The following is a 72089-nucleotide window of genomic DNA, read 5'->3' on the forward strand; positions in this document are numbered from 1 at the left end:
CATCATAAGTTCCCTCATAAGATCCATCATGAGATCCACCACCACCTCTAGGCTCAGGAAACCACCCTCATAGAGAGAACCAAGGGGAACTGGCTGAAATGGACCCCTAGCAAGTCTACTTTGTGTCCAGTTTAATCTGTCAGTGAGGAGCAGATCCGTTGTATGTGGGGGATGTCCTCAGAAATCTGACACTTACAGTAACTTTCCTTCTGTGTTCATCCTCACAGCTGCATTGAGTTGGCCTCCATGTATTTCTTCCACAGGTTGTGACCCGTGTTTGTTGCCTTGCAGGTCCCGGAGTCCCGATGTTCACCGTCCACAGCACCATCAACCCCTTCAGGTCAGTCCCAACCCAATTCCCATCGGAGGAACAAATGTAACAAGCATCATGACAATGTCGGAGATAGTTCTGTGTCGGGGCCCATTGTACAGAGATCACTGAGCCGGTCACATGTGTACCAGAAGAGCTTACACTCTAATGTCCCCTCACATGCAGGGTGGGGGAGGGGTGCGTGTTCTTCATCGAATTGTTTCTCCCCCTGCAGATTTCTTCACCATGGAGGAATAATTCGGTTCTTCAGGAAGCCATCTCCCAGAAGCAGATATTCCGGAGTGAGATAAAGACGATAAATATTGATGATTACGGTGAGGATTGGCCATGTGGCGGCCATGTTTGTGGGTGTCTCCGGCGCTCACTCACCCCCGTCTTCTCTGTTGTAGAACTTCCTCTCCGGCTCTCGTTTCCTCGGGATTTCACGGAGCAGAACCAATATCCTCTCCTCCTCATCGTGTAAGTTTTCCTAATGACTCCGAATGGCAATAAAAACTGGAAGCAGAAAATCGAGAGCGGCCGTAAAATCTGCCGCGGTGCGAATTGCCGCTCCTCCAACGTTGGGCTGTGAAATCGATCGTCTTGTTACCTCATCTAAGGGGATCGGGATTTGGAGCAGATTGGACCGGTTGGCTGTGTATGGGTCTCCAGCCCTTCCTCGGGATTGGCTGCGGAGATTTGGGCTCCGATGGATTTTCTGTCTTCATATAATCTGACCACATATGTGATTACCGCACAGAAATCTGCCACAAGGGGGCGGAGCTACATTCAGATCGCCTGGACAGACCAATGGATTATTGTTATTGGAGTGGGAGGGGTCTCTGTACGCAGAGTGGGGAGGGGTCTCTGTACGCAGAGTGGGAGGGGTCTCTGTACGCAGAGTGGGAGGAGTCTCTATACGCAGAGTGGGAGGGGTCTCTGTACATGCAGAGGGAGGGTCTATACGTGGAGTGGGAGGGTCTATCTACGTGGAGTGGAAGGGGTCTATCTACTCAGAGTGGAGGAGTCTATGTACACGGCGTGGAAGGGGTCTATGTACACGGCGTGGAAGGGGTCTATGTACACAGCGTGGGAGGGGTCTATGTACACGGAGTGGAGGGGTCTATGTACACGGAGTGGGAGGGGTCTATGTACACGGAGTGGGAGGGGTCTATGTACAGCAGAGTGGGAGGGGTCTATGTAAGCAGAGTGGGAGGGTCTCTGTAAGCAGAGTGGGAGGGGTCTCTGTAAGCAGAGTGGGAGGGGTCTCTGTAAGCAGAGTGGGAGGGGTCTCTGTAAGCAGAGTGGGAGGGGTCTCTGTAAGCAGAGTGGGAGGGGCCTCTGTACACAGAGTGGGAGGGGTCTATGTACGCATAGTGGGAGGGGTCTATGTACACCTAGTGGGAGAGGTCTCTGTACGCAGAGTGGGAGGGGTCTCTGTACACAGTGGGAGGGGTCTCTGTACACAGTGGGAGGGGTCTCTGTACACAGTGGGAGGGGTCTCTGTACACAGTGGGAGGGGTCTCTACGCAGAGTGGGAGGGGTCTCTACGCAGAGTGGGAGGGGTCTCTACGCAGAGTGGGAGGGGTCTCTACGCAGAGTGGGAGGGGTCTCTACGCAGAGTGGGAGAGGTCTCTGTACGCAGAGTGGGAGGGGTCTATGTACACCTAGTGGGAGGGGCCTATGTACGCAGTGGGAGGGGTCTCTACGCAGATTGGGAGGGGTCTCTGTACACATAGTAGGAGGGGCCTATGTCATCTTCAGGAGATCTGTATGATGGAGGGACAGATGAAGTCCCTTGCCCACTGGTCCTCAACCCACAATGACTTCTCCTTCTTCCTCCTCAGGGATGAGTCTCCGGGGAGTCAGCTGGTCACAGACAAGTTCCATGTGGATTGGGATTCCGTACTCATTAACTCCGATAACGTCATCGTGGCGCGATTCGATGGGCGAGGGAGCGGATTCCAGGGACTGAAGATCCTGCAGGAGGTTCACCGTGGACTTGGATCTGTGGAAGTAAAGGACCACATAGCTGCTGTAGAGTGAGAATTGTTACCTCTCTTTGCCCTCTGTGTGATGGCAGATCCAGGCTGCAGGCACTGTGTGGGGGGGGAAATAGGGTGGGCACTGTGTGGGGGGGACATAGGGTGGGCACTGTGTTGGGGGGGGGGGACATAGGGTGGGCACTGTGGCGGACGACGACATAGGGTGGGCACTGTGTGGGGGGGACATAGAATGGGCACTGTGTGGGGATGGGGACATAGGGTGGACACTGTGTGGGGAGGGGACATAGGGTGGGCACTGTGTTGGGGGGGGGGGACATAGGGTGGGCACTGTGGGGGGGGACGACATAGGGTGGGCACTGTGTGGGGGGGACATAGGGTGGGCACTGTGTGGGGGGAGGACATAGGGTGGGCACTGTGTGGTCTATGTACATGGAGTGGGAGGAGTCTATGATATCCAATGTATAATACATAAGGGGGGATATGATCTCCATGTATGATACATAAGGGGGGATATGATCTCCATGTATGATACATAAGGGGGGATATGATCTCCATGTATGATACATAAGGGGGGATATGATCTCCATGTATAATACATAAGGGGGATATGATCTCCATGTATAATACATAAGGGGGATAAGATCTCCATGTATAATACATAAGGGGGATATGATCTCCATGTATAATACATAAGGGGGATATGATCTCCATGTATAATACATAAGGGGGATATGATCTCCATGTATAATACATAAGGGGGGGATATGATCTCCATGTATAATACATAAGGGGGATATGATCTCCATGTATAATACATAAGGGGGAATATGATCTCCATGTATAATACATAAGGGGGGATACGATCTCCATGTATAATACATAAGGGGGGATATGATCTCCATGTATAATACATAAGGGGGGATATGATCTCCATGTATAATACATAAGGGGGGATACGATCTCCATGTATAATACATAAGGGGGGATATGATCTCCATGTATGATACATAAGGGGGGATATGATCTCCATGTATGATACATAAGGGGGGATATGATCTCCATGTATGATACATAAGGGGGGATATGATCTCCATGTATAATACATAAGGGGGGATATGATCTCCATGTATAATACATAAGGGGGATAAGATCTCCATGTATAATACATAAGGGGGATATGATCTCCATGTATAATACATAAGGGGGATATGATCTCCATGTATAATACATAAGGGGGATATGATCTCCATGTATAATACATAAGGGGGGATATGATCTCCATGTATAATACATAAGGGGGATATGATCTCCATGTATAATACATAAGGGGGAATATGATCTCCATGTATAATACATAAGGGGGGATACGATCTCCATGTATAATACATAAGGGGGGATATGATCTCCATGTATAATACATAAGGGGGGATATGATCTCCATGTATAATACATAAGGGGGGATACGATCTCCATGTATAATACATAAGGGGGGATACGATCTCCATGTATAATACATAAGGGGGGGATACGATCACCATGTATAATACATAAGGGGGGATACGATCTCCATGTATAATACATAAGGGGGGGATATGATATCCATGTATAATACATAAGGGGGGGATATGTTCTCCATGTATAATACATAAGGGGGGGGATATGATCTCCATGTATAATACATAAGGGGGGGATATGATCTCCATGTATAATACATAAGGGGGGATATGATCTCCATGTATAATACATAAGGGGGGGATATGATCACCATGTATAATACATAAGGGGGGTATGATCTCCATGTATAATACATAAGGGGGGATATGATCTCCATGTATAATACATAAGGGGGGATATGATCTCCATGTATAATACATAAGGGGGGATATGATCTCCATGTATAATACATAAGGGAGGATATGATCTCCATGTATAATACATAAGGGGGGATATGATCTCCATGTATAATACATAAGGGAGGATATGATCTCCATGTATAATACATAAGGGGGGATATGATCTCCATGTATACTACATAAGGGGGGATATGATGTCCATGTATAATACATAAGGGGGATATGATCTCCATGTATAATACATAAGGGGGGATATGATCTCCATGTATAATACATAAGGGGGGATATGATCTCCATGTATAATACATAAGGGGGGGGATATGATCTCCATGTATAATACATAAGGGGGGGATATGATCTCCATGTATAATACATAAGGGGGGATATGATCTCCATGTATAATACATAAGGGGGGGATATGATCTCCATGTATAATACATAAGGGGGGATATGATCTCCATGTATAATACATAAGGGGGGGGTTGCTGTAGGAAAGTCCTGGATCCTTTCTTGGATACACAGAATATAACTGGATACAACATTTATAGGGAAAGGTGATCCCGGGAATATCCGATTGCCTCTCGGGGGATCAGGAAGGAATGTTTCCCTGCAGGAGGAGATTGGATCGTGCTTTGCTGGGATTTTTCCCTTCCTCTGGATCATCTGTGGGTGTCGGATTATAACTTGTTGAACTTGATGGACTTTTGTCTTTTTTCAGCCAGACTAACTATGTAACACTGTAGGACATGCCGGGGGGGGGGAGGGGCGCTGTAGTCCTGATAAGTTTTTTAGTCTTGTGGCTTGTTCAGAAACTCTTCATTCTTCTCCTGTAATTTATGATGGGCTCTGCTCATACATGTAGTCCGGGCTCTGCTCATACATGTAGTCCAGGCTCTGCTCATACATGTAGTCCAGGCTCTGCTCATACATGTAGTCCGGGCTCTGCTCATACATGTAGTCCAGGCTCTGCTCATACATGCAGTCCGGGCTCTGCTCATACATGTAGTCCAGGCTCTGCTCATACATCCAGTCTGGGCTCTGCTCATACATCCAGTCCGGGCTCTGCTCATACATCCAGTCCGGGCTCTGCTCATACATGTAGTCCGGGCTCTGCTCATACATCCAGTCCAGGCTCTGCTCATACATGCAGTCCAGGCTCTGCTCATACATGCAGTCCAGGCTCTGCTCATACATCCAGTCCGGGCTCTGCTCATACATGTAGTCCGGGCTCTGCTCATACATGTAGTCCGGGCTCTGCTCATACATCCAGTCCGGGCTCTGCTCATACATGTAGTCCGGGCTCTGCTCATACATGTAGTCCGGGCTCTGCTCATACATGTAGTCCGGGCTCTGCTCATACATGTAGTTCACCCCTCCCCTCTCCATGTACGTGTCACACTGTCACCCCTCCCCTCTCCATGTATGTGTCACCCTTCCCCTCTCCATGTATGTGTCACCCTTCCCCTTTCCATGTATGTGTCACCCTTCCCCTCTCCATGTACGTGTCACACTGTCACCCTTCCCCTCCTCCATGTATGTTTCACCCCTCCCCTCTCCATGTACGTGTCACACTGTCACCCTTCCCCTCTCCATGTACGTGTCACACTGTCACCCCTCCCCTCTCCATGTATGTGTCACCCTTCCCCTCTCCATGTCTGTGTCACACTGTCACCCTTCCCCTCTCCATGTATGTGTCACACTGTCACCCTTCCCCTCTCCATGTATGTTTCACCCTTCCCCTCTCCATGTCTGTGTCACACTGTCACCCTTCCCCTCTCCATGTATGTGTCACACTGTCACCCTTCCCCTCTCCATGTATGTGTCACACTGTCACCCTTCCCCTCTCCATGTATGTTTCACCCTTCCCCTCTCCATGTACGTGTCACACTGTCACCCTTCCCCTCTCCATGTACTTGTCACACTGTCACCCTTCCCCTCTCCATGTACGTGTCACCCTTCCCCTCTCCATGTACGTGTCACACTGTCACCCCTCCCCTCTCAGTTGATGGTTTGGTTTGTCGCCTGGCAGGTGGGTGTTGCGGGAGCCGTATGTTGACGCCAACAGACTCAGCATATTCGGGAAGGTAAGTCACCATCTGTCATTATAATAATAATAAGCCCCTCCCCCGAGTCCTTCTCTGATTCGCTGCACATTCAGATGAGGAGGATGAGGGTTGTACTTCGTCCATTCAGGAGGACCTGGTCCAGTCTACTGACCTCTCTCCCAGACCTTCAGACACGTTTTGGCCCAGATTGGTGCAGTTTGCATGTGTGTTGTCCTGGAGCAACCTACGTCAGCCATACTCCAGGTCCCCATCCTTTGGTTCTGTAGGGCCCCGGGCCTTTCACAGATGCTAGACTGGCCTAATCTTGTCAAAATCTTCGACATTCTATTGAGGAGGGGTTCCTAAAAAAAGGAATGGTCCCTGTTGTGGACCCGGCCATCTCCCTTCTTAGCAGGAATTTGGACCCCGTGGATAAAAGGTTGAAAGCCCTTTTTAAAGCCGCAAACCGGTCGAATTTTGTTCCATGTTTAGCCACTGCCAATCGACTTCTGTTCAACCACCCTGCCGAATAGAAGCCAATGAGCTGTGAGAATACAGCAGAGCAGACGGGAGGATTCCCCCATCTACCTCAAATGTATGGATGGGGCAACTGCCATCTGAAGGCCTTGTTTTCAATTAGAGGGTCTGCCCCACAACCTACCATTGTGGTTATGGCCATCTGCTGGACCTTGGCTCTCTGGTCCAAGGACATGTCTTGGGATGCTGGTTCTGTCCTGACAGATCCTTCTGTTCTACAGCTACTGGACCTCTTGCCTGTGGCCCTGCTTTATCACATTGAGGGATATCCAATAAATGGGCCTCCTTTCAGTGTGCATGTGAAGGGCCCCTTGATTCACATGTTGGTCTGCAGAGCCTTAGTACAAGAGACTCCTCTTGCCTTTGCCCCTTGATGGAGAGCGCCTCTATGGAGGGAGAATTTCCCTTTTGCCCCAGGAAAAAGTCTGAGAGTTTTTCTTTTGTTTCTTCCTGGCTTCCAGGTCTAAGGTGAAGCCTGGAACTCCATCCCATGGTAGGTCCCGGGTACCCAAATTCACTGTTTCCTCAAGCAAGTCCTCCACTCAATGAGGATGCAATCATATAAGTAGAGGGAGGGGCATCTTCTGTCCTTTGCAGAACATGGAGAGGGAGGCAGCGCCATCTAAGTGCAGTATCCTGTATATAAAACCATTTATTGAAGATACAAGTCATCCGCTCCGCTCATGCCTGGTCACTGGATGTCAGGCCGGTGTCTTTCAATGGTGCTGGTGGCTCCCAACGCTTCCTGTGGACTTGGGTACACCAGGGAGGCAGGGCTGACGTCACTTCCACTCACGTGGGTAGCAGGCGGTGGCGTGTGTTCGGAGCACGTGTGCTCCTTCTTCAGACCGTATGTGAGGTCATCTTTGTGTGGGAATATATGCACAACATGAGGGAGTGGCCATAATCGTCCCGCCCTCACGAGCGCTATGGAAACAATGGTGACAAATGCCAACAGATCCTCACATGACATACAAGGAGCTCTAATACAGACAATGAATGATATATATCTGGACGCGACACAATAAAAGGCATATAATTACTGGTGCCCATATTATGGTATAGTGACCTCATGACCGTATGATAGAAGGCCTCAAGGGTCCCGTGGAAATAAATAAATCTGGCCTTTGCAGCCATCTGTTCATGGGACATTTGGGTCCAGAATGCGGTCTCCAGAGGCTGGAGGCTGGAATGTCATTCTCTACCTCCTCCCCTCTTCATGTTATCAAACTTGCCAATGTCCCCACAAAGATTGGTGGACCTCCGTGCTGCTCCGGGACCGTTGCTGTCACAGGGAGTCATGGAGAGAGAGAGGTTCCAGAGTTTCTATTTAGACCTGTTCACCATTCTCATGGAAAAAAGGGGTCATCCACCTCATTCTGCATTGAACAGCCTGGTTGTTGAAGTCCAGGGTCCTGAAGGCCATCCCTATGCTCTTGAAGGCTAGGAAGTCAACTTTCCACAAACATACCATCACACCTGAAAGGCATAGTTTTCTTACTGTGAGACCAGGAAATTTCCTCCCTAGAAGTACTCAGTAGGAAGAACCCTGTCTTTTCTCCATGCTGGTCTGGATCTACAGTATGTTTGGCCTTGAGCACCATTGAGAATCAAATCTCTAACTTTTTTTCAGAGACAGCTTGTCCTTCCCCAGTGACTCTGTGGGATCTCAGTATGGCTGTGTTGGTTCTTCAAAATCATTCCTTTGATCCTATTAAGGAACTATGCCATCTCTGTAGGTGTCAAGGTCCTACCTTTTCCCAGAGGTTATGCTGCTCCATGTGCTGGCATCCATCTTGGATTTCTGCAGAGCATGGTGGGAGTCTTTTATGCCTTCAGGCCTGAGGTCCATCCCCCAGAGGGGTGTGGTTGATCACATATAAGCCTGTTGTCCGCATGTGCCCTTTGCATTCGTGTCCTGTATGTTCGTGTTGCAACAAGCTCTGTTTCTACTCTCGTGGCTCTCCTGGAAACTGACTCGGCTTTTGACTTGACTATTCTCTGCGTTATCCCTTTATCTGACCTCCCGTTGCTGAACCCGGCTTGTGACCTGTTATTCTTGTCTACCGTTCTGTACTGTCTGTCCCGTTGTTCTCGACCCGGCCTGCCCGACTATGCTATTGTCTTATCTGGTTCCTACCAGCTACACGCCATTGGCGGCAGCCATTACCACAGCTAGGGTGTCTCGGGGGCCGCAACCTGGTCCCTGGCTGCGTCAAGTCCATCCCCACCATCAGGGGCCCAGGTGAAGGGCAGCCTGGGACTTAGACTCCACGCCCTGAGGGACTCCGGTCTGTGGGTGTTGGTTGTCGTCAGTCAGTGCGTGACCCAGCCATTAGGCCTGCCTGTCCATTCCACCACTCCTGCCCTGACATTAGGGAGGTGAGTTTCCAGATTGGTGGCCTTACCTCTCCTTGTGATAACAATAGTTAGGGTTGTACCAAGGCCCACAGCCTCTTACTTTCCCAAAGTGGTTTCTCCCTTCCACCATAATCAGAACTTTTTTCTATCATCTCTCTGTCCTGTTCCAAAACATCCTACGGAGATTTCCCTCGATTGTCTGGATGTGGTACGTGCTGTTCGAGTCTGTCTCTTGGCTCCATACAACAGTCTGACTCTCGGGGTTCCTCCTTTTCCCGTCAGTGAGTCCACTAAGGTCAGTTGTGCTTTTCGACATCAGAAATTTTGTATCTCAGATCTCTATGGCTGCTGCCTGGTCTTCTGTTCACACATTCATTAGGTTTTACCAGTTGGACCTTCAGGCCTCATTGCCAGCTTTGGTTATGAGGTTCTTCGGGTGGCTCTGTAGGCTCCATTGTGTGACATCTGTTGGATTTCATGGACTTAGCTGTTCATTTGCTGTTATCCCTACACCTCACTTGGACTGTTTCTGAAAGTCCCAACGTACCTCCATACTCAGCCCGTGTCCTGAAATGTATACCCCAGAAAATAGGACGGAAATCCTTTCCTTGGAGAACATTACGGCTCTCAGGCTCCTCCCCTATTTTCTTATGATCCACTCCTAATATTACTTGCTACAAAACCGAGGCATGCTGGGAGTGGGAGGAGTTATACTGGGCTGTCCAGCTCCTGTTGGTCAATGCCCAGTCTCTGGAAGGCAGCAGCATAACCCAATGTACCCGAATGTCCTTCCTGTGTCCTGCAGTGTGCGCCAAGAAAAGGGTTTCATGGTAAGCCATTCCCTGCCCCCTTTGATGGGATATTTTCTGACTTCTCCGGTACTGGGAGCATGTGACTGCCGGCAGGTTCCTGTGAATTGTAGTGGGGGGTTCCTGTGAATTGTTGTGGGGGGTTCCTGTGAATTGTAGTGGGGGGGTTCCTGTGAATTGTAGTGGGGGGTTCCTGTGAATTGTAGTGGGGGGTTCCTGTGAATTGTAGTGGGGGGTTCCTGTGAATTGCGGGGCTTTATTCTGTGTTACACAGGGGGGGGGGATATTTGCACCCGTACTGTAATAATAATCCGTCTCCCCTCGGCAGGGCTACGGAGGATACATTGCATCTATGATCCTAAAGGCCAATGAACGTCTCTTCAAATGTGGAGCTCTGATCGCCCCCATCACTGACATGAGGTTGTATGGTAGGTGACACGTAGTCCACATAGAAGAGTACAATGACCGGCAACACACAGGACAGCGTGTTGGTACTCTGACTAGGGTGACATATACAGGGGGGCAAAAAAGTATTTAGTCCCCACCAATGGTACAAGTTCTCCCACTTACAAAGATGAGAGAGGCCTGTAATTGGCATCATAGGGAGACCTCAACTATGAGAGACAAAATGAGAAAACAAATCCAGACAATCTCATTGGCTGATCTGGAAAGAATTTATTTGCAAATTATGGTGGAAAATAAGTATTTGGTGAATATGAAAAGTTGATGTCAATACTTTGTTATATATCCTTTGTTGGCAATGACAGAGGTCAGACGTTTCCTGGAAGTCTTCACAAGGTTGGCACACACTGTTGCTGGTATGTTGGCCCATCCTCCATGCAGATCTCCTCCTCCATGCAGATCTCCTCTAGAGCAGTGATGTTTTGGGGCTGTCGCTGGACAACACGGACTTTCCCTCCAAAGGTTTTCTATGGGGTTGAGATCTGGAGACTGGCTAGGACACTCCAGGACCTTGAAATGCTTCTTACGAAGCCATTCCTTCGTTGCCCGGGTGGTATGTTTGGGATCATTGTCATGTTGGAAGACCCGGCCACGTTTCATCTTCAATGCCCTTGCTGATGGAAGGAGGTTTGCACTCAAAATCTCACGATACATGGCCCCATTCATTCTGTCCTGTACATGGATCAGTCATCCTGGTCCCTTTGCGAAGAAACAGCCCCAAAGCATGATGTTGCCACCCCCATGCTTCACAGTAGGTATGGTGTTCTTTGGATGCAACTCAGCATTCTCTCTCCTCCAAACACGACGAGTTGTGTTTCTACCAAACAGTTCTATTTTGGTTTCATCTGACCATATGACATTCTCCCAATCCTCTTCTGCATCATCCAAATGCTCTCTAGCAAACTTCAGACGGGCCCCCGACATGTACTGGCTTAAGCAGGGGGCCACGTCTGGCACTGCAGGATCTGAGTCCCTGGCGGCATAGTGTGTTACTGATGGTAGCCTTTGTTACGTTGGTCCCAGCTCTCTGCAGGTCATTCACTAGGTCCCCCCGTGTGGTCCTGGGATTTTTGCTCACCGTTCTTGTGATCATTTTGACCCCACGGGGTGAGATCTTGCGTGGAGCCCCAGATGGAGGGAGATTATCAGTGGTCTTGTATGTCTTCCATTTTCTAATTATTGCTCCCACAGTTGATTTGTTCACACCAAGCTGCTTGCCTATTGCAGATTCAGTCTTCCCAGCCTGGTGCAGGTCTACAATTTTGTTTCTGGTGTCCTTCGACAGCTCTTTGGTCTTCACCATAGTGGAGTTTGGAGTGTGACTGTTTGAGGTTGTGGACAGGTGTCTTTTATACTGATAACAAGTTCAAACAGGTGCCATTGATACAGGTAATGAGTGCAGGACAGAGGAGCCTCTTATAGAAGAAGGTCCAGGTCTGTGAGAGCCAGAAATCTTGATGTTTGTAGGAGACCAAATACTTATTTTCCACCCTAATTTGCAAATAAATTCTTTCCAGATCAGCCAATGAGATTGTCTGGATTTGTTTTCTCATTTTGTCTCTCATAGTTGAGGTCTCCCTATGATGCCAATTACAGGCCTCTCTCATCTCTGTAAGTGGGAGAACTTGTACCATTGGTGGGGACTAAGTACTTTTTTGCCTCACTGTATATGGCAGCTAAGACTGTCTGTCCCATCACTGACATGAGGTGGCATCTAATGCTTAGAAAATACTACGCTGGCAGCAGTACCCCCCCCCCCCCCCCCGGGTCATTCATATCTCACACCGTAGTGCACTGGTACTGTCATCCTTCTCCTATATACACTCAACGGCCACTTTATTAGGTCCTCCTTGCTAGTGCCACGAAGACCTCCCCCACACCATGACACCACCTCCACCAGCCTGAACCATTGATACAAGGCAGGAGGGATCCCCCACACCATGACACCACCACCACCAGCCTGAACCATTGATACAAAGCAGGATGGATCCCCCACACCATGACACCACCTCCACCAGCCTGAACCATTGATACAAGGCAGGAGGGATCCCCCACACCATGACACCACCTCCAGCCTGAACCATTGATACAAGGCAGGATGGATCCCCCACACCATGACACCACCACCAGCCTGAACCATTGATACAAGGCAGGATGGATCCCCCACACCATGACACCCCCACCACCAGTCTGAACCATTGATACAAGGCAGGATGGATCCCCCACACCATGACACCACCACCACCAGCCTGAACCATTGATACAAGGCAGGATGGATCCCCCACACCATGACACCACCACCACCACCAGCCTGAACCATTGATACAAGGCAGGATGGATCCCCCACACCATGACACCACCACCAGCCTGAACCATTGATACAAGGCAGGATGGATCCCCCACACCATGACACCACCACCACCAGCCTGGACCATTGATACAAGGCAGGAGGGATCCCCCACACCATGACACCACCACCACCAGCCTGAACCATTGATACAAGGCAGGATGGATCCCCCACACCATGACACCACCACCACCAGCCTGAACCATTGATACAAGGCAGGATGGATCCCCCACACCATGACACCACCACCACCAGCCTGAACCATTGATACAAGGCAGGATGGATCCCCCACACCATGACACCACCACCACCAGCCTGAACCATTGATACAAGGCAGGATGGATCCCCCACACCATGACACCACCACCAGCCTAAACCATTAATACAAGGCAGGAGGGATCCACCACACCATGACACCACCAGCCTGAACCATAGATACAAGGCAGGAGGGATCCATGCTTTCATGTTGTTTACACCAAATTCTGACCCCACCATCTGAATGTTGCAGCTGAAATCCAGACTACTCAGACCCGGCAACGTTCTTCCAATCTTCTATTGTCCAGTGTTGGTGATCCTGTGTGAATTGTAGCCTCCGTTTCCTGTTCTTAGCTGACAGGAGTGGCACCCGGTGTGGTCTTCTGCTGCTGTAGCCCATCTGCTTCAAGGTTGGACGTCTTGTGCATTCAGAGATGGTATTCTTCATACTTTGGGTGTAACGAGTGGTTATTGGAGTTACTGTTGCCTTTCTATCATCTCCAACCAGTCTGCCCATTCTCCTCTGACCTCTGACCTCAACACAGCATTTTCCTCCACACAACTGCCACTCACTGGATATTTTCTCTTTTTCGGACCATTCTCAGTAAACCCCGGAGATGGCTGGTGGGAAAATCCCAGGAGATCAGCAGTTTTTAAACTACTCAAACTAGTTTGTCTGGCACCAACAACCATGCCACGTTCAAAGTCACTTAAATCCCCTTTCTTCCCCATTCTGATGATCGGTTTGAACTTCAGCAAGTCGTCTTCGCCACGTCTAGATGCCTAAATGTATTGAGTTGTTGCCATGTGATTGGCTGATGAGCAGTTTGTGTTACCGAGCCATTGTACAGGTGGACCTAATAAAGTGTCCGATGAGTGTATATTCCACACAATAGCTTCCTGCTACTGGAACCCCCCCCCCCCCCCCCCCCACTGTATATATCATACCGGTACCACCCCCCCCCCCCTCACTGTATATATCATACCGGTACTACCGTACCCCCCCCCTCACTGTATATATCAGACCGGTACCACCCCCCCCCCCCCCCCTCACTGTATATATCATACCGATACCACCGTCCGTCCCCCCCCCCACTGTATATATCATACCGATACCACCGTCCGTCCCCCCCCCCACTGTATATATCATACCGATACCACCGTCCCCCCCCCCCCCACTGTATATATCATACCGGTACCACCCCCCCCCCTCACTGTATATATCATACCGATACCACCGTCCCCCCCCCCCCCCCCACTGTATATATCAGACCGGTACCCCCCCCCCCCCTCACTGTATATATCATACCGGTACCACCGTCCCCCCCCCCCCCCTCACTGTATATATCAGACCGGTACCACCGTCCCCCCCCCCCCCCCCCACTGTATATATCAGACCGGTACCCCCCCCCCCCCCCCCCCCTCACTGTATATATCATACCGGTACCACCGTCCCCCCCCCCCCCCCCCACTGTATATATCATACCGGTACTACCGTCCGTCCGTCCCCTCACTGTATATATCAGACCGGTACTACCGTCCCCCCCCCCTCACTGTATATATCATACCGGTACTACCGTCCCCCCCCCCTCACTGTATATATCATACCGGTACCACCCCCCCCCCCCTCACTGTATATATCATACCGGTACTACCGTCCCCCCCCCCCCTCACTGTATATATCATACCGGTACCACCCCCCCCCCCCTCACTGTATATATCATACCGATACCATCGTCCCCCCCCCCCCCCCACTGTATATATCAGACCGGTACCACCCCCCCCCCCCCCCTCACTGTATATATCATACCGGTACCACCGTCCGTCCCCCCCCCTCACTGTATATATCAGACCGGTACCACCCCCCCCCCCTCACTGTATATATCATACCGGTACTACCGTCCCCCCCCCCCCCTCACTGTATATATCATACCGGTACTACCGTCCCCCCCCCTCACTGTATATATCATACCGGTACCACCCCCCCCCCTCACTGTATATATCATACCGGTACTACCGTCCCCCCCCCCCCCTCACTGTATATATCATACCGGTACTACCGTCCCCCCCCCCCCTCACTGTATATATCATACCGGTACCACCGTCCCCCCCCTCTCACTGTATATATCAGACCGGTACCACCGTCCCCCCCCCCCCCTCACTGTATATATCAGACCGGTACTACCGTCCCCCCCCCCCCCCTCACTGTATATATCATACCGGTACCACCGTCCCCCCCCCCCCCTCACTGTATATATCATACCGGTACCACCCCCCCCCTCACTGTATGTATATATCATACCGGTACCACCCCCCCCCCCCCACTGTATACATCATACCGGTACCACCATCCCCCCCCCCCCCACTGTATATATCATACCGGTACCACCGTCCCCGTCCCCCCCCCACTGTATATATCATACCGATACCACCGTCCCCCCGTCCCCCCACTGTATATATCATACCGGTACCACCGTCCCCCCCCCCCCCCACTGTATATATCATACCGGTACCACCGCCCCCCCCCCCCCCCACTGTATACATCATACCGGTACCACCATCCCCCCCCCCCCCACTGTATATATCATACCGGTACCACCGCCCCCCCCCCCCCCCACTGTATATATCATACCGATACCACCGTCCCCCCCCCCCCCACTGTATATATCATACCGGTACCACCGTCCCCCCCCCCCAGTGCTGTATATATCATACCGGTACCACCCCCCCCCCAGTGCTGTATATATCATACCGGTACCCCCCCCAGTGCTGTATATATCATACCGGTACCACCGCCCCCCCCCCCCACTGTATATATCATACCGGTACCACCGTCCCCCCTCACTGTATATATCATACCGGTACCACCGTCCCCGTCCCCCCCCCAGTGCTGTATATATCATACCGGTACCACCCCCCCCCCCAGTACTGTATATATCATACCGGTACCCCCCCCCCCAGTGCTGTATATATCATACCGGTACCACCGCCCCCCCCCACTGTCTATATCTTACCGGTACCACCGTCCCCCCCCCCCCTGTATATATCATACCGGTCCCACCGTCCCCTCCCCACTGTATATATCATACCGGTACCACCATCCCCCCCCCTCACTGTATATATCATACTGGTACCACCCCCCCCCCCCAGTGCTGTATATATCATACCGGTACTACCGTCCCCCCCCCCCCCCCCCCCCCCAGTGCTGTATATATATCATACCGGTACTACCGTCCACCCCCCCAGTGCCGTATATTACCGGTACCACCATCCCCCCCCCCAGTGCCGTATATATCATACCGGTACCCCCCCCCAGTGCCGTATATATCATACCGCCCCCCCCCCCAGTGCCGTATATATCATACCGGTACCCCCCCCCCAGTGCTGTATATATCATACCGCCCCCCCCCCAGTGCCGTATATATCATACCGGTACCCCCCCCCCCCCAGTGCCGTATATATCATACCGGTACCCCCCCCCCCAGTGCCGTATATATCATACCGCCCCCCCCCCCCCCAGTGCCGTGTATGTTGCACGCAGTGTCACGCTGGTACCTGCACTGCCTCTCATTATGGGGTGCAGAGTCCCCTCCGCTGTAGTTCCCGGACAGAAGTCATGTGATCAGACTGAACCTTCCCTCCTTCTCTCGTTCTGCAGCGTCAGCATTTTCAGAGCGATACCTGGGATTGCCGAGCACAGATGAGAACACCTATCAGGTAAACCATCGTTCTGCACTCCGCCCCCTGCCCCGCCCCGCCCTACCTGGATCCACCCACCTCCTCTGTGCTCCCCTATCATTGCCCCCCAAGTCTACCCCCCTGTGTCCCCCTCAGCTGTACATTTCTCTCGCAGGCGTCCAGCGTGCTGCACAACATTCAGGGCTTCAAAGAGAAGAACCTCTTATTGATCCATGGCACCGCAGATGGTGAGTCCCCCCAACACTCAGCCCCGTCTTGGGGTTCCGCTGCCTGTAATTCGCTCCCCAATATTGCAGTGTAAGCGGATGGCAGACCGATATCTATTGCCCCAGCTGCACCCCCTGTATCCCCCCTGGTATTGGTTGGTCATGTAACTGGGTTGGAGGGGGCAGAGATGAGACTGCAAATCAGGGAACAATGCTGAGTGGGGGAAATCCTCTAATCTGTCCAATCACCATGAAATGAACCCCCAGACATGAGATCACCCAACTATCAGAATACAAGGTAACCCCATACAGGTAGCAGAATACAAGGTAACCCCCATACAGGTAGCAGATTACAGGGTAACACCACGTACAGGTAGCAGAATACAAGGTAACCCCCATACAGGTAGCAGAATACAAGGTAACCCCATACAGGTACAAAATACAAGGTAACCCCCATAGAGGTAGCAGAATACAAGGTAACCCTCATACATGTAGCAGAATACAAGGTAACCCCCATAGAGGTAGCAGAATACAAGGTAACCCCCATACAGGTAGCAGATTACAGGGTAAACCCATACAGGTAGCAGAATACAAGGTAACCCCCATAGAGGTAGCAGAATACAAGGTAACCCTCATACATGTAGCAAAATACAAGGTAATCCTCATACAGGTACAAAATACAAGGTAACCCTCATACAGGTAGCAGAATACAAGGTAACCCCCATACAGGTAGCAGATTACAAGGTAACCCTCATACAGGTAGCAGAATACAAGGTAAACCTCATACAGGTTGCAGATTACAGGGTGACCCTCATACAGGTTGCAGATTACAAGGTAACCCTCATACAGGTAGCAGAATACAAGGTAAACCTCATACAGGTTGCAGATTACAGGGTGACCCTCATACAGGTTGCAGATTACAAGGTAACCCTCATACAGGTAGCAGATTACAAGGTAACCCTCATACAGGTAGCAGATTACAGGGTGACCCTCATACAGGTAGCAGATTACAAGGTAAACCTCATACAGGGTGCAGATTACAGGGTGACCCTCATACAGGCAGCAGATTACAAGGTAATCCTCATACAGGTAGCAGATTACAAGGTAACCTCCATACAGGTAGCAGATTACAAGGTAATCCTCATACTGGCCTCTCTCCCTATGCAGGTCTTAGATGGGTCTCGCACAGCACAGAGATCACTGTCAGCATCTCAGTCTGTGCACAGCGCAGCACTGACAGCCCCAGGCAGATCGGTAGCAGAGCTTGTCTGTGATTGGATGAGACATACCATGTGACTTCCTCCTGAAGCTCCTCCTCTAACATTTCCTGTTTCTGTTTTCTGCAGCAAAAGTCCATTTTCAGCATTCAGCCGAACTCATCAAACAGCTGATCAAAGTGGGCGTGAACCACACCACGCAGGTGAGGCCAGAGCCGCCATCTTCCTCCTCCCACCGCCCACTTCTAGGATGAAGGTCCTACACCCCCGAGCACCCACCCGCAACATTGTTTATAAACATCGATCAGACGGGGGATGGAGATACAAAGTAACATTGTTTATAAACATCGATCAGACGGGAGATAGAAAGATACAAAGTAACATTGTTTATAAACATCGATCAGACGGGGGATGGAGATACAAAGTAACATTGTTTATAAACATCGATCAGACGGGAGATAGAGAGATACAAAGTAACATTGTTTATAAACATCGATCAGACGGGAGATAGAGATACAAAGTAACATTGTTTATAAACATCGATCAGACGGGGGATGGAGATACAAAGTAACATTGTTTATAAACATCGATCAGACGGGAGATAGAGAGATACAAAGTAACATTGTTTATAAACATCGATCAGACGGGAGATAGAGAGATACAAAGTAACATTGTTTATAAACATCGATCAGACGGGAGATAGAGATACAAAGTAACATTGTTTATAAACATCGATCAGACGGGGGATGGAGATACAAAGTAACATTGTTTATAAACATCGATCAGACGGGGGATGGAGAGATACAAAGTAACATTGTTTATAAACATCGATCAGACGGGAGATAGAGAGATACAAAGTAACGTTGTTTATAAACATCGATCAGACGGGGGATGGAGAGATACAAAGTAACATTGTTTATAAACATCGATCAGACGGGAGATGGAGAGATACAAAGTAACATTGTTTATAAACATCGATCAGACAGGAGATAGAGATACAAAGTAACATTGTTTATAAACATCGATCAGACGGGAGATAGAGATACAAAGTAACATTGTTTATAAACATCGATCAGACGGGAGATAGAGATACAAAGTAACATTGTTTATAAACATCGATCAGACGGGAGATAGAGATACAAAGTAACATTGTTTATAAACATCGATCAGACGGGGGATGGAGATACAAAGTAACATTGTTTATAAACATCGATCAGACGGGGGATGGAGAGATACAAAGTAACATTGTTTATAAACATCGATCAGACGGGGGATAGAGATACAAAGTAACATTGTTTATAAACATCGATCAGACGGGGGATGGAGATACAAAGCAACATTGTTTATAAACATCGATCAGACGGGGGATGGAGAGATACAAAGTAACATTGTTTATAAACATCGATCAGACGGGAGACGGAGAGATACAACATAACATTGTTTATAAACATCGATCAGACGGGAGATGGAGATACAAAGTAACATTGTTTATAAACATCGATCAGACGGGAGATAGAGATACAAAGTAACATTGTTTATAAACATCGATCAGACGGGAGATAGAGAAATACAAAGTAACATTGTTTATAAACATCGATCAGACGGGAGATAGAGATACAAAGTAACATTGTTTATAAACATCGATCAGACGGGGGATAGAGATACAAAGTAACATTGTTTATAAACATCGATCAGACGGGAGATGGAGATACAAAGTAACATTGTTTATAAACATCGATCAGACGGGAGATAGAGATACAAAGTAACATTGTTTATAAACATCGATCAGACGGGAGATAGAGATACAAAGTAACATTGTTTATAAACATCGATCAGACGGGGGATAGAGATACAAAGTAACATTGTTTATAAACATCGATCAGACGGGAGATAGAGAGATACAAAGTAACATTGTTTATAAACATCGATCAGACGGGAGATAGATACAAAGTAACATTGTTTATAAACATCGATCAGACGGGAGATAGAGATACAAAGTAACATTGTTTATAAACATCGATCAGACGGGGGATAGAGATACAAAGTAACATTGTTTATAAACATCGATCAGACGGGAGGTAGAGATACAAAGTAACATTGTTTATAAACATCGATCAGACGGGAGATAGAGATACAAAGTAACATTGTTTATAAACATCGATCAGACGGGAGATAGAGATACAAAGTAACATTGTTTATAAACATCGATCAGACGGGAGATAGAGATACAAAGTAACATTGTTTATAAACATCGATCAGACGGGGGATGGAGATACAAAGTAACATTGTTTATAAACATCGATCAGACGGGAGATAGATACAAAGTAACATTGTTTATAAACATCGATCAGACGGGAGATAGAGATACAAAGTAACATTGTTTATAAACATCGATCAGACGGGGGATGGAGATACAAAGTAACATTGTTTATAAACATCGATCAGACGGGGGATGGAGATACAAAGTAACATTGTTTATAAACATCGATCAGACGGGAGATAGAGATACAAAGTAACATTGTTTATAAACATCGATCAGACGGGGAGAGATACAAAGTAACATTGTTTATAAACATCGATCGGACGGGGAAGAGATACAAAGTAACATTGTTTATAAACATCGATCAGACGGGGAGAGATACAAAGTAACATTGTTTATAAACATCGATCGGACGGGGGATAGAGATACAAAGTAACATTGTTTATAAACATCGATCAGACGGGGGATAGAGATACAAAGTAACATTGTTTATAAACATCGATCAGACGGGGGATAGAGATACAAAGTAACATTGTTTATAAACATCGATCAGACGGGAGATAGAGATACAAAGTAACATTGTTTATAAACATCGATCAGACGGGAGATAGAGATACAAAGTAACATTGTTTATAAACATCGATCAGACGGGAGATAGAGATACAAAGTAACATTGTTTATAAACATCGATCAGACGGGGGATGGAGATACAAAGTAACATTGTTTATAAACATCGATCAGACGGGGGATGGAGATACAAAGTAACATTGTTTATAAACATCGATCAGACGGAAGATAGAGAGATACAAAGTAACATTGTTTATAAACATCGATCAGACGGGAGATAGAGATACAAAGTAACATTGTTTATAAACATCGATCAGACGGGAGATAGAGAGATACAAAGTAACATTGTTTATAAACATCGATCAGACGGGAGATAGATACAAAGTAACATTGTTTATAAACATCGATCAGACGGGAGATAGAGATACAAAGTAACATTGTTTATAAACATCGATCAGACGGGGGATGGAGATACAAAGTAACATTGTTTATAAACATCGATCAGACGGGGGATAGAGATACAAAGTAACATTGTTTATAAACATCGATCAGACGGGAGATAGAGATACAAAGTAACATTGTTTATAAACATCGATCAGACGGGGAGAGATACAAAGTAACATTGTTTATAAACATCGATCGGACGGGGAAGAGATACAAAGTAACATTGTTTATAAACATCGATCGGACGGGGGATAGAGATACAAAGTAACATTGTTTATAAACATCGATCGGACGGGGGATAGAGATACAAAGTAACATTGTTTATAAACATCGATCGGACGGGGGATAGAGATACAAAGTAACATTGTTTATAAACATCGATCAGACGGGGGATAGAGATACAAAGTAACATTGTTTATAAACATCGATCAGACGGGAGATAGAGATACAAAGTAACATTGTTTATAAACATCGATCAGACGGGGGATGGAGATACAAAGTAACATTGTTTATAAACATCGATCAGACGGGGGATGGAGATACAAAGAAACATTGTTTATAAACATCGATCAGACGGAAGATAGAGAGATACAAAGTAACATTGTTTATAAACATCGATCAGACGGGAGATAGAGAGATACAAAGTAACATTGCACTTCTGTAGATTGATGTCCTCTGACCAAATAACTGCTATGGAGCCCAGAGCTATCAGACTTCAAACTCCCCCCCCCCCCAGTAGTTCTCCCTGCCCCCCATGTGGCTAATGAAGAGTCCTGAGTCCTCCCTCTCCTTCCCAGCCTGGTCTTCCATCTCCTTCCCAGACTGGTCCTCCATCTCCTTCGCAGACTGGTCCTCCATCTCCTTCGCAGACTGGTCCTACATCTCCTTCCCAGCCTGGTACTCCATCTCCTTCCCAGCCTGGTACTCCATCTCCTTCCCAGCCTGGTACTCCATCTCCTTCCCAGCCTGGTACTCCATCTCCTTCCCAGCCTGGTACTCCATCTCCTTCCCAGCCTGGTACTCCATCTCCTTCCCAGCCTGGTACTCCATCTCCTTCCCAGCATGGTCCTCCATCTCCTTCCCAGCATGGTCCTCCATCTCCTTCCTAGCCTGGTCCTCCCTCTCCTTCCTAGCTTTGTGCTCTTTCTCCTTCCCAGCCTGATCCTCCATCTCCTTCCCAGCCTGGTCCTCCCTCTCCTTCCCAGCCTGATCCTCCCTCTCCTTCCCAGCCTGATCCTCCCTCTCCTTCCCAGCCTGATCCTCCATCTCCTTCCCAGCCTGATCCTCCCTCTCCTTCCCAGCCTGGTCCTCCCTCTCCTTCCTAGCCTGGTCCTCCCTCTCTTTCCTATCCTTGTCCTCCATCTCCTTCCCAGACTGGTCCTCCATCTCCTTCCCAGCATGATCCTCCCTCTCCTTCTCAGCTTTGTCCTCCATATCTTTCCAAGCCTGGTCCTCCATCTCCTTCCAAGCCTGGTCCTCCATCTCCTTCCCAGCCTGGTCCTCCATCTCCTTCCCAGCCTGGTCCTCCATCTCCTTCCCAGCCTGGTCCTCCATCTCCTTCCCAGACTGGTCCTCCATCTCCTTCCCAGACTGGTCCTCCATCTCCTTCCCAGACTGGTCCTCCATCTCCTTCCCAGACTGGTCCTCCCTCTCCTTCCCAGACTGGTCCTCCCTCTCCTTCCCAGACTGGTCCTCCCTCTCCTTCCCAGACTGGTCCTCCCTCTCCTTCCCAGACACGTCTTCCATCTCCTTCCCAGACTGGTTCTCCATCTCCTTCCCAGCCTTTTCCTCCTTCTCCTTCCCAGCCTTTTCCTCCTTCTCCTTCCCAGCCTTGTCCTCCTTCTCCTTCCCAGCCTGGTCCTCCCTCTCCTTCCTATCCTTGTCCTCCATCTCCTTCCCAGACTGGTCCTCCATCTCCTTCCCAGACTGGTCCTCCATCTCCTTCCCAGCCTGGTCCTTCATCTCCTTCCTAGCCTGGTCCTCCCTCTCTTTCTTTCCTATCCTTGTCCTCTATCTCCTTCCTAGCCTGGTCCTCCCTCTCCTTCCTTCCTAGCCTGGTCCTCCCTCTTCTTCTCAGCCTGGTCCTCCATCTCCTTCCCAGCCTGGTCCTCCCTCTCCTTCTCAGCCTGGTCCTCCCTCTCCTTCTCAGCCTGGTCCTCCCTCTCCTTCTCAGCCTGGTCCTCCCTCTCCTTCTCAGCCTGGTCCTCCCTCTCCTTCTCAGCCTGGTCCTCCCTCTCCTTCTCAGCCTGGTCCTCCCTCTCCTTCTCAGCCTGGTCCTCCATCTCCTTCCCAGCCTTGTCCTCCCTCTCCTTCCTAGCCTGGTCCTCCCTCTCCTTCCTAGCCTGGTCCTCCCTCTCTTTCCTATCCTTGTCCTCCATCTCCTTCCCAGACTGGTCCTCCATCTCCTTCCCAGCATGATCCTCCCTCTCCTTCTCAGCTTTGTCCTCCATATCTTTCCAAGCCTGGTCCTCCATATCTTTCCAAGCCTGGTCCTCCATCTCCTTCCCAGCCTTGTCCTCCATCTCCTTCCCAGCCTTGTCCTCCATCTCCTTCCCAGACTGGTCCTCCATCTCCTTCCCAGACTGGTCCTCCATCTCCTTCCCAGACTGGTCCTCCATCTCCTTCCCAGACTGGTCCTCCATCTCCTTCCCAGCCTGGTCCTCCATCTCCTTCCCAGCCTGGTCCTCCATCTCCTTCCCAGCCTGGTCCTCCATCTCCTTCCCAGCCTGGTCCTCCATCTCCTTCCCAGCCTGGTCTTCCATCTCCTTCCCAGCCTGGTCCTGCTTCTCCTTCCTAGCCTGGTCCTCCATCTCCTTCCCAGCCTGATCCTCCCTCTCCTTCCCAGCCTGATCCTCCATCTCCTTCCCAGCCTGATCCTCCCTCTCCTTCCCAGCCTGATACTCCCTCTCCTTCCCAGCCTGATCCCCCCCTCTCCTTCCCAGCCTGGTCCTCCCTCTCCTTCCCAGCCTGGTCCTCCCTCTCCTTCCTAGCCTGGTCCTCCCTCTCCTTCCCAGACTGGTCCTCCCTCTCCTTCCCAGCCTGGTCCTCCCTCTCCTTCCCAGACTGGTTCTCCTTCTCCTTCCCAGCCTTTTCCTCCTTCTCCTTCCCAGCCTTGTTCTTCTTCTCCTTCCCAGCCTTGTCCTCCTTCTCCTTCCCAGCCTGGTCCTCCCTCTCCTTCCCAGACTGGTCCTCCATCTCCTTCCCAGCCTGGTCCTCCCTCTCCTTCCCAGCCTGGTCCTCCCTCTTTCTTTCCTATCCTTGTCCTCCATCTCCTTCCCAGCATGGTCCTTCTTCTCCTTCCCAGCCTGGTTCTCCTTCTCTTTCCCAGCATGGTCCTCCTTCTCCTTCCCAGACTGATCCTCCTTCTCCTTCCTAGCCTTTTCCTCCTTCTCCTTCCTAGCCTGGTCCTCCCTCTCATTCCTTCCTAGCCTGGTCCTCCCTCTTCTCAGCCTGGTCCTCCCTCTTCTTCTCAGCCTGGTCCTCCCTCTTCTTCTCAGCCTGGTCCTCCCTCTCCTTTCCAGCCTGGTCCTCCCTCTCCTTCCCAGCCTGGTCCTCCCTCTCCTTCCCAGCCTGGTCCTCCCTCTCCTTCCCAGCCTGGTCCTCCCTCTCCTTCCCAGCCTGGTCCTCCCTCTCCTTCCCAGCCTGGTCCTCCCTCTCCTTCTCAGCCTGGTCCTCCCTCTCCTTCTCAGCCTGGTCCTCCCTCTCCTTCTCAGCCTGGTCCTCCCTCTCCTTCTCAGCCTGGTCCTCCCTCTCCTCCTCAGCCTGTTCCTCCCTCTCCTTCCCAGCCTGGTCCTTCATCTCCTTTCCAGGCTAGTCCTCCATCTCCTTCCTAGCCTGGTTCTCCTTCCCAGCATGGTCCTCCTTCTCCTTTCCAGGCTAGTCCTCCATCTCCTTCCTAGCCTGGTTCTCCTTCCCAGCATGGTCCTCCTTCTCCTTCACTCCCAGTCAATAGTGGAGGAAGGTAGATATGTGTCCTAAGAAGGGGGATAGTTAGCAGAGAAGAGACCTAGACTGACATTGAATTGTTCTCATCGGTTCTACTGGACCAACACTCCACTGGAGCCACCTCTTTGGAGCCACGACTAGGCCCAGACTGATCCTCCTTCTCCTTCCTACCCTGTTCCTCCTTCTCCTTCCTACCCTGTTCCTCCATCTCCTTCCCAGCTTGGTCCTCCATCTCCTTCCCAGCTTGGTCCTCCATCTCCTTCCCAGCCTGGTCCTCCTTCTCCTTCCCAGCCTGGTTCTCCCTCTCCTTCCCAGCCTCGTTCTCCCTCTCCTTCCCAGCCTCGTTCTCCCTCTCCTTCTAAGACTGATCCTCCTCCTTCCCAGACTGATCTTACTTCTCCCTCCCAGACTGGTCCTCCTTCTCCTTCTTAGCCTGGTCCTCCCTCTCCTTCTCAGCCTGGTCCTCCCTCTCCTTCTCAGCCTGGTCCTCCCTCTCCTTCTCAGCCTGGTCCTCCCTCTCCTTCTCAGCCTGGTCCTCCTTCTCGTTCCCAGCCTGGTCCTCCTTCTCGTTCCCAGCCTGGTCCTCCCTCTCCTTCTCAGCCTGGTCCTCCCTCTCCTTCTCAGCCTGGTCCTCCCTCTCCTTCTCAGCCTGGTCCTCCCTCTCCTTCTCAGCCTGGTCCTCCTTCTCCTTCCTAGCCCGGTTCTCCTTCTCCTTCCCAACATGGTCCTCCTCCTTCACTCCCAGTCAATAGTGGAGGAAGGCAGATATGTGTCCTAGGAAGGGGGGTAGTTAGCAGAGAAGAGACCTAGACTGACATTTAATTGTTCTCTTCGGTTGTACTGGACCAACACTCCACTGGAGCCACCTCTTTGCAGCCACGACTAGGCCCGCACCCCATTTCAGGTGGCTTATCCTGGGGTCATTAGGAGGTGGTGAGATGTTTCTGGAAGGTTCCTCACATATGTTTTCTCTTTCTCTAGATCTATCCGGATGAAGGTCACATGATTTCATCAGAGAAGAGCCGCTTCCACCTGTACAGCACACTCCTGCGATTCTTCGGTGAATGTTCCCAGGCGGATATGCAGGTGGTACCGCAGGAAGTGGAAGAAGATGAATGAAAGGCAGACGAGACATTCTCTATATCCTCAGACTCCCTCAGGGGCAGGAACTGTCTGACATCAGAGGCCCTCGGGGGTGGGGACTGTCTGACATCAGAGGCCCTCGGGGGTGGGGACTGTCTGACATCAGCACACGAAGGATTTGCGGTTCCGGATTGGCGGTTTTGGATACGATTAGTGTAGTGCATGTTTTCTTCTGTTCCTCCTTCCAAGACGTTGTACTAACCTTTCATTTCCAGAGCAGATCCCACCCAAAGCTCTCATGTGACCCCGACAACCTTCCCTGAACAAGTGCAATTTCCTGGATGTTGTCAGAGGATTGTGGGTGGAGTCACACGGCACGTGATGCCCGATCTGGGGAGAAGCACTTTTTGGAAGTGAATTTTTGCAATGTCCAAACATTTCTATGTCTACAGAACAAAGATCGACCTTCTGGCTCGGGGGGAGAATTCTATTTTTCAAGCTGTACTGGAGGCTCCACTGCGAACTGAATTATCCGTCACAATTGTGTTTGCGGATTCTCATTTTACAAGAGAAATGTTTTATTTGTCTTAATATACAATCTGACCGACCCCATCGATTCCCAATGTAAATTCTCACTTGTATATATGATGACATCGATATTAAATTATGTTTTCTTAAACGTGTCTGAGCACCAATGTGGAGGAGATCGCCACCCAAAATCCGCCATATTGTCAGTAATATAGAGGCCAGCGGAGGGATTGGCAGAGAGGGGTGGAGGACGCTGAATGGAGGCCAGTGGAGGGATTGGCAGAGGGGTGGAGGACACTGAATGGAGGCCAGTGGAGGGATTGGCAGAGAGGGGTGGAGGACGCTAAATGGAGGCCAGTGGAGGGATTGGCAGAGAGGGGTGGAGGACACTGAGTGGAGGCCAGTGGAGGGATTGGCAGAGAGGGGTGGAGGACACTGAGTGGAGGCCAGTGGAGGACACTGAATGGAGGCCAGTGGAGGGATTGGCAGAGAGGGGTGGAGGACGCTGAATGGAGGCCAGTGGAGGGATTGGCAGAGGGGTGGAGGACGCTAAATGGAGGCCAGTGGAGGGATTGGCAGAGAGGGGTGGAGGACACTGAGTGGAGGCCAGTGGAGGGATTGGCAGAGAGGGGTGGAGGACACTGAGTGGAGGCCAGTGGAGGACACTGAATGGAGGCCAGTGGAGGGATTGGCAGAGAGGGGTGGAGGACGCTAAATGGAGGCCAGTGGAGGGATTGGCAGAGAGGGGTGGAGTACACTGAGTGGAGGCCAGTGGAGGGACTGGCAGAGAGGGGTGGAGGAATTGGCAGAGGGGTGGAGGAATTGGCAGAGGGGTGGAGGACACTGAGTGGAGGCCAGTGGAGAAATTGGCAGAGAGGGGTGGAGGAATTGGCAGAGGGGTGGAGGACACTGAGTGGAGGCCAGTGGAGGGATTGGCAGAGAGGGGTGGAGGACACCAAATGGAGGCCAGTGGAGGGATTGGCAGAGAGGGGTGGAGGATGCTGAATGGAGGCCAGTGGAGGGATTGGCAGAGAGGGATGGAGGACACTGAATGAAGGTCAGAGGAGGGATTGGCAGAGAGGGGTGGAGGACGCTAAATGGAGGCCAGTGGAGGGATTGGCAGAGAGGGGTGGAGGACGCTAAATGGAGGCCAGTGGAGGGATTGGCAGAGAGGAGTGGAAGACACTGAGTGGAGGCCAGTGGAAGGATTGGCAGAGAGGGGTGGAGGACACTGAATGGAGGCCAGTGGAGGGATTGGCAGAGAGGGGTGGAGGACACTGAGTGGAGGCCAGTGGAAGGATTGGCAGAGAGGGGTGGAGGACACTGAATGGAGGCCAGTGGAGGGAATGACAGAGAGGGGTGGAGGACACTGAATGGAGGCCAGTGGAGGGATTAGCAGAGAGGGCTGGAGGGCGCTAAATGGAGGCCAGTGGAGGGATTGGCAGAGAGGGGTGGAGGGCGCTAAATGGAGGCCAGTGGAGGGATTGGCAGAGAGGGGTGGATGACGCTGAATGGAGGCCAGTGGAGGGATTGGCAGAAAGGGGTGGAGGCCAGTGGAAGGATTGGCAGAGAGGGGTGGAGGACACTGAGTGGAGGCCAGTGGAGGGATTGGCAGAGAGGGGTGGAGGACATTGAATGGAGGCCAGTGGAGGGATTGGCAGTGAGGGGTGGAGGACACTGAGTGGAGGCCAGTGGAGGGATTGGCAGAGAGGGGTGGAGGACACTGAGTGGAGGCCAGTGGAGGGATTGGCAGGGAGGGGTGGAGGACACTGAGTGGAGGCCAGTGGAAGGATTGGCAGAGAGGGGTGGAGGAATTGGCAGAGGGGTGGAGGACACTGAATGGAGGCCAGTGGAGAAATTGGCAGAGAGGGGTGGAGGAATTGGCAGAGGGGTGGAGGACACTGAGTGGAGGCCAGTGGAGGGATTGGCAGAGAGGGGTGGAGGACACCAAATGGAGGCCAGTGGAGGGAATGACAGAGGGGGTGGAGGACGCTAAATGGAGGCCAGTGGAGGGATTGGCAGAGAGGGGTGGAGGATGCTGAATGGAGGCCAGTGGAGGGATTGGCAGAGAGGGATGGAGGACACTGAATGAAGGTCAGAGGAGGGATTGGCAGAGAGGGGTGGAGGACGCTAAATGGAGTCCAGTGGAGGGATTGGCAGAGAGGAGTGGAGGACACTGAGTGGAGGCCAGTGGAAGGATTGGCAGAGAGGGGTGGAGGACACTGAATGGAGGCCAGTGGAGGGATTGGCAGAGAGGGGTGGAGGACACTGAATGGAGGCCAGTGGAGGGATTGGCAGAGATGGGTGGAGGACACTGAGTGGAGGCCAGTGGAAGGATTGGCAGAGAGGGGTGGAGGACACTGAATGGAGGCCAGTGGAGGGAATGACAGAGAGGGGTGGAGGACACTGAATGGAGGCCAGTGGAGGGATTGGCAGAGAGGGCTGGAGGGCGCTAAATGGAGGCCAGTGGAGGGATTGGCAGAGAGGGGTGGAGGGCGCTAAATGGAGGCCAGTGGAGGGATTGGCAGAGAGGGGTGGATGACGCTGAATGGAGGCCAGTGGAGGGATTGGCAGAAAGGGGTGGAGGCCAGTGGAAGGATTGGCAGAGAGGGGTGGAGGACACTGAGTGGAGGCCAGTGGAGGGATTGGCAGAGAGGGGTGGAGAACATTGAATGGAGGCCAGTGGAGGGATTGGCAGTGAGGGGTGGAGGACACTGAGTGGAGGCCAGTGGAGGTATTGGCAGAGAAGGGTGGAGGACACTGAGTGGAGGCCAGTGGAGGGATTGGCAGAGAGGGGTGGAGGACACTGAATGGAGGCCAGTGGAGGGATTGGCAGAGAGGGGTGGAGGCCAGTGGAGGGATTGGCAGAGAGGGGTGGAGGACACTGAATGGAGGCCAGTGGCGGGATTGGCAGAGAGGGGTGGAGGACACTGAGTGGAGGCCAGTGGAGGGATTGGCAGAGAGGGGTGGAGGACACTGAATGGAGGCCAGTGGAGGGATTGGCAGAGAGGGGTGGAGGACACTGAGTGGAGGCCAGTGGAGGGATTGGCAGGGAGGGGTGGAGGACACTGAGTGGAGGCCAGTGGAGGGATTGGCAGAGAGGGGTGGAGGACACTGAGTGGAGGCCAGTGGAAGGATTGGCAGAGAGGGGTGGAGAACACTGAATGGAGGCCAGTGGAGGGAATGACAGAGAGGGGTGGAGGACACTGAATTGAGGCCAGTGGAGGGATTGGCAGAGAGGAGTGGAGGACACTGAATGGAGGCCAGTGGAGGGATTGGCAGAAAGGGGTGGAGGCCAGTGGAAGGATTGGCAGAGAGGGGTGGAGGACACTGAGTGGAGGCCAGTGGAGGGATTGGCAGAGAGGGGTGGAGAACATTGAATGGAGGCCAGTGGAGGGATTGGCAGTGAGGGGTGGAGGACACTGAGTGGAGGCAAGTGGAGGTATTGGCAGAGAGGGGTGGAGGACACTGAGTGGAGGCCAGTGGAGGGATTGGCAGAGAGGGGTGGAGGACACTGAATGGAGGCCAGTGGAGGGATTGGCAGAGAGGGGTGGAGGCCAGTGGAGGGATTGGCAGAGAGGGGTGGAGGACACTGAATGGAGGCCAGTGGCGGGATTGGCAGAGAGGGGTGGAGGACACTGAGTGGAGGCCAGTGGAGGGATTGGCAGAGAGGGGTGGAGAACACTGAGTGGAGGCCAGTGGAGGGATTGGCAGAGAGGGGTGGAGGCCAGTGGAAGGATTGGCAGAAAGGGGTGGAGGACACTGAATGGAGGCCAGTGGAGGGATTGGCAGAGAGGGGTGGAGGACACTGAATGGAGGCCAGTGGAGGGATTGGCAGAGGGGGGTGGAGGACACTGAGTGGAGGTCAGTGGAGGGATTGGCAGAGAGGGGTGGAGGACACTGGAGGCCAGTGGAGGGATTGGCAGAGGGGGTGGAGGACACTGGAGGCCAGTGGAAGGATTGGCAGAGAGGGGTGGAGGACACTGAATGGAGACCAGTGGAGGGATTGGCAGAGAGGGGTGGAGGACACTGAGTGGAGGCCAGTGGAGGGATTGGCAGAGAGGGGTGGAGGACACTGAGTGGAGGCCAGTGGAGGGATTGGCAGAGAGGGGTGGAGGACACTGAGTGGAGGCCAGTGGAGGGATTGGCAGAGAGGGGTGGAGGACACTGAATGGAGGCCAGTGGAGGGATTGGCAGAGAGGGGTGGAGGCCAGTGGAGGGATTGGCAGAGAGGGGTGGAGGACACTGAATGGAGGCCAGTGGCGGGATTGGCAGAGAGGGGTGGAGGACACTGAGTGGAGGCCAGTGGAGGGATTGGCAGAGAGGGGTGGAGGACACTGAGTGGAGGCCAGTGGAGGGATTGTCAGGGAGGGGTGGAGGACACTGAGTGGAGGCCAGTGGAGGGATTGGCAGGGAGGGGTGGAGGACACTGAGTGGAGGCCAGTGGAAGGATTGGCAGGGAGGGGTGGAGGACACTGAGTGGAGGCCAGTGGAAGGATTGGCAGAGAGGGGTGGAGGACACTGAATGGAGGCCAGTGGAGGGATTGGCAGAGAGGGGTGGAGGACACTGAGTGGAGGCCAGTGGAGGGATTGGCAGAGAGGGGTGGAGGACACTGAGTGGAGGTCAGTGGAGGGATTGGCAGAGAGGGGTGGAGGACACTGGAGGCCAGTGGAGGGATTGGCAGAGGGGGTGGAGGACACTGAGTGGAGGCCAGTGGAGGGATTGGCAGAGAGGGGTGGAGGACACTGAGTGGAGGCCAGTGGAGGGATTGGCAGAGGGGGGTGGAGGACACTGAATGGAGGCCAGTGGAGGGATTGGCAGAGGGGGTGGAGGACACTGAGTGGAGGCCAGTGGAGGGATTGGCAGAGAGGGGTGGAGGACACTGAATGGAGGCCAGTGGAGGGATTGGCAGAGGGGGTGGAGGACACTGAGTGGAGGCCAGTGGAGGGATTGGTAGAGAGGGGTGGAGGACACTGGAGGCCAGTGGAGGGATTGGCAGAGGGGGTGGAGGACACTGAGTGGAGGCCAGTGGAGGGATTGGTAGAGAGGGGTGGAGGACACTGGAGGCCAGTGGAGGGATTGGCAGAGGGGGTGGAGGACACTGGAGGCCAGTGGAGGGATTGGCAGAGGGGGGTGGAGGACACTGAGTGGAGACCAGTGGAGGGATTGGCAGAGGGGGTGGAGGACACTGAGTGGAGGACACTGGAGGGATTGGCAGAGGGGGGTGGAGGACACTGAGTGGAGACCAGTGGAGGGATTGGCAGAGGGGTGGAGCTGGTGGAGAAGGGAATTTTGCTAGTCTCCTCCCCCAGAAGCCCCCATGTAGCACCCTAGGCACAGCGCCCCCTCTGGTCAGGGTCTGCAGTTGTCCTGGTTACAGGTAATCTGCTGGTAGAAGCGGACAAAGTGCTGAATGACTGGAGTGACAATCTCAACTGGAGAACAGAAGGCCACGCCCACTCCAATTCCCATTGGTAGCAGACGACCATGTGACTCCCATGACCTTGTTGGCGCGGTCTCATCTACAAGCGATATACGGATGCAGTATACATTATATATACCTGCTGAAGGGTTTGTAATTGTGGAGAGCCAGCAGGTGAGAAGAACATTTGGGGGATCACTCGGGGTCAGCTGCCTGCTCATTGGACGGAGGTGATGATTCATACTGTCCAATGAGGAGGCAGAGAGGTGACGGGAAGTAGAGGGTCAGGGATTGGATGGACTGGCTCTGCATTCATTGTGACCAGCTGCAGGTTTTTGTTCTCTGTGGTCGGTGTCATGTCCATCCTCATCCTCTGACCACCATTCGGCACAGTTACCTCTGCTCACCGTGGGCTCGTTGTCCACAGATGGTCCCATATCCAGGAATCCTGCAGACGGAGGGGAGTGCTGCCTTCAAGCCGAACTAATCTCTCCTATGCAGCCTGGAGGAGGCCATCTTAGCTTCTGATTGGTCTGCAGTTGCCATGGCACTACACATGTGGTCAGCTATGACATCGGCCATTTGTCAAATTGACAGTTCGGCTGGCAGCACAAGCAACTGTGACAGCTATCATTGCTGGGATGCCTTCAGTTGGGGGGTTTGGATCCACTTTAACTCTTTATGAGGCCTCCTGAGGTTACCCGGGTTCTATGATCAGGAGACAGACCGTGTCTGATTGGAGGATGGAGAAGGTGGGAGGAGAAATGATGGTCCAGGAGGATCCCACAGATGGTCATCATCTCAGCATTCTGCTCTCTGGTAAGCTGTCCTGTCTGTCCGGTCACTCAGTATCTGCTGCCAGCAACCGAATAAAACTCGTTCTACACCAACCGAAGACGATGAGAATCCGAGAGGAACCGAGTCCTCCGGTATGATCCCAGGAAGGGGGAGTCGAGTCCTCCAGTATGGTCCCAGGAAGGGGGAGCCGAGTCCTCCAGTATGATCCCAGGAAGGGGGAGCCGAGTCCTCCAGTATGATCCCAGGAAGGGGGAGCCGAGTCCTCCAGTATGATCCCAAGCAGGGGGAGCCGAGTCCTCCAGTATGATCCCAGGAAGGGGGAGCCGAGTCCTCCAGAATGGTCCCAGGAAGGGGGAGCTGAGTCCTCCAGTATGATCCCAAGCAGGGGGAGCCGAGTCCTCCAGTATGGTCCCAGGAAGGGGGAGCCGAGTCCTCCAGTATGATCCCAAGCAGGGGGAGCCGAGTCCTCCAGTATGGTCCCAGAAAGGGGGATCCAAGTCCTCCAGTATGGTCCCAGGAAGGGGGAGCCGAGTCCTCCAGAATGGTCCCAGGAAGGGGGAGCTGAGTCCTCCGGTATGGTCCCAGGAAGGGGGAGCCGAGTCCTCCGGTATGGTCCCAGAAAGGGGGATCCAAGTCCTCCAGTATGATCCCAGGAAGGGGGAGCCGAGTCCTCCGGTATGATCCCAGGAAGGGGGAGCCGAGTCCTCCAGTATGATCCCAGAAAGGGGGATCCAAGTCCTCCGGTATGGTCCCAGGAAGGGGGAGCCGAGTCCTCCAGTATGATCCCAGAAAGGGGGATCCAAGTCCTCCCGTATCATCTCAGGAAGGGGGAGCCGAGTCCTCCAGTATGGTCCCAGGAAGGGGGAGCCGAGTCCTCCAGTATGGTCCCAGGAAGGGGGAGCCGAGTCCTCCAGTATGGTCCCAGGAAGGGGGAGCCGAGTCCTCCAGTATGGTCCCAGGAAGGGGGAGCCGAGTCCTCCAGTATGGTCCCAGGAAGGGGGAGCCGAGTCCTCCAGTATGGTCCCAGGAAGGGGGAGGCGAGTCCTCCAGTGTGATCCAAGGAAGGGGGAGCCGCGTCCTCCGGTATCATCCCAGGAAGGGGGAGCCGAGTCCTCCGGTATGATCCCAGGAAGGGGGAGCCGAGTCCTCCGGTATGGTCCCAGGAAGGGGGAAGCCGAGTCCTCCGGTATGATCCCAGGAAGGGGGAGCCGAGTCCTCCGGTATGATCCCAGGATGGGGGAGCCGAGTCCTCCAGTATGGTCCCAGGAAGGGGGAGGCGAGTCCTCCAGTATGGTCCCAGGAAGGGGGAGGCGAGTCCTCCAGTGTGATCCCAGGAAGGGGGAGCCGAGTCCTCCAGTGTGATCCCAGGAAGGGGGAGCCGAGTCCTCCAGTGTGATCCCAGGAAGGGGGAGCCGAGTCCTCCAGTATGATCCCAAGCAGGGGGAGCCGAGTCCTCCAGTATCATCCCAAGCAGGGGGAGCCGAGTCCTCCAGTATGGTCCCAGGAAGGGGGAGCCGAGTCCTCCAGTATGATCCCAGGAAGGGGGAGCCGAGTCCTCCAGTATGGTCCCAGGAAGGGGGAGCCGAGTCCTCCAGTATGGTCCCTGGAAGGGGGAGCCGAGTCCTCCAGTATGATCCCAAGTAGGGGGAGCCGAGTCCTTCGGTATCATCCCAGGAAGGGGGAGCCGAGTCCTCCAGTATGATCCCAGGAAGGGGGAGCCGAGTTCTCCAGTATGATCCCAGGGAAGGGGGAGCCGAGTACTCCAGTATCATCCCAGGAAGGGGTAACCCAGTCCTCCTGTAGGATCCCAGGAAGGGGGAGCTAAGTCCTCTATTTTGGGTCCAGAAAGGGGGAGCCGAGTCCTTCAGTATGTTCTTAGGAAGGGGGAGCCATGTCCTCCAGTATCATCCCAGGAAGGGGGAGCCGAGTCCTCCGGTATGATCCCAGGAAGGGGGAGCCGAGTCCTCTGGTATGATCCCAGGAAGGGGGAGCCGAGTCCTCCGGTATATTCCCAGAAAGGGGGAGCCGAGTCCTCCAGTATGATCCCAGAAAGGGGGAGCCGAGTCCTCCAGTATGATCCCAGGATGGGGGAGCCAAATCCTCCAGTATGATCCCAGGAAGGGGAAGCTGATTACTCCAGTACCATCCTGAGAAGGGGGAACCCAGTCCTCCGGTACGATCCCAGGAAGGGGGGGCCGAGTACTCCAGTATGATCCCAGGAAGGGGGAGCCAAGTCCTCCAGTATGATCCCAGTAAGGGGGAGTCGAGTACTCCAGTATCATCCCAGGAAGGGGGAGCTGAGTACTCCAGTATGATCACAGGAAGAGGAACCTGAGTCCTATAGCATGATCCCAGGAAGTGGGAGCTGAGTCCTCCAGTATCATCCCTGGAAGGGGGAGCCATGTCCTCCAGTATGTTTCCAGGAAGGGGGAGCCGAGTTCTCCAGTATGATCCCAGGAAAGGGGAGCTGAGTATTCCAGTATCATCCCAGGAAGGGGTAACCCAGTCCTCCTGTAGGATCCCAGGAAGGGGGAGCTAAGTCCTCTATTTTGGGTCCAGAAAGGGGGAGCCGAGTCCTTCAGTATGTTCTTAGGAAGGGGGAGCCATGTCCTCCAGTATCATCCCAGGAAGGGGGAGAAAAGTCTTCCAGTATCATCCCAGGAAGAGGGATCCATGTTCTCCAGTATCATCCCAGGAAGGGGGAGCCGAGTCCTCCAGTATCATCCCAGGAAGGGGGAGACGAGTACTCCAGTATGATCCCAGGAAGGGGGAGCCAAGTCCTCCATTATGATCTCAGGAAGGGGGAACTGAATCTACCTACCTCCAGTCTACTATAGCCAGGTTCCATGTCTACCTACCTCCAGTCTACTATAGCCAGGCTTTATGTCTACCTACCTCCGGTCTACTATAGCCAGGTTCTATGTCTACCTACCTCCTGTCTACTATAGCCAGGATCCATATCTACCTCTCTATAGTCTACTATAGCCAGGATCCATGTCTACCTACCTCCAGTCTACTATAACCAGGTTCCATGTCTACCTACCTCCAGTCTACTATAACCAGGATCCATGTCTACCTACCTCCAGTCTACTATAACCAGGATCCATGTCTACCTACCTCCAGTCTACTATAACCAGGATCCATGTCTACCTACCTCCAGTCTACTATAACCAGGATCCATGTCTACCTCTCTCTAGTCTACTATAACCAGGTTCCATATCTACCTACCTCCAGTCTACTATAACCAGGTTCCATGTCTACCTACCTCCAGTTTACTAGAACCAGGAGTTATGTCTCTGGCATGACAAGTGGTTAGTAGGTTAAAGCCATTTGGTAAATGTGGGTGTACATTATGTTCTGATTCAGAGAATATTCTTCCATGAAATCTCTACAAAGCTTTATCTATTGTTTTCTGAGTTGGGGATTGAGAATACGAGGCGATCCATACAGAACAGAGAGATATACAGTTGTGTTCACAATAATTGCCGTGTGGAGGTCTATTAGTGACGTCATTCATTCTTTGATAAACAGGTGGCAATTATTGCCCTTATTTAAGGAAGGAAGGCAGCAAATGTTGGACATGCTGGTTACAGTGCATTTCTCTCTGAAATTCTGAGGAAAATGGGTCGTTCCAGACATTGTTCAGAAGAACAGCGTACCTTGATTAAAAAGTTGATTGGAAGGGAAAACATATAAAGAAGTGCAGAAAATGATCGGCTGCTCAGCTAAAATGATGGCAAATGCTTTAAAATGGCAACCAAAACCTGAAAGACGCGGAAGAAAATGAAAAACTACCATTGGAATGGATAGAAGAATAGCCAACATGGGGCGGACTCAGCCAACAATCAGCTCCAGGAAGATGAAAGAAGGTGTGACGTTCCCTGTGAGGACTCAGCCAACAATCAGCTCCAGGAAGATGAAAGAAGGTGTGACGTTCCCTGTGAGGACTCAGCCAACAATCAGCTCCAGGAAGATGAAAGAAGGTGTGACGTTCCCTGTGAGGACTCAGCCAACAATCAGCTCCAGGAAGATGAAAGAAGGTGTGACGTTCCCTGTGAGGACTGTTACAATTAGAAGACGCCGATGTGAAGCCAAGCTATCTGCAAGAAGTCCCCGCAAAGTCCCACTGTTGGGAAAAAGACGTCCTGAAGAGGTTACAATCTGCCAAAGAGCACATTGACCGGACTAAAGAGAAATGACGCAACATTTTGTGGACTGATGAAAGTAAGATTGTTCTTTTGGGGTCTAGTGGGCGGAGACAGTTTGTCAGACGACCCCCAAACACTGAATTCAAGCCACAGTACACTGTGAAGACCGTGAAGCATGGTGGTGCAAGCATCATGATATGGGGATGTTTCTCATACTACGGTGTTGGGCCTATTTATCGCATACCAGGGATCATGGATCAGTCTGAATCCATCAGAATACTTGAAGAGGTCATGCTGCCTTATGCTGAAGAGGAAATGCCCTTGAAATGGGGGTTCCAACAAGACAACGACCCCAAACACACCAGTAAACGGGCAACATCTTGGTTCCAGACCAACAAGATGGACGTTATGGAGTGGCCAGCCCAATCCCCGGATCTTCATCCAATAGAAAACTTGTGGGGTGACATCAAAAATGCCGTTTCTGAGGCCAAACCAAGAAATCGAGAAGAAGTGTGGAATGTGGTCCAATCATCCTGGGCTGGAATACCTGATCACAGGGGCCAGAAGTTGGGGGACTCCATGCAACACAGATGTACAGCAGTTCTCAGAAACAGTGCGACTACAACCAAATATTCATGAAGTCATTCAAAGGAAAGCAAAATCTTCAAACATTTCTCAGTTTATATAGTGAATGTTGGAGTTTGTAAAGAAGAATACAAACACGGCCATTTTTTTGAACCGTCTAATATTCACTTTTCTTCCATTTTTTTAGAGGAACAACACAAATTTGATGTATTTTTCTTCCTGTTGTGATTTGGAATAGAATGTGTCGTGTTCCCAATGCATTTGTGTGGATGGAAAGAAAAGGATTAGAAGGATTTGCAGCTTTAGTCACTTTTTCATCACACGGATATTATTGTGAACACAACTGTACATACAAGCAGATAACAGAGATACAGATAAAGGAACCATTTATAACATACAGTATATATAGAGATTCCTGAGGTATATAGAGAGAACAGATATATACCAGGAGATCCATAGATGTCCCTCCAGATGTGTCACCTGTTCTGCCATTAACCTAGTTTTGCTGAGAATGTGTCGCCATCCTGACCCCATCCCAGAACGGAGCCCAGTAATAAATTACATGACAACAGGGAACCAAACCTTCCAACTACACGGAGATCCATCATGGTCCCCAGTGGGGCTCATTACTGCAGAAACAGGTGAGGACTGAGCGATGCTCTGACATTATTTGTTCTTCATGGATGGAGTGTCTCGTACTTTACCTTCACCTCATCTCCAGCTCCCTGGATCTTCTCTTCACAGTCATTCTCTAAATATCGGCGGACATTTCTGGATTCTATACTCCACCACTAATCAATAATTTATGTAGGTCCCAGCAGTGCCAAGAAGTCTCATCCCAAAAACAGTTGGAAAGTCCTTCCCATGATGTCCTCCTCTATGGCAGCATTTTGTTATATTTCCTGGATTATGATTTGTTTCTTTGCTGCAAATTCATACAAATATTTACCTGAGAACAGGACAGATAAATATCTCCAGGGGCGGACTGACCATTTGGAAACTCGGGCAATGCCCAAGGGCCCGGGGTTGGTAGGGGGCCCCATGAGATGCCCTGGTGCCTTTTTCATAGGCTTTTTTTAGTTAAGGCAAGGACACAGGGGCCCCATGATCCCCTATTGCCCGGGGGCCCCATGAGTTGTCAGTCCACCCTTGAATATCACCATAAATAATTGGAAAAAGAGATGATGGCCCCAGGAGGAAAGTTCCATTTCTGGGTTTTCTTCAGGACAGTAATGCGTCACATGGTCCTCATGGAGTAAGGAGAACCCACAGTTCTTACTTCTACCTCTAACTCTCTATATTCAGCCAGTTATCATTTCTGCCTCCATTCCTCTTTCTGAGACGTATGGAACAGGTCAGATGTTTTTCTAGCACGTAGGAGAGCAGACGATACAGCGTGTTCCTACCAATCTGCTCATCCTCCTACATCCACACATGGCTCATCTGTTCTCCGAGGTTTCCAGCCAACCCCCGAGCTTCCCTTCTGTGCTCGCCTCCATTCCCTCATGATGACATTTATTACAGATACAAAATATTCCAGAAAATGGATCCTTCCCGATGATCAATTTACAGAGTAATGCTTTGTTGTCGGTGGGAAGAACACTCACTCACTCTGGTTGGCCCCCTATAACTTGGGGCCAAGACGGGATATCCACCCACCCCCCCCCATCAGGATCTTTATTTTATCTATAAATAAATTAGAGCTTCTCTAATTAAAGGCAAAATTAAAACTTTGTAAAGTTTACATAAAAAGCAAACCTTCAAGTCTTCACACATTGTGGGGCTGATGGTAGATGGAGACATTGTGGGGCTGATGGTAGATGGAGACATTGTGGGGCTGATGGTAAATGGAGACATTGTGGGGCTGATGGTAGATGGAGACATTGTGGGGCTGATGGTAGATGGAGACATTGTGGGGCTGATGGTAGATGGAGACATTGTGGGGCTGATGGTAGATGGAGACATTGTGGGGCTGATGGTAAATGGAGACATTGTGGGGCTGATGGTAGATGGAGATATACTGAAACATTGTTCCTGGAACGTCTCAGAGAATGTAGATTGTAGAACAACAAGTGCTGTGGAATACAAGATCATTGTAGAGGAAAGTTCCTCACTTTATTTGTACACAAGTTTTTCAAAAATTGAACCTGGAGTATTGGCATTCCTCTACATGAAGATGTCCACACACAGCAAGGACCTCCTTATCATGTGACCGACCCCATTACCACCATCTTCACAATGACCCCAATGCAGATAACTGCTTACTCTGGTGCTCTTCAGTATTTGTCTGACACTAACTAGAAGCCAAAGATCTAGGATTGTGTGTGTAGTCACTATACAACCACAGCTGTGAGCCTGGGAACACTGTCACAGCCTTCAGGATCCTGGGACCACTGTCACGGCCTTCTGGGGCCCTGGGACCACCGTCATGGCCTTCAGGAGCCTGGGACCACGTCACTGCCTTCAGGAGCCTGGGATCACGTCACGGCCTACAGGAGCCTGGGACCACCGTCACGGCCTTCAGGAGCCTGGGACCACCGTCACGGCCTTCAGGAGCCTGGGACCACCGTCACGGCCTTCAGGAGCCTGGGACCACCGTCACGGCCTTCAGGACCCTGGGACCACCGTCACGGCCTTCAGGAGCCTGGGACCACCGTCACGGCCTTCTGGGGCCCTGGAGCACCGTCACGGCTTTCAGGACCCTGGGACCACCGTCATGGCCTTCAGGAGCCTGGGACCACGTCACTGCCTTCAGGAGCCTGGGATCACGTCACGGCCTACAGGAGCCTGGGACCACCGTCACGGCCTTCAGGAGCCTGGGACCACCGTCACGGCCTTCAGGAGCCTGGGACCATTTCCCTTCCCCCTTCCCTTCCCCCTTCCCTTCCCCCTTCTTTTCTCATAGAAATGCATTGAAAATGAGATGAAATACTGAATATGAATGTGGATCAGTCCAACCTTTCAGTCAGACAAGTTGAGGCAATGCGGGGGGGTCTCCTTCCTTTGCACTTTAGCTAGCTCCTGGTGCCACGAATCCATATCTATGTATTTCATGAAGTAAAAGATGTTTTATAAATAATCTTTTATATAACATTAAAATAAATGATGAAATTGACCCAAAGCAAACTTCTTTTTAAATAAAACACAAGTGTTGCTCCCTGTGATTTCCAGTTATATATGATGTTCCCGAACGTCCCTCATTGATTCCCTCCATCTGTTCTCCTTATCACCCCCCTTCTTCTCTCTGTAGCGCCACCCCCGCAGGAACCGCTGGTTAGGCCGGGTCCTTTGTTCATACCTTGACCTTGGCAAATGCCTTAACACTGCTGACACCTGGGGTATACACGTTAGTATATATACACTATATTGCCCCAAGTATTGGGCCGCCAGCAGTCCCACACACATGACCTTTAATGGCCCCCCAGTTTTAGTCTGTAGGGTTCAATATTGAGTTGGCCCCACCCTTTGCAGCCTTCTGGGAAGGCCGTCCACAAGGTTTAGGAGGGTGTCTATGGGAAGGTTGGACCATTCTTCCAGAAGCACATTTGTCAGGATATGGAGGGGATTGGAAAACCTGAATCACATGATATGGAGGGGATTGGAACACCTGAATCACATGATATGGAGGGGATTGGAACACCTGAATCACATGATTGGGAGGGGATTGGAAGACCTGAATCACATGATATGGAGGGGATTGGAAGACCTGAATCACATGATATGGAGGGGATTGGAAACAGCTGAATCACATGATTGGAGGGGATTGGAACAGCTGAATCACATGATTTGGAGGGGACTGGAACACCTGGATCACATGACTGGGAGGGGATTAGAACACCTGAATCAAGCGATATGGAGGGGAATGGAACAACTGAATGACATGATTTGGAGGGGATTGGAACACCTGAATGACATAATCTGGAGGGGATTGGAAAACCTGAATCACATGATATTGAGGGGATTGGAACACCTGAATCACATGATATGGAAGGGACTGGAACACCTGAATCACATAATCTGGAGGGGATTGGAACATCTGAATCACATGATTGGAGATGATTGGAACACCTGAATCACATGACATGGAGGGGATTGGTACACCTGAATCACATGATATGGAGGGGATTGGAACACCTGAATCACATGATATGGAGGAGACACGCAGTTCCCATCGTCCGACGCCCAGGACACGCAGTTCCCATCGTCCGACGCCCAGGACACGCAGTTCCCATCGTCCGACGCCCAGGACACGCAGTTCCCATCGTCCGACGCCCAGGACACGCAGTTCCCATCGTCCGACGCCCAGGACACGCAGTTCCCATCGTCCGACGCCCAGGACACGCAGTTCCCATCGTCCGACGCCCAGGACACGCAGTTCCCATCGTCCGACGCCCAGGACACGCAGTTCCGGAAGCTCAGAAAGAAGTTTTTCTCACATTCAGCCCGGCTGCGAGTCGACTTTCTTGTAAAAGCAATCCGATCTGCTAACTAGCCCCTAGATCACTTTCACAAGCAGTGGGAGGGGACACCACCCCCCACCCCTGTGCCGCCTTCCATGGGCTGTCCCATCTCTCCCAGTGTACAGCCTGCCCTCAAACTCTCCCTAGAGCTCCTCCCCCTCCAGGCAGTACCCCCCCCATCCCCAGGCCTGCTGTATGGTGGGATCTGATCCCATCCCACATTGGTGTGAGGTATGTCTCCGGAGCTCCTCCTGGAACATCACCACGAGGCAGTGTGGCCCCCGCTCTCCATCTGCGTGGGTCCGTGGCCTGTAGTACTGTGAGGGCGTGTCCCTGGAGCTCCTCCCCATCCTGGCATGTCACTTTTCCTCTATGAAGGTGCAGCAACCATTCAGCTCCATGTCCACATCTTGGCTCCTCCTTAATCTCCGATATTGTCAGCTGACTGATGGTGGGCCGCATTCTGCTCCATGATTGGAGATCGCATTGTTGGCATTTCATCTGCACCATAAGAGTTTTGTCAGGGCAGGAACGATGGGACGGGCAGGCAGGCCTATGGTAAGGTCACGCCGCGACTGATGACAGCCACCACCCACAGACCAGAGTCCCTCAGGGCGCGGAGTCTAAGCCCCAGGCTACTCTTCACCAGGGCCCGTTGGTGGGGATGGACTTGACGCAGCCTGAGACCAGGTCGCGGCCCCCGAGTAACCCCAGTTGCGGTAACGACTGCCACCAATGGCGTACAGCTGGTGGGAGCTAGATGGGAACACGTGTAGCGTAGTCAGACAGGCCGGGTCTATAACAACGGAGCAGACAGTACTAGACGGTAGACAATAATCCTCAGGTCACGGGTCGGGTTCAGCAACGGGAGGTCAGGTGATGGGGTAGAGCAGCCAATAGTCTTGTCCAAGCCGAGTCGGTTACCAGGAGAGCAACGAGAACAGAACAAGAGCTTGAGACACGGGAACATACAGGACACGCATGCAGAGAGCAACTGCAGACAGCAGGCTTAAAGGTGATCAGCCACACCCCTCTGGAGGAGGAGCCACAGAAGCCTGAAGCTATAAAGGTTCCCACCATGCTTTGCAGAAACCCAAGATGGATACCAGCACATGGAGATGCACAAGCTCTGAAGAAAGGTAGGACCTTGACAAGTTTCCTCCATCCACTTGGTCCTCCACCACCATCCTCCCTCATTCCAGGATTCTGCTTGAATGAATGACTCTTAATGTTCTCTGCAGCTCTGGTGGGCAGTAGGATGACCACTTATGGTGGTACAGGAAGATGCAGGCAAGTGGTGGACTAGATTCCCCATTAAGGTGCCCCTCCTCCTAGGAGAAGGCTGGGAGACTAGGCAGGACCTAGGAAGAAGGTCAGACTGCAGAGGCAACATCTATCTGCTGGCTCCTGCTCTCCTCCCATCAGGGGGAGAGCAGAGTGCCCCAGGGCTCCCCATCCTGCCCCAAAGCAGAGAAGGAGAGACAGTTACAGTGGGTCAGTGCAGGCCCAGGAGAAGACCTTGGAGGTTGGTTCTAGGGTGGCCTCCTCATCCCTGTGAACCCGAACATATGAATTCCACGGGTTCTAAGGCTAATTTAATGCAGACACGGCACTAAGTGAGTTTAATTATCACCTTAATCAGCCGCAGAACCCGTGTAATTCATATGTTCGGGTTCACAGGGATCAGGTGGCCACCCTACTCTGTTCCTCCCCTCCTTAGCCCTGGAAGAACATCAGGCCTTCAGGGAGTGAGTGCCTTCTGCAGGGACATGAGTAGCCACCGGCAGGGCCTGGGACCAAGAGTCTGTATTGCTGTTGGAACCAGGGGCGGACTGACCATTGGGGAACTTGGGCAATGCCTGAGGGCCCGGGGTCAGTAGGGGGCCCCATGAGATGTCCCTGGTACCTTTCATAGGCTTTTTTGGGTGTGATTTGAGTGTGGGCAAGGACACAGGGGCCCCATGATCCCCTATTGCCCTGGGGCCCCATAAGTTGTCAGTCTGCCCCTGGTTGGAACTGTGTTGGGGTCCGCGAGCCACAGAGGCCACGTTATTAATTCAGGTTTTCAAGGAAAGAACCTTAACCACCTCCAGCCTTGTGGTGCCTTGAATGCTTCTCTGAAGAGCATGCGAGTGACTTACAGATGTCCCCTGGCTGTCGGGATAGGAAATGTGGCCCGGGGTCTGGAAGTGAGGGAGTGAAGAAGCCAGGAGGGTGGACAGGGGGTCGGTCTCCACCGGCCACCCACACATCGGGAAGAGTTGGACGCAAAGGTCTGGTATTGCCCCAAAGGTCAGCCTACGTTTGGTGTCAGCTTGGCTGCATCGGGAGCCACAGACAAGGCGGCCTTCCAACCGTCAACAAAGAGGAAGCTGCTTCCTGACACCCACGGCTGAGTATGATGGAGAATCCTGTCCATTCGTGGAAACACACGAGGAACCGCAATGAGGACGACCCCCCAACAAAGAGGAAGCTGCTTTCTGACACCCACGGCTGAGTATGATGGAGAATCCTGTCCATTCGTGGAAACACACGAGGAACCGCGATGAGGACGACCCCCCAACAAAGAGGAAGCTGCTTGCTGAGTATGATGGAGAATCCTGTCCTGTCCATTCGTGGAAACACACGAGGAACCGCGATGAGGACGACCCCCCAACAAAGAGGAAGCTGCTTTCTGACACCCAGGGATGAGTATGATGGAGAATCCTGTCCTGTCCATTCGTGGAAACACACGAGGAGCAGTGATGAGGACGATCCTCCAACAAAGAGGAAGCTGCTTTCTGACACCCAGGGATGAGTATGATGGAGAATCCTGTCCTGTCCATTCGTGGAAACACACGAGGAACCGCAATGAGGACGACCCCCCAACAAAGAGGAAGCTGCTTTCTGACACCCAGGATGAGTATGATGGAGAATCCTGTCCTGTCCATTCGTGGAAACACACGAGGAGCAGTGATGAGGACGATCCTCCAACAAAGAGGAAGCTGCTTTCTGACACCCAGGGATGAGTATGATGGAGAATCCTGTCCTGTCCATTCGTGGAAACACACGAGGAACCGCGATGAGGACGACCCCCCAACAAAGAGGAAGCTGCTTGCTGAGTATGATGGAGAATCCTGTCCTGTCCATTCGTGGAAACACACGAGGAGCAGCGATGAGGACGACCCTCCAACAAAGCCTCATCAAACTTTTATAGGCGAGTCCCGTTCCTCGTTCCGCCGTTCTCCGACATTGTCAGATGAATAGAGCGAGTGACGTGTGAAGGGCCACTACAAGGACGAAAGAAAGTCATTCCAACCGAAATGAGACGACTTATCCCTACAAGACGATCGATGAATACCGTGTGCATGACCAAATCCTACAAATCAGGGAAGGCCTCGGCTCTCTCCCCCAACCCCCATCAACATCCTACTCCAACCAAAGCAAGAGGAGCTCATGATGTGCCTCAGGAAGCCGATATTCGCTGGATTGGACTGTTCGGTCAGTTCAGAAATGTTCCACCATCTTCCCCAAACGACAATATTTAGAGCAGTTTGGAGTGTCCTTCCCCCGAGCTTGGCTCATCAGTGAAGGTTCGTGTCAGGACACAACGACATTTATTTTTGTGCCGACTTTCTTCTCACTGCCATGATTCGGAGATCGTTCGATGTGCGATTGTCAATGTTATAATTGGAGAGCCGGCTCCCCACTCGCTGCCATGATTCGGAGATCGTTCGATGTGTGATTGTCGATGTTATAATTAGCCGGCTCCCCACTCGCTGCCATGATTCGGAGATCGTTCGATGTGCGATTGTTGATGTTATAATTAGCCGGCTCCCCACTCACTGCCATGATTCGGAGATCGTTCGATGTGCGATTGTTGATGTTATAACTGGAGAGCCGGCTCCCCACTCGCTGCCATGATTCGGAGATCGTTCGATGTGCGATTGTCGATGTTATAATTGGAGAGCCGGTTCCCCACTCGCCATGATTCGGAGATCGTTCGATGTGTGATTGTCGATGTTATAATTGGAGAGCCGGTTTCCCCACTCACTGCCATGATTCGGAGATCGTTCAATGTGCGATTGTCGATGTTATAATTAGCCGGCTCCCCACTCACTGCCATGATTCGGAGATCGTTCGATGTGCGATTGTTGATGTTATAACTGGAGAGCCGGCTCCCCACTCGCCATGATTCGGAGATCGTTCGATGTGTGATTGTCGGTTATAATTGGAGAGCCGGCTCCCCACTCACTGCCATGATTCGGAGATCGTTCGATGTGCAATTGTCAATGTTATAATTGGAGAGCCGGCTCCCCACTCGCTGCCATGATTCGGAGATCGTTCGATGTGCGATTGTCGATGTTATAATTGGAGAGCCGGCTCCCCACTCGCTGCCATGATTCGGAGATCGTTCGATGTGTGATTGTCGATGTTATAATTGGAGAGCCGGCTCCCCACTCGCTGCCATGATTCGGAGATCGTTCGATGTGCGATTGTCGATGTTATAATTGGAGAGCCGGTTCCCCACTCCCTGCCATGATTCGGAGATCGTTCGATGTGTGATTGTCGATGTTATAATTGGAGAGCCGGTTCCCCACTCCCTGCCATGATTCGGAGATCGTTCGATGTGTGATTGTCCGTTATAATTGGAGAGCCGGTTCCCCACTCGCTGCCATGATTCGGAGATCGTTCGATGTGTGATTGTGGGATGTCAGAGAATACATCAATCCATCTCAGCGATCACCTCCTGGAATTCATTCATTAGTCAAATTACGGGATAAGCAGCAGCTGAACTGATGAGTCGAATTTTCAGTCTCTGGATAATCAGATGAATTACATGTCTACCGATTCGTGGATTCAGCCTGGAATGATAACCGACATCTGATGGACGGGAAAGGCCCCTAAATGGGCGGATTTACTAAAGGGAAATAGACGAAGCACTTTGCAGGAGAACTTATTCCCTCAGCTTAGTGAATCTCCGCTCATTTCCATCAGCCAATCATATGCGAGCAAATATACTGGGTTTTTTATTCTCCTTGCACCCGATTGGGTATTCTTCACACCGCATCATATTTACTAAGGAAAACGAGTGCATCTGCACTTGTAGAGTGCCCAGTCTATTTGCCTTTAGTAAATCCCCCCCTCCCCCTCCCCCAATGTCTCACTAATATTGATATCTTCTGATTGATGGGACATTTGTCTTATGAGACTTCCTGTACTCCAACCAATCAGTCCGTATTGTGGGGAATGAGGGATCTGAGATCCACTTCCACCATGGAGAACTGAGGACCAGATCCTGAAAGACCAGGTCCCTTATGGTCTGGGTCCCTGGAGGAATGAGTTCCTGTAGGACTGGACTTCTAAAGGACTGAGGACCAAATCTCTAAAGGGCCAGATCCCTCCCTGGAGGACTGGAGTCCATGGAGGAATGGATCTCTGGAGAACAAAGTCTCCAGAGAACTGGACATATGGAAGGCTGATCCCAGGAGGACTGCAATGGTTCCTCTGATTCCTTCCATCTTTCCACTGACATCGAGGAAACCTATAACGAGTTTACCTCAATCTATCGACACTTTCCATACACTAAAGAAAGATGGAGGAGGAGGAGGAACCTCAGCATGTTATTCTGTATTTTATCTGTACAAGTCTTTCATCTACATCACCATTATCATCACCATCATCACCAACATCATCACCACCATCGTCATCTCCATCATCACAATCATCATCGTCATCTCCATCATCACAATCATCATCGTCATCTCCATCATCATCACCAACATCGTCATCTCCATCATCACAATTATCACTATTGTCACAACCATCATCATCACCACCACCATCATCATCATCACCAACCTCATCATCACCAACGTCACCACCAACATCATCATCACCAACGTCACCACCATCATCATCATCACCAACGTCACCACCATTGTCACCACCATCGTCATCTCCATCATCACAGTTATCACTATTGTCACAACCATCATCATCACCACCATTGTCACCACCACCATAGTCAGCAACATCATCATCACCAACATCATCATCACCATCATCATCACCAACGTCACCACCATCATCACCAACATCATCATCATCACCACCGTCACCACCAACATCATCATCGTCACCACCAACATCATCATCGTCACCACCAACATCATCATCATTATCATCATCACCAACGTCACCACCAACATCATCAACGTCACCACCATCACCAACACCATTGTCATCATCACCATCGTCACCAACATCATCATCACCAACATCATCATCAACATCATCATCATCACCAACGTCACCACCAACATCATCATCATCACCGCCAACATCATCATCATCATCACCATCGTCACAACCATCTTCATCATCACCACCATCATCATCTTCATCATCATCACCACCACCAGAACCATCGCCATCATCATCCTTTCACTCCTTCATGTGTGGAAGTCTTCCTTGCTGTCTGTCATTTCTCTTCAGTTCCAACAATACCAGGAAGAGAGAAACGAGGACAAATCTCTCCCTGTGGAGGGCCACATCTGCCATCAGATTCTGGTGGTCTTTGCCTCTGGTGGAGGAAGTCCTGGCAGGGGTGCTGCAGAAATGTTACTCCTGACCTCCAGCTCCAGGATTTGGATGGAGGAACACTTTGCCATGTCTCCTTACCCCCCACACTGGACAATTTCTGGAAACCGTGATCACGATAGAAGCTATAATCTGGTATGACAATGTCACCTCCCTATACCGTGTCCCCCTCACTGTCCGCCCGACTTCACACATGAAGAAGCTGGAGAGGAATCTGGCAGACGTGTCCATGAATTATAGATGACAGGAAAGGAAATGATTCTTACTAGAAGTTCACCTGGAGCCAGCGAGGATTCCCGACAGACAGATCATCCCCTCAGGAAGGACGGGACACGCCGTACAATCAGGGCACGCCATACAATCAGGACACTCTATGTCATTCTCGGTCACGCTCACTTGGCTCATGTTGGGTCAGAAATATGGACTCAGGAAATACGAGACAGAGAAGGTGAGGGAGGAGGACCACAGAAACCTCATCAATATCTTCTCCGAAGGACTTGTTACCCCCCAGATGACGGGAACAGTTAGGAGTCAGAGAAGACTTGTTACCCTTCAGATGACAGGGACAGTTAGGAGTCTGAGTGTCACGGTCTGGGTCAGGTTCAGGTTCAGAGACCAGTTGCTATAGCAGTGTAAGGCTTACCTGAAACCAGCAGGATAGGTACACCAGCGGGTCCCCCTGGGAATGACGCAGGCCCACCTGAGGTGCGGGGTCTAAGCATTTAACCGGTTTTCACCAGAGCTCCTAATGGTGGAGATGGATTTGGCTGCGTGTCAATACCAGGTCGCAGATCTCAGGATCACCCACCAGGGAATGAGCAAGCCGGTAACCGATAGCGGATCAAACAGATTAGGGATGAGCAGAAGCAGTGTCAAACAAGCCAAGGGTCGGTCACAGATGGTAGCAGATGAGGATGAGACGAAATCATTGTCAGGAACAAGCCAAAGGTGGGTCACAGATGGTAGTGGATGAGGATGAGACGAAATCATTGTCAGGAACAAGCCAAGGGTCGGTCACAGATGGTAGCAGATGAGGATGAGACGAAATCATTGTCAGGAACAAGCCAAAGGACGGTCACAGATGTTAGTGGATGAGGATGAGACGAAATCATTGTCAGGAACAAGCCGAAGGTCGGTCACAGATGGTAGTGGATGAGGATGAGACAAAATCATTGTCAGGAACAAGCCGAAGGTCGGTAGCGGCGGTGTAGATGGCAGCAGGAACAATAAGCGGGATATTGGCTGGAAAGGCACAATAATCTGCAACCAGGAAGTGCAGAGACATGGCTTTTATAGGAAGTTGATGGGAGGAGCAAGGAGTTCAAGGTTCAAGACAAAACAGGGCCAAGGCAGGATCATCCAAAGAATTGTCAAGGGAGCTGTCCAGCATTCCAGGTGGCTCAGTGAGAAGAAACATTTCCTCTCACCACAGAAGGCCCAGGTTCGATTCCAGGCTCTGACAGTACTCCCCTCCTCACAGGATGTCCCCTGGACGTCTTAGGACCAGGCTTATGGGGAAACCTCTGGTGGAATTCTCTTGTTAGTCTAGGACAGTGTTTCTCAACTCCAGTCCTCATGGACCCCCAACAGGTCATGTTTTCAGGATTTCCCTCAGATGAAACAGCTGTGGTAATTACTAAGGCAGTGAAACTGATCAAATCACCTGTGCAAAATAATGGAAATCCTGAAAACATGACCTGTTGGGGGTCCATGGGGACTGGAGTTGAGAAGCACTGGTCTAGGAGCATGAACATTTTCCTCAGGCTCCCAAGAATTTTCCTCTTGCCCATATCCTTCCCATTGGACCAGATACTGCAACTTTCCTCTAAACATCCTAGAATCAAGAATCTTCTCCACCACATATTCTTCTTCGCCCTGTACCTCAACAGGAGGAGGAGGAGGAAGAATTCTTCCAGAGAAAGGATTTTCATGAAATGGTTTGAAAAGCGATACATGAAAAACCGGGTGAATCTTCATACTGTCAGGAAGTTTTAAGCGAAAGGTAACTGGGTTGATCTGAGCAGAAATCTGAAAAAGGACCAACAAACCTTTGACCCAACTTAGCAGATGGCACATGAACCTTCAGATTCTTCGTTGATAACCAAACTTTGTCACCCACATGAAACGTAGGAAGTGCTCTCCGATGTCTGCAGCCTTTTTGTAATATTCCCGAGCTTCCCTCAAAGTCTCAATCAATTTCTCCTGAATCTCCTGCAATGTAGTTAGTCTGTTGGTAACAGCATAGATTGGAGTTGATAGGGAGATCAGGAATAAAAACTGGATGGTAACCGGTGTTCAAGTAAAAGGGACTTTGAGAGGTGGAACTATGTTTAGAATTGTTGTATGCAAACTCTGCAGTGGGAAGACAGTCCACCCAGTCATCCTGAAGATAAGTGACAAAGCATCGAAGATACTGCTCCATTGTTTGATTAGTTCTCTCAGTCTGACCATTAGACTGGGGATGAAAAGCAGAGGACAGATTGATTGTAACACCCAAGGCCGAGCAAAAGCTTTTCCAAAATTTGGAAGTAAACTGCACACCTCTGCCAGACACCACATCATCAGGGATTCCATGCAGTTTAAAGACTTCTCGAACCTTCAGTTCTGCAGTCTGTTCAGCAGTGGGCACCCCCTTCACTGGAACAAAATGGGCCATCTTTGAGAGACGGTCAACCACCACCAAAATGGTGGTCATTTCTTTTGAGGGAGGTAAATCCACCACAAAATCCATAGAAATAGACCCACATGGTCTCGATGGAACAGGGAGTGGCTGAAGCAACCCCAAAGGAGAGGCTCGGGGAGTTTTATTGCGTGCACAGGTCAAGCATGAGGCCACATAGCGCTTGACATCCTTCTTGTACCTCGGCCACCAAAAGGAACGTGACAACAGTTCTTCGGTCTTAGTAACTCCGAAATGCCCAGCAAGTTTGGAATCATGAACCAACTTGAGAGCTTCCACCCGAACAGATTCAGGTACATAAAGATGATGTCCTTGAATCCAAAAGCCATTTTTGTACACCAGGTTCATGTCCCTAGGAGGATCATTGAGAAGTGGGTCATTCTCATACCCCTCTTTGAGAAGACTCAAGAATGTCTTTGCACTTGTGGCCCCTAGGAAGTTCTTTTGCGTTAGGATGGAACATTCGGAGTTGCCCTCCAGGGGAAGCTCGGCCAGCATCCTTGATAAGGCATCGGCTTTACCATTCCTGGATCCCGATCGATATGATATAACAAAATTAAATCTGGAAAAGAATAGAGACCAGCGTGCTTGTCTGGAAGACAATCTCTTGGCCGAGCGAATGAATTCCACATTTTTATGGTCAGTGAGAACAGTTACAGGATGATTAACCCCTTCTAGCAGATGCCTCCATTCAGAAAAGGCTTCCTTAATTGCCAGTAGCTCTTTATTCCCAATGTCGTAATTCCTTTCGGCTGAGGACATCAAACGAGAGAAGTAGGCACAAGGATGAAGCTGCATCTTTTCACCACTTCGCTGAGACAGGATCGCTCCCACGGCAGAATTGGAGGCATCCACTTCCACTGTAAAGGGTAGTTCAGGATCGGGATGTACCAAAATTGGTGCAGAAGTGAAAAGAGTCTTCAGCTTTCCAAACGCAGCCTGTGCCTCAGAGGTCCACACGAAGGGTACCCCTTTCATTGTCAGCTGTGTGATTGGAGCTATCACTCTAGAAAAGTTTCTTATAAATTTTCTGTAAAAGTTGGCAAACCTGACGAAACGTTGAATCTCCTTAACATTTCCAGGTGCTGACCAATCTACCACTGCTTTGATCTTCTCAGGATCCATGCTCACTCCCTCCGGAGAAATGATATAGCCTAAGAACTGGATCTGGGTTTGTTCAAACTCACATTTCTCCAATTTAATGTACAGTCTATTCTTCCTGAATCTTTCAAAGACGGTGCAGACATGTTTGTGGTGCTCCTCCCACTTATCGGAAAAGAGAAGGATATCATCCAGATAGGCAATCACAAATTGGTCCAACAGATCACGAAAAACATCGTTGACAAAATGCTGAAACGTTGCAAAGTCCAAACGGCATCACCAAGGACTCGAAATGCCCATACCTGGTTCTGAAATGCCCATACCTGGTTCTGAAATGCCCATACCTGGTTCTGAAGGCGGTCTTCCATTCGTCTCCTTGAGGAATGCGGAGAAGGTTATATGCCCCTCGTAGATCAAGCTTGGTAAAGATCTTGGCAGAGCGAAGTCTTTCCAATATTTCAGAGATCGGGGTAATGGACAGCGGTTTTTAATAGCGATTTTATTCATGTCTCTGTAGTCAATGCATGGACGAAGGTGGAGTCTTTTTTTTCAACGAAAAATAGGGCTGCCCCCGCAGGAGAAGTTGAGTGTCTAATAAAGCCCTTCTCCAAATTCTCATCGATCCACACCCTGAGTACTTTTAATTCAGGTTCCGACAGATTGAAAAGGCGACCGAAAGGTATTTCTGCCCCTGGGAGCAGCTCAATGGGGCAATCATATGGGTGATGAGGGGGTAATTGATCGGCATTCTTCTTGTCACAGACGTCCCGGAACTCATGGTAATGTGGGGGCAAGTTGTCATATGACTGGGTAGCCACTATATCACCTTACACTTCCTTGGTCGGTGACGGAGTTGGTCGGCAAGGTTTTTTGCAATGTTTTCACAGTGGGGGGGGGGGGACGTAAAATCTATAGTCCGAGCTCCCCAGTTGATGGAAGGATTGTGAGTGGAGAACCAAGGAATGCCCAGGATGATGGGAAACTTGGGTGATGTAACCAGCTGAAAGCTGATGGTCTCACAATGGTCAGCCTCAAACAACAGAACCAGGGGAACCGGTTTATGGGTAACAGGTCCTGAAGATAAGGGTGACCCATCAACCGTCTCCATATCAATAGGGGAAATGTGTCTCTGGCTTGAATATTATTGTTGTGGGCAAACTCCATATCCATAAAGTCCCCCCCCCCCCCCCCCGGAGTCCAGCATAGCTGAGCAGGAGATTTCACGGCCCTCAGATACAAGTTTAATGGGGATAACAAAGTGAGAGAGCAGAGAGTTCACTTTATTCTGTTCAGGGATCAGCGGGGAGACAGACTGGCTTATGGAGTTTATGTGTTCCGGCCAATCACATCAGTCACAGCAATAGTTCTTCTGACTTTGTTAGGACAATTAATTGCATAATGACCAGAATCCCCCCAATATGGACACAAGTTCTCTGAACGTCTTCTCTCTCCTGGATGGAGATGGATCTCTTGATGGCATCAACCTGCATAGGCTCAGGAGTGTTAGAACCCAGAGAGACTCCTGAATCCTGCTGAACAAATGGACTAGCAGAGAGATGCCCCTATTACCTCCAAACATTCCCAGCCTCTCCTTCCTCCTCTCTGTAAGTCTTTGATCGATTCGGATACACAATTGGATGAATTCCTCAAGATCATTAGGAGTATCACCTCTGGCAAGCTCATCCTTTACCTGTTCAGAAAGCCCTTGGTGGAACTGGCTCTTCTGTGCTGCAGGGTTCCAAGAGGTATCTGAGATCCAACCTCTGAACTCGGCTGTGTATTCAGTGACCGAGCGTCTACCCTGCCGCAGACTATGCAACTTTGCTTCGGCAGTAGCACAACGGTTGGGATCATCAAAAACCTGATTCATCGCAGTCAAAAAGGTATCAAAATCATTCAGAATGCCATGGTTCTGCTCTATATAACGGGAGGCCCAAGCTAGAGCTTCCCCAGTCAGAAGCCCAATAATAAACATGACCTTCTCTCTCTCTGAAGGTAACACAGGAGGGTACATCTGGAAATATATATGACATTGATTAAGGGACCCCCTGTAGTGGCGGTGGTCTCCATTACACTTAGATGGTTGGGGCATATGTGAGCTGGTAACATCTCGGTTCAGCAGTTGTCTCTGCAGAGTCTGAATCTCTCCCTGTTGCCCCTCTACTACACTTTGCAGTTCAGAAAATTTCTCTTGGTAGGTAACACCAAACTCTTGCAGCTCTGAAATCTGCTGCCTGACAGGAGCCATGACATTTGCTATAGCGGCCTCCATGTTTGGGCCAGATTATTCTGTCACGGTCTGGGTCAGGTTCAGGTTCAGAGACCAGTTGCTATAGCAATGTAAGGCTTACCTGAAACCAGCAGGATTGGTCCACCAGCGGGTCCCCCTGGGAATGACGCAGGCCCACCTGAGGTGCGGGGTCTAAGCATCCACCGGTCTTCCCCAGAGCTCCTAATGGTGGAGATGGATTTGGCTGCGTGTGAATACCAGGTCCCAGATCTCAGGATCACCCACCAGGGAATGAGCAGACTGGGAACCAATAGCGGATCAGACAGATTAGGGATGAGCAGAAGCAGAGTCAAACAAGCCAAGGGTCGGTCACAGATGGTAGTGGATGAGGATGACACAAAATCATTGTCAGGAACAAGCCGAAGGTCGGTCACAGATGGTAGTGGATGAGGATGACACAAAATCATTGTCAGGAGCAAGCCGAAGGTCGGTCACAGATGGTAGTGGATGAGGATGAGACAAAATCATTGTCAGGAACAAGCCAAGGATCGGTCACAGATGGTAGTGGATGAGGATGAGACAAAATCATTGTCAGGAACAAGCCGAAGGTCGGTCACAGATGGTAGTGGATGAGGATGACACAAAATCATTGTCAGGAACAAGCCGAAGGTCGGTCACAGATGGTAGTGGATGAGGATGACACAAAATCATTGTCAGGAACAAGCCGAAGGTCGGTCACAGATGGTAGTGGATGAGGATGACACAAAATCATTGTCAGGAACAAGCCGAAGGTCGGTCACAGATGGTAGTGGATGAGGATGACACAAAATCATTGTCAGGAGCAAGCCGAAGGTCGGTCACAGATGGTAGTGGATGAGGATGAGACAAAATCATTGTCAGGAACAAGCCAAGGATCGGTCACAGATGGTAGTGGATGAGGATGAGACAAAATCATTGTCAGGAACAAGCCGAAGGTCGGTCACAGATGGTAGTGGATGAGGATGACACAAAATCATTGTCAGGAACAAGCCGAAGGTCGGTCACAGATGGTAGTGGATGAGGATGACACAAAATCATTGTCAGGAACAAGCCGAAGGTCGGTCACAGATGGTAGTGGATGAGGATGACACAAAATCATTGTCAGGAACAAGCCGAAGGTCGGTCACAGATGGTAGTGGATGAGGATGACACAAAATCATTGTCAGGAGCAAGCCGAAGGTCGGTCACAGATGGTAGTGGATGAGGATGAGACAAAATCATTGTCAGGAACAAGCCAAGGATCGGTCACAGATGGTAGTGGATGAGGATGACACAAAATCATTGTCAGGAACAAGCCGAAGGTCGGTCACAGATGGTAGTGGATGAGGATGACACAAAATCATTGTCAGGAACAAGCCGAAGGTCGGTCACAGATGGTAGTGGATGAGGATGACACAAAATCATTGTCAGGAACAAGCCGAAGGTCGGTCACAGATGGTAGTGGATGAGGATGACACAAAATCATTGTCAGGAACAAGCCGAAGGTCGGTCACAGATGGTAGTGGATGAGGATGAGACAAAATCATTGTCAGGAACAAGCCGAAGGTCGGTCACAGATGGTAGTGGATGAGGATGAGACAAAATCATTGTCATGAACAAGCCAAAGGTCGGTCACAGATGGTAGTGGATGAGGATGACACAAAATCATTGTCAGGAACAAGCCGAAGGTCGGTCACAGATGGTAGTGGATGAGGATGACACAAAATCATTGTCAGGAACAAGCCGAAGGTCGGTCACAGATGGTAGTGGATGAGGATGAGACAAAATCATTGTCAGGAACAAGCCAAGGGTCGGTCACAGGTGGTAGTGGATGAGGATGAGACAAAATCGTTGTCAGGAACAAGCCAAAGGTCGGTCACAGATGGTAGCGGATGAGGATGAGACGAAATCGTTGTCAGGAACAAGCCAAGGGTCGGTAGCGGAGATGAAGACGGCAGCAGGAACAATAAGCGGGATATTGGCTGGGAAGGCACAATAATCTGGCAACCAGGAAGTGCAGAGACATGGCTTTTATAGGAAGTTGATGGGAGGAGCAAGGAGTTCAAGGTTCAAGACAAAACAGGGCCAAGGCAGGATCATCCAAAGAATTGTCAAGGGAGCTGTCCAGCATTCCAGGTGGCTCAGTGAGAAGAAACATTGCCTCTCACCACAGAAGGCCCAGGTTCAATCCCAGGTTCTGACACTGAGAAGACTTGTTACCCCCCAGATGATGGGGACAGTTAGGAGTCTGAGAAGACTTGTTACCCCACAGATGATGGGGACAGTTAGGAGTCTGAGAAGACTTGTTACCCCCCAGATGATGGGGACAGTTAGGAGTCTGAGAAGACTTGTTACCCCCCAGATGATGGGGACAGTTAGGAGTCTGAGAAGACTTGTTACCCCTCAGATGAGGGGGACAGTTAGGAGTCTGAGAAGACTTGTTACCCCTCAGATGAGGGGGACAGTTAGGAGTCTGAGAAGACTTGTTACCCCCCAGATGATGGGGACAGTTAGGAGTCTGAGAAGACTTGTTACCCCCCAAATGAGGGGGACAGGAGTCTGAGAAGACTTGTTACCCCCCAGATGATGGGGACAGTTAGGAGTCTGAGAAGACTTGTTACCCCTCAGATGATGGGGACAGTTAGGAGTCTGAGAAGACTTGTTACCCCTCAGATGAGGGGGACAGTTAGGAGTCTGAGAAGACTTGTTACCCCCCAGATGATGGGGACAGTTAGGAGTCTGAGAAGACTTGTTACCCCGCAGATGATGGGGACAGTTAGGAGTCTGAGAAGACTTGTTACCCCCCAGATGATGGGGACAGTTAGGAGTCTGAGAAGACTTGTTACCCCCCAGATGAGGGGGACAGTTAGGAGTCTGAGAAGACTTGTTACCCCCCAGATGATGGGGACAGTTAGGAGTCTGAGAAGACTTGTTACCCCTCAGATGATGGGGACAGTTAGGAGTCTGAGAAGACTTGTTACCCCCCAGATGAGGGGGACAGTTAGGAGTCTGAGAAGACTTGTTACCCCTCAGATGATGGGGACAGTTAGGAGTCTGAGAAGACTTGTTACCCCCCAGATGATGGGGACAGTTAGGAGTCTGAGAAGACTTGTTACCCCCCAGATGATGGGGACAGTTAGGAGTCTGAGAAGACTTGTTACCCCCCAGATGATGGGGACAGTTAGGAGTCTGAGAAGACTTGTTACCCCCCAGATGAGGGGGACAGTTAGGAGTCTGAGAAGACTTGTTACCCCCCAGATGATGGGGACAGTTAGGAGTCTGAGAAGACTTGTTACCCCCCAGATGATGGGAGAAGCTGGAAGGCTGCCTAACAGACATAAAACATTTTTGATTTTTCCTGCCTACTGCCGTATCTCATTATATATATATCATAATTCAGCTCTAAGCAGCTGTGAGCAAGGGGCCCGATCCCTAATTCAGCTGTGACCAAGGGGCCCAATCCTTAATTCAGCTGTGACCAAGGGGCCCAATCCTTAATTCAGCTGTGAGCAAGGGGCCCGATCCCTAATTCAGCTGTGACCAAGGGGCCCAACATCCAGCAGGCTGACACTACTGCTGTACAGTAATACCATGACACATTGTAATCCCTCACACAGCAGGGTACTGGGAGGGGGAAGGCAGCACTCTGGACCAATGACTGGTCATTACTGATAAGGAACATGCTGACAGGAGGTGAGAGCAGAGAGATGACCTCATCAGGGGTGGAATGACAACTCATGGGGCCCCCGGGCAATAGGGGATCATGGGGTCCCTGTGTCCTCACCCACACTTAAACCACACCCAAAAAAGCCTATGTAAGGTACCAGGGGCATCTCATGGGGCCCCGCACTGGCCCCGGGCCCTTTGGGCACTGCCCGAGTGTCCAAATGGTCAGTCCACCCCTGGACCTCATCAATCTGTCGCTGCTCCTTCACTTTCCTATCAGTGTGTGGCAGGGAGATCACCTAACAGTGTCGCTTAGATGCATAATTCTTATGCAGGCACCCCTCCCCCCCCCCCATTGGCTGCAAGAGTGGAGGGGAGGAGCCCATTACAAACACATGGTCACTTTGCTCCTCGTGGGCGGGGTGACAGTACATAATTATAGACAATTTGTAGTCCTTGTTGGGGACCTGAGGCCCGCTTTAGACACAATTTCCTTCCAGGTTTCAGAATGTTGGAATCTTTCGGGAAATGTCTGGATAGATGAATGTTGTGCAGGGAAGATGGATGGGGGAGGGGATCCCCACCACACATTGTGACCTTCAGACGATCGGAGAATTTCCATCATTCCCCCTCACAGCTCACCCTCCGCCTGGGACCATCCCCATCGATCCCCATCAATCCCCATCAATCTCCATCGATCTCCATCAATCTCCATCGATCCCCATCGATCTCCATCGATCCCGATCAATGTTACCATGTGTCACCCTCCGCCTGGGACCATCCCCATCGATCCCCATCAATCCCCATCAATCTCCATCGATCTCCATCAATCTCCATCGATCCCCATCGATCTCCATCGATCCCCATCAATGTTACCATGTGTCACCCTCCGCCTGGGACCATCCCCATCAATCTCCATCGATCTCCATCAATCCCCATCAATCCCCATCGATCCCCATCAATCCCCATCAATCCCCATCAATCTCCATCGATCTTCATCAATCCTCTTCAATCCTCATCGATCTCCATCGATCCCCATCAATGTTACCATGTGTCACCCTCCGCCTGGGACCATCCCCATCGATCCCCATCAATCCCCATCAATCTCCATCGATCTCCATCAATCCCCATCTATCTCCATCCATCCCCATCAATCTCCATCGATCCCCATCGATCTCCATCAATCCCCATCAATCCTCATCGATCTCCATCGATCCCCATCAATGTTACCATGTGTCACCCTCCGCCTGGGACCATCCCCATCGATCCCCATCAATCCCCATCAATCTCCATCGATCTCCATCAATCTCCATCGATCCCCATCGATCTCCATCGATCCCCATCAATGTTACCATGTGTCACCCTCCGCCTGGGACCATCCCCATCGATCCCCATCAATCCCCATCAATCTCCATCGATCTCCATCAATCCCCATCTATCTCCATCCATCCCCATCAATCCCCATCAATCGCCATCAATCTCCATCGATCCACATCGATCTCCATCGATCCCCATCAATGTTACCATGTGTCACCCTCCGCCTGGGACCATCTCCATCGATCTCCATCAATCTCCATCGATCTCCATTGATCCCCATCAATCTTCATCAATCTTCATCAATCCCCATCGATCTCCATCAATCCCCATCTATCTCCATCGATCTCCATCAATCCCCATCAATCTCCATCGATCTCCATCAATCCCCATCTATCTCCATCCATCTCCATCGATCCCCATTGATCCCCATCGATCCCCATCAATGTTACCATGTGTCACCCTCCGCCTGGGACTATCTCCATCGATCCCCATCAATGTTACCATGTGTCACCCTCCGCCTGGGACCATCTCCATCGATCTCCATCGATCCCCATCAATCTCCATCGATCTCCATCAATCCCCATCGATCTCCATCAATCCCCATCTATCTCCATCCATCCCCATCAATCCCCATCAATCCCCATCGATCTCCATCAATCCCCATCGATCTCCATCGATCCCCATCGATCCCCATCGATCCCGATCAATGTTACCATGTGTCACCCTCCGCCTGGGACCATCCCCATCGATCTCCATCAATCTCCATAGATCCCCATTGATCCCCATCGATCTCGATCAATGTTACCATGTGTCACCCTCCTCCTGGGACCATCTCCATCAATCTCCATCGATCCCCATTGATCCCCATCAATCTTCATCAATCCCCATCGATCTCCATCAATCCCCATCAATCTCCATCGATCTCCATCAATCCCCATCTATCTCCATCCACCCCCATCGATCTCCATCAATCCCCATCAATCTTCATCAATCCCCATCGATCCCCATCAATCCCCATCTATCTCCATCAATTCCCATCAATCCCCATCGATCTCCATCGATCTCCATCGATCCCCATCGATCCCCATCGATCCCCATCGATCTCCATCTATCCCCATCGATCTCCATCGATCCCCATCGATCCCCATCGATCTCCATCTATCCCCATCGATCTCCATCGATCCCCATCGATCTCCATCGATCCCCATCGATCCCCATCGATCTCCATCTATCCCCATCGATCCCCATCGATCCCCATCGATCTCCATCGATCCCCATCGATCTCCATCGATCCCCATCGATCCCCATCGATCTCCATCGATCTCCATCTATCCCCAGGAGGTCAGAGGGCGGGATGGGGGCTCATGGCTCCAACAGTGAAGTGGTGATGTACACACTATTCCGAATGGTGGGAATTGTCTCCTCGGCATCTTCCGATCATTTCATATCTCAGTGTTAGTATCCCTGGGTGGGAACGTCCTCTGCTCCATGCCGGAACATCAGACACTGGACCTCCATGCCGGAACATCAGACACTGGACCTCCATGCCGGAACATCAGACACTGGAGCTCCATACCGGAACATCAGACACTGGCTGTACATACCGGAACATCAGACACTGGAGCTCCATGCCGGAACATCAGACACTGGCTGTACATACCGGAACATCAGACACTGGCTGTACATACCGGAACATCAGACACTGGCTGTACATACCGGAACTTCAGGCAAAGATGCTTCATTCAGTTAACTAAGAGATGTCCACCTCGAGGTGGACAGTGTAGGAAATATCTGGATGGATTGTGGTAGGAAGTTCCAGAAGATGGGACAGTAAGAACAGCACTTATGTGCAGAATCATTTTATCATTTCCTGGGGCCCCTTTGAGTCTTGGGGGTCCTGGGGCCCATTCTTCCCTATTATAATTTCACCGCTGATACTGAAAGCTGCTATTTTATCTAAAGGAGAAATAATCTGATCTGACAATCGGCAATATTGGTCTCCAATAAACAGCATCGACCTCCAGATGACCAACATTCACATTATGAATGTCCTCATCACTCAGGTCAGTCCCAGATACGGCCAGTCCCAGGGCGAGGTCAGTCCCAGATACGGCCAGTCCCAGGGCGAGGTCAGTCCCAGATACGGCCAGTCCCAGGGCGAGGTCAGTCGCAGGGCGAGGTCAGTCCCAGGGCGACGTCAGTCCCAGGCCGAGGTCAGTCCCAGGTTGACGTCAGTGACAGAAGCGGCCAGTCCCAGGGTGAGGTCAGTCCCAGACATTGCCAGTCCTAGGGCGACGTCATTCCCAGATGCGGCCAGTCCCAGGGCGAGGTCAAACCCAGGCACAGCCAGTCCCAGGGTGAGGTCAGACCCAGACGAGGCCAGTCCCAGATGCGGCCAGTCCCAGGGCGAGGTCAGTCCTAGACGTGGCCAGTCCCAGGGCGAGGTCAGTCCCAGACGCGGCCAGTCTCAGGGCGAGGTCAGACCCAGATGCGGCCAGTCTCAGGGTGAGGTCAGTCCCAGATGCGGCCAGTCCCAGGGCGAGGTCAGACCCAGATGCGGCCAGTCCCAGGGCGAGGTCAGTCCCAGACGCAGCCAGTCTCAGGGCGAGGTCAGACCCAGATGCGGCCAGTCCCAGGGCGAGGTCAGTCCCAGACGCAGCCAGTCTCAGGGCGAGGTCAGACCCAGATGCGGCCAGTCTCAGGGCGAGGTCAGACCCAGATGTGGCCAGTCCCAGGTGCACGTCTATCCTCCAATTTCGATTTTCACTTCACTAGGACCAGCCTCAGAGCCCCCCTACTGTCACCAAATCAGATCACATGACTATCCAATCCCTCTATGACCGGGCTCAGGGCCCCCCTACTGTCACCAAATCAGATCACATGACTATCCAATCCCTCTATGACCGGGCTCAGGGCCCCCCTACTGTCACCAAATCAGATCACATGACTATCCAATCCCTCTATGACCGGGCTCAGGGCCCCCCTACTGTCACCAAATCAGATCACATGACTATCCAATCCCTCTAGGACCGGGCTCAGGGCCCCCCTACTGTCACCAAATCCCCAGCTGAGTCCCCTGAATACAATGCGGCTGAATTCCCAAAACCAGAATGTGAACCCATCGCAGTCCAGTATCCGGACATCCCATGGTGGTGGAGGATCGTTCTGTTATCTGTGGGGACATTACGACCTTCACTGCGGCGCTAATCATACAATGGACCCCGTGCTGTCCACTCACGGCGAATATCGATGATCTGTCAGTGTGAAGTAAATCACTGATATCACCCCACATAATCGCAGCTTGTTTACCCGCTGACACCATGACACCATGACACCATACGGCACCGAGCGGCACAGATGTCTGAGATAAAGACGATAATTGGGTCATGAATGTTGGATGAAACTGGAGAATACAGAGTGATAATCAACCGAATAATATCCAATGTATCCAACCGAATAATATCCAATGTATCCAACCGAATAATATCCAATGTTTGATCGTTCCGGTCCACACAGGCAGAGGTAGCTTCTGGGCCACACAGGTAGAGGTAGCTTCCGGGCCACACAGGTAGAGGTAGCTTCCGGTCCACACAGGTAGAGGTAGCTTCCGGTCCACACAGGTAGAGGTAGCTTCCGGTCCACACAGGTAGAGGTAGCTTCTGGTCCACACAGGTAGAGGTAGCTTCTGGTCCACACAGGCAGAGGTAGCTTCTGGTCCACACAGGTAGAGGTAGCTTCTGGTCCACACAGGCAGAGGTAGCTTCCGGTCCACACAGGTAGAGGTAGCTTCCGGTCCACACAGGTAGAGGTAGCTTCTGGTCCACACAGGTAGAGGTAGCTTCTGGTCCACACAGGTAGAGGTAGCTTCTGGTCCACACAGGTAGAGGTAGCTTCCGGTCCACACAGGTAGAGGTAGCTTCCGGTCCACACAGGTAGAGGTAGCTTCCGGTCCACACAGGTAGAGGTAGATTATGGTCCACACAGGTAGAGGTAGCTTCCGGTCCACACAGGTAGAGGTAGCTTCTGGTCCACACAGGTAGAGGTAGCTTCTGGTCCACACAGGTAGAGGTAGCTTCCGGTCCACATAGGTAGAGGTAGCTTCCGGTCCACACAGGTAGAGGTAGCTTCCGGTCCACACAGGTAGAGGTAGCTTCCGGTCCACACAGGTAGAGGTAGCTTCCGGTCCACACAGGTAGAGGTAGCTTCCGGTCCACACAGGTAGAGGTAGCTTCCGGTCCACACAGGTAGAGGTAGCTTCCGGTCCACACAGGTAGAGGTAGATTATGGTCCACACAGGCAGAGGTAGCTTCTGGTCCACACAGGCAGAGGTAGCTTCCGGTCCACACAGGTAGAGGTAGCTTCCGGTCCACACAGGTAGAGGTAGATTATGGTCCACACAGGCAGAGGTAGATTATGGTCCACACAGGCAGAGGTAGCTTCCGGTCCACACAGGTAGAGGTAGCTTCTGGTCCACACAGGTAGAGGTAGCTTCCGGTCCACACAGGTAGAGGTAGATTATGGTCCACACAGGTAGAGGTAGCTTCCGGTCCACACAGGTAGAGGTAGCTTCCGGTCCACACAGGTAGAGGTAGCTTCTGGTCCACACAGGTAGAGGTAGCTTCTCGCCCACAGAGAAGGAAATGGAGTCTTGGTGTCCAGACAGCGGCTTACAAGTCCCACCAGCCTCAATCACAGCACACACAGTGGGACAACTAGATGTGTGGCTTGTCCTGTACAGGATACAAGAACTCCAGAGATTCCTATTGGCCGTGTTTAGCTCTGACCAAGGAACTAAGGGATAGATGGACCAGGACTCACAAGGAGAGCCCATTGGCTGGGCTGTATCCCTGGAGCCTCTGCAGAGCTTTTAGGGAACTGTGCAGCAGTGCCAGGGGCAAGTGTCCCAAGAGAAACGCATGTTGCTGCTACAGTGTGAGCTCCACCTGGGGTGAGTGTGCTAAGGAACCTAAGGGCCACGTGTCGCTTTGTCATGGTGCAGTCTGTTGAACGGTACTACCGTCTGAGCTGCAGGATCACAAGGCTACTACGGCTCTGCTGCTACTGTGTGCTGGCGGTGCTGGCTGGAGAGGTCAACCCAAAAGCCTGGGGGGGTCCTTCTCACCTGACCTCAACAGCAGATGTGCTACTGTTCCAGATGCTCCATTGTTCCATTTACTCCATTGTTCCAGATGCTCCATTGTTCCAGATATTCCATTGTTCCAGATACTCCATTGTTCCAGATGCTCCATTGTTCCAGATATTCCATTGTTACAGATACTCCATTGTTCCAGATACTCCATTGTTCCAGATACTCCATTGTTCCATTTACTCCATTGTTCCATTTACTCCATTGTTCCAGATATTCCATTGTTCCAGATATTCCATTGTTCCAGATGCTCCATTGTTCCAGATGCTCCATTGTTCCAGATATTCCATTGTTCCAGATGCTCCATTGTTCCAGATGCTCCATTGTTCCAGATGCTCCATTGTCCCAGATGCTCCATTGTTCCAGATAGTCCATTGTTCCAGATATTCCATTGTTCAAGATGCTCCATTGGTCCAGATGCTCCATTGGTCCAGATACTCCATTGGTCCAGATACTCCATTGTTCCAGATGCTCCATTGGTCCAGATGCTCCATTGTTCCAGATACTCCATTGTTCCAGATGCTCCATTGTTCAAGATACTCCATTGGTCCAGATGCTCCATTGGTCCAGATACTCCATTGGTCCATTTACTGCATTGTTCCAGCTGCTCACTTGTTCCAGATTTGACATTGTTCCAGATACTCTGTTGTTCCAGGTGCTCCATTGTTCCAGATTCCCAGTTGTTCCAGATACTCCATTTTTCCAGATGCTCAGTTGTTGCAGATTCACAGTTCTTCCAGATACTCTGTTGTTCCAGATGCTCCATTGTTCCACATGCTCTGTTGTTTCAGATGCTCCATTGTTCCACATGCTCTGTTGTTTCAGATGCTCCATTGTTCCACATGCTCTGTTGTTCCAGATGCTCACTTGTTTCTGATGCTCTATTATTCCAGATGCTCAGTTGTTCCAGTTGCTTAGTTCTTTCAGGTGCTCCATTGTTCCACATGCTCTGTTGTTTCAGATGCTCCATTGTTCCACATGCTCTGTTGTTTCAGATGCTCCATTGTTCCACATGCTCTGTTGTTCCAGATGCTCACTTGTTTCTGATGCTCTATTATTCCAGATGCTCAGTTGTTCCAGTTGCTTAGTTCTTTCAGGTGCTCCATTGTTCCAGAAACCTGTTCTTCCAGAGTTTCTAGTGTTCAGGTGGTTGTGTCAAGATCTGCATCAAGGTGAGAGCATTTTGGCCACCCCTTAGTCCTAAACTTGCACCCAGGGATTACAAATACTCCATGTTGGGAGTGAGCACTCTGACGTGGAACCCAAAGACCGGAACAGCGGCAGACTGGTGACCACACTGGCCAGTTGTGTAGGTAGGACCTCCAATACTTTAGGACTTCTGCATTCCAGATGGACCCCATAGAGGCCACTGATCTGTATACAATGGTGCCAGCTCCTCTCTCTGTGTGGTCCGTCGCTGTCCCATTGTGAAACCATCCTTTTCCTGACAGGACTTTTCCTGTTCATTGAGCTCATTTAAAGGTTCCGGGTGTGTCGGTGTCACTCGGTTCCAGGTTTTGGTACTGGGTGGGTCATCGGTGGAGAAGAGTGGAAGGAGCACCATACAATCCAGTGGCTCCATCCGGGAAAGTGCTATTGTCACAATCGGGGGTTGGGTTCAGAGACCGGTAGCTATAGGTGTACAGGCAGGTCACCCGGTGGAAGATGTGGACTCACCCGAGATGTGGGGTCTAAGCATCAACCAGAGCTCCTGATGGTGGGGATGGGTTTTGCTGCATCTTAGTACCAGGTCTCGGTCCTCAGGAAGACCCCACCGGGAGGGGAGCAAGCCGGGGTCCAGGTGACAGATATAGCCAGTAAGGATCAAGCAGAAGAGTAGTCAGCAAACAAGCCAAAGGTTGGAAACAAGTGTTGGAGATATGGATGTCCCCAAGAGTGACAAGAGCGAGATATCGGCAGGAGAGAGCGCAGTCGTCGGGCAAACAGGAAGTGCAAAGAGATGGCTTGGCCAGAAGATCTCCTGCCAGGCACAGCAGAGGTCGCAGGTTCAGATGTGGGTCCTGTCGGCCACATGAAGATCATCTGAGTGGTTTTCAGACTGCCTGCAAAACGGGACCCCTGCCATCAAATCAACAGCAAACTAAAAAAAAAAACAGCCCCCAATAATAAGAACACAGAAAGTGCAGTAGAGGGCGCCCCAAGAGCTAGCAATCCACCTTCTTGCTGACAGAGATTGTAGTGTCTTTGAATTAAGGGCTCATTCACATGGCTGACATCCCTTGCTTCTCCTCTGAAAAGTGGTGGATCACTGTTCAGAGGGTGTGAAGAGATGATAGGTTGCCTCCTCACCACCTGGACTGTACCACTATCATGTACCACTTTCAGCAGCAGTGCAGCCCATCGAAGGCAACATGATGTTTAATGTCATGCTGCAGCTGTGAAACACAGCATTGTGGCCCTGGCATGTGTACAGCTCGGAGCCACTGTAAGCCCTGGTTCAGGAAGGAGGTTGTGGGTGGTAAAATTATGGCTCAATCACCTAGTTTTACCACCCCATAGCCACATGTGTGAATAAACCCTAGGTAAGGAACTGTAAACCCTGGAGGGGCACACAAGACAATGTACCCCACAATGTGCCCCCCTCCGCCATTTACAGAAGTAAGGCACGAGCCAATCCCATCCTCTCCCTGAGCAGTCTGTCCTCCATCCCTGGAGCAGATCCAATGCATGGAAGTACGGCTTCTCTGAGCTCCTCCTTCCCTGTAGTCTCTGAGCTCCTCCTTCCCTGTAGTCTCTGAGCTCCTCCTTCCCTGTAGTCTCTGAGCTCCTCCTTCCCTGTAGTGAGGCCGCTGTCTGCTGTCTCCTGTCTGCTGCCTGTTGTCTGCTGCCTGTTGTCTGCTGCCTGTTGTCTGTTGTCTGCTGCCTGTTGTCTGCTGCCTGTTGTCTGCTGCCTGTTGTCTGCTGCCTGTTGTCTGTTGTCTGCTGCCTGTTGTCTGTTGTCTGCTGCCTGTTGTCTGCTGTCTGTTGTCTGTTGTCTGTTGTCTGCTGCCTGTTGTCTGTTGCCTGTTGTCTGTTGTCTGCTGCCTGTTGTCTGTTGCCTGTTGCCTGTTGTCTGTTGCCTGCTGCCTGTTGTCTGCTGCCTGTTGTCTGTTGTCTGCTGCCTGTTGTCTGTTGTCTGCTGCCTGTTGTCTGTTGTCTGTTGCCTGTTGTCTGTTGTCTGCTGCCTGTTGTCTGTTGCCTGTTGTCTGCTGCCTGTTGTCTGTTGTCTGTTGCCTGTTGTCTGCTGTCTGCTGCCTGTTGTCTGTTGTCTGTTGTCTGTTGTCTGCTGCCTGTTGTCTGCTGCCTGTTGTCTGTTGTCTGCTGCCTGTTGTCTGCTGCCTGTTGTCTGTTGTCTGCTGCCTGTTGCCTGTTGTCTGTTGCCTGTTGTCTGTTGCCTGCTGCCTGTTGTCTGTTGCCTGTTGTCTGCTGCCTGTTGCCTGTTGTCTGTTGTCTGTTGCCTGTTGTCTGTTGTCTGCTGCCTGTTGTCTGTTGTCTGTTGCCTGTTGTCTGTTGTCTGCTGTCTGCTGCCTGTTGTCTGTTGTCTGTTGCCTGTTGTCTGTTGTCTGCTGTCTGCTGCCTGTTGTCTGCTGCCTGTTGCCTGTTGTCTGCTGCCTGTTGTCTGCTGCCTGTTGTCTGTTGTCTGCTGCCTGTTGTCTGCTGCCTGTTGTCTGTTGTCTGCTGCCTGTTGTCTGTTGCCTGTTGTCTGTTGTCTGCTGCCTGTTGTCTGTTGCCTGTTGTCTGCTGCCTGTTGCCTGTTGTCTGTTGCCTGTTGTCTGCTGCCTGTTGTCTGTTGTCTGCTGCCTGTTGTCTGTTGTCTGTTGCCTGTTGTCTGTTGTCTGCTGCCTGTTGTCTGTTGCCTGTTGTCTGCTGCCTGTTGTCTGTTGTCTGTTGTCTGTTGCCTGTTGTCTGCTGCCTGTTGTCTGTTGTCTGCTGCCTGTTGTCTGTTGTCTGTTGCCTGTTGTCTGTTGTCTGCTGCCTGTTGTCTGTTGTCTGCTGCCTGTTGTCTGCTGTCTGTTGCCTGTTGTCTGCTGCCTGTTGTCTGTTGTCTGCTGCCTGTTGTCTGTTGTCTGTTGCCTGTTGTCTGTTGTCTGCTGCCTGTTGTCTGTTGTCTGCTGCCTGTTGTCTGTTGTCTGCTGCCTGTTGTCTGTTGTCTGCTGTCTGCTGCATGTTGTCTTCTGTCTGCTGCCTGTTGTCTGTTGTCTGTTGCCTGTTGTCTGCTGCCTGTTGTCTGTTGTCTGCTGCCTGTTGTCTGTTGTCTGTTGTCTGCTGCCTGTTGTCTGTTGTCTGCTGCCTGTTGTCTGTTGTCTGTTGTCTGCTGTCTGCTGCATGTTGTCTTCTGTCTGCTGCCTGTTGTCTGTTGCCTGTTGTCTGTTGTCTGCTGCCTGTTGTCTGTTGCCTGTTGTCTGTTGTCTGTTGCCTGTTGTCTGTTGTCTGCTGTCTGCTGCCTGTTGTCTGTTGCCTGTTGTCTGTTGTCTGCTGTCTGCTGCCTGTTGTCTGCTGTCTGCTGCCTGTTGTCTGTTGTCTGCTGTCTGCTGCCTGTTGTCTTCTGTCTGCTGCCTGTTGTCTTCTGTCTGCTGCCTGTTGTCTGCTGCCTGTTGTCTGCTGTCTGTTGCCTGTTGCCTGTTGTCTGTTGTCTGTTGTCTGCTGTCTGCTGCCTGTTGTCTTCTGTCTGCTGCCTGTTGCCTGTTGTCTGTTGTCTGCTGCCTGTTGTCTGCTGCCTGTTGTCTGCTGTCTGTTGTCTGTTGTCTGCTGCCTGTTGTCTGCTGCCTGTTGTCTGTTGCCTGTTGCCTGTTGTCTGTTGCCTGTTGTCTGCTGTCTGTTGTCTGTTGTCTGCTGCCTGTTGTCTGTTGCCTGTTGCCTGTTGTCTGTTGCCTGTTGTCTGCTGCCTGTTGTCTGCTGCCTGTTGTCTTCTGTCTGCTGCCTGTTGTCTTCTGTCTGCTGCCTGTTGTCTGTTGTCTGCTGCCTGTTGTCTGTTGTCTGCTGCCTGTTGTCTTCTGTCTGCTGCCTGTTGCCTGTTGCCTGTTGTCTGTTGTCTGCTGCCTGTTGTCTTCTGTCTGCTGCCTGTTGCCTGTTGTCTGTTGCCTGTTGTCTGTTGCCTGTTGTCTTCTGTCTGCTGCCTGTTGCCTGTTGTCTGTTGTCTGTTGTCTGCTGCCTGTTGTCTTCTGTCTGCTGCCTGTTGCCTGTTGTCTGTTGTCTGCTGTCTGTTGTCTGTTGTCTGCTGCCTGTTGTCTGTTGCCTGTTGCCTGTTGTCTGTTGCCTGTTGTCTGCTGCCTGTTGTCTGCTGTCTGCTGCCTGTTGTCTTCTGTCTGCTGCCTGTTGTCTTCTGTCTGCTGCCTGTTGTCTGTTGTCTGCTGCCTGTTGTCTGTTGTCTGCTGCCTGTTGTCTTCTGTCTGCTGCCTGTTGCCTGTTGCCTGTTGCCTGTTTTCTGCTGCCTGTTGCCTGTTGCCTGTTGTCTGCTGCCTGTTGTCTTCTGTCTGCTGCCTGTTGTCTGTTGTCTGTTGTCTGATGTGTCCTCTGTACAGCACTGCGGTATATGTCAGAGCTGTATAATAATAATAGTGTGACTGGGGGAGGGGACATTAGAGTGTAAGCTCCTCTGGTACAGAGACTGATGGGACTGCGGGGGGAGGGACATTAGAGTGTCAGCTGATGGGACTGTGGGGGAGGGGACATTAGAGTGTCAGCTGATGGGACTGTGGGGGAGGGGACATTAGAGTGTAAGCTCCTCTGGTACAGAGACTGATGGGACTGTGGGGGAGGGGACAATAGAGTGTCAGCTGATGGGACTGTGGGGGAGGGGATATTAGAGTGTAAGCTCCTCTGGTACAGAGACTGATGTAACTGTGGTGGAGGGGACATTAGAGTGTAAGCTCCTCTGGTGCAGAGACTGATGGGACTGTGGGGGAGGGGACATTAGAGTGTAAGCTCCTCTGTACAGAGACTGATGGGACTGTGGGGGAGGGGACAATAGAGTGTAAGCTCCTCTGTGCAGAGACTGATGGGACTGTGGGGGAGGGGACAATAGAGTGTAAGCTCCTCTGTACCGAGACTGATGGGACTGTGGGGGAGGGGACATTAGAGTGTAAGCTCCTCTGTACCGAGACTGATGTGACTGTGGGGGAGGGGACATTAGAGTGTAAGCTCCTCTGTACAGAGACTGATGTGACTGTGGGGGAGGGGACATTAGAGCGTAAGCTCCTCTGGTACAGAGACTGATGTGACTGTGGGGGAGGGGACATTAGAGCGTAAGCTCCTCTGGTACAGAGACTGATGTGACTGCGGGGGAGGGGACATTAGAGCGTAAGCTCCTCTGTACAGAGACTGATGTGACTGCGGGGGAGGGGACATTAGAGCGTAAGCTCCTCTGTACAGAGACTGATGGGACTGCGGGGGAGGGGACATTAGAGCGTAAGCTCCTCTGTACAGAGACTGATGGGACTGCGGGGGAGGGGACATTAGAGCGTAAGCTCCTCTGTACAGAGACTGATGGGGACTGTGGGGGAGGGGACATTAGAGCGTAAGCTCCTCTGGTAATGAGACTGATGGGACTGCGGGGGAGGGGACATTAGAGTGTAAGCTCCTCTGTACAGAGACTGATGGGACTGCGGGGGAGGGGACATTAGAGTGTAAGCTCCTCTGTACAGAGACTGATGGGACTGTGGGGGAGGGAACAATAGAGTGTCAGCTGATGGGACTGGCTCAGGGCTCTATGTACAGCGCCACGGTATATGTCAGAGTTGATGACATTGGGAGGATGTGACACGGTTTGTGGGAATTGGAAGGTGTATATGATGCTCTGTAATGATTCGTCATCTTCGCTTCGGATGGACAGAAGATTGGAGGTTGCTGAGAAATCAATAAATTGCATCATTTCAGGTGTGATGAGTTCCAGGCTGAGATCTGCGAAGAGTGACATCCCGCCGACTGACCGCACTGATGGGATCGCAGCGCCAGGCCGCGTCTCTCCAATTCCAGGTCAGATTGGCTGCAGATTCGAGGTC

General features: G+C 51.2%; 2 protein-coding genes across 2 annotated transcripts; both read left to right on the forward strand.

The window, feature by feature from the left end:
* Positions 1 to 291: 291 nt before the first annotated feature.
* Positions 292 to 27085, forward strand: LOC149428591 (inactive dipeptidyl peptidase 10-like; the record flags this gene model as incomplete). The annotated part of the gene is made up of 10 exons (XM_089667222.1): positions 292 to 336; positions 543 to 645; positions 721 to 790; positions 2158 to 2352; positions 6199 to 6253; positions 10250 to 10349; positions 16644 to 16702; positions 16839 to 16911; positions 18237 to 18310; positions 26305 to 27085. Coding segments are annotated over 10 exons (912 nt in total), but the record flags the coding sequence as incomplete, so codon positions are not given.
* Positions 24387 to 25866, forward strand: LOC149428592 (uncharacterized; the record flags this gene model as incomplete). Its single annotated transcript, XM_089667221.1, has 5 exons — positions 24387 to 24805; positions 24900 to 24903; positions 25140 to 25210; positions 25296 to 25299; positions 25465 to 25866. Coding segments are annotated over 5 exons (789 nt in total), but the record flags the coding sequence as incomplete, so codon positions are not given.
* Positions 27086 to 72089: the final 45004 nt, after the last annotated feature.

Source organism: Staurois parvus, unplaced genomic scaffold (assembly GCF_062004578.1).
Source record: "Staurois parvus isolate SC_StPar_1 unplaced genomic scaffold, SC_StPar_1.0 ptg003107l, whole genome shotgun sequence".
Lineage (NCBI taxonomy): Eukaryota > Metazoa > Chordata > Amphibia > Anura > Ranidae > Staurois > Staurois parvus.